The following is a 72,089-nucleotide window of genomic DNA, read 5'->3' on the forward strand; positions in this document are numbered from 1 at the left end:
ACCTCGAGCTGGCTATGCAGGTGGAGTGGTAGTTGGTGCGGTAACCATAGCCTGGGGATCCAATGGAGCATGCAAAGCCTGAGTAGTCTATGGAGGTGTACCCTTCCTGAGTCTGGGGCAATCCCTCACCATATGACGAGTGGCAGGAGGTGCACTAGATAATGGAGGTGGAATGTCGCTGGATGCTGGAAGTGCTGAATGAACAGGGTGACTCATATAGACCCTACCATGACGAGATGTAAATGGGAACGAGTACCACTATATGTGCCAGACTCTCGAGACCTCTTGACATCCATCTCCTCTCTCTCTCCCGAGTCAGCATATCCTCCAATCTTCTAGCAATCCCCACTATATGTTGGTATGCAATGTCCATCTCCAACTTTCGGGCCATGCTAAATCTAATACTAGGCTAATCCCCTCGATAAATCGACGGACCCTCTCTCTAACAGTATCAACCAAGGTTGGTGTATGCCTAGCCAAATCACTGAACCGAACGGCATACTCCGACACGGCCATAGAACCCTAGTACAACTGCTCAAACTCTACATGCCATGCATCTCTGAGTCTCTAGGGAACATACTCCCTTAAGAACATATCTGAGAACTGAGTCTAAGTGAGTGAAGCTACCTCGGCCGGACTACCCAACTCATATGCTCGCCACCACTTATAAGTCGCTCCCTTAGGCTATAACATAGTGAAAGCAACCCCACTAGACTTAGCAATACCCATAGTACGGAGGATAAGGTGGCACTCCTCAAGAAAACCATGGGCATCCTCTAACACTAAGCCACTGAAAGTAGGAGGGTGGTACTTTTTGTAACTCTTGATCCTGAGTTGATCCCCCTCAAAAATTGTTGTCCTAATCTGGGGCTGAACTGGGGCTAACGCTTGTAGTATGCCCTTTGGAACCTGCTTGACCTTAACCTGCTACTCTGGGGTACGGGCAGCAGGAGTCTGTGCTCCTCCCCCGGCCTGGGATATGGCAGGGGCAAGTGGGATCAACCCTGCCTGAGTTAAAGTGTCGAACATGTCAAAAACTGGGTGAGAGTCTCCTGGAGAGCTGGTGCAGTAACAGGCATCTCAGGTGTATGTGCTCCAACTGGAGCTACTGGTGTCTCCTCTATAGCAGCTTGTGTGGGTGCTCTAACTGCACCACGTGAACGTCCTCGGCCTCTGCCCTGGCCTCGGCCCCGACCTCTCGTGGCTCTAGCAGGGGGCGCAGGTGTCTGGTCTTCTGATCTGGTTGTACGTGTCCTCACCATCTGTAAGAGAATAGAAAGATAGAAGTTTAGAATCCTGAAGTCAACAATTTCACACGACAAGGAATCAAAGAAGTGAAACTTTTCCTAACAGTTCCATAGCCTCCCGAAGATAAGTAAAGACGTCTATGTACCGATCCCTGAGACTCTACTAAACCTTCTTGTGATTCATAACACCTATGAGCTTAGAGCTTTGATACCAACTTGCCACGACCAAAACATCCGTTCATAGGATGTCATGACGGCACCTAGTCTCTAAGACTAGGTAATCCTAACAACATGCGAATAACTGAAATAACAACTTTAAATCTCGAAGCATCAACTGTATAAAATGAAAACTGCAACTCAATACGTGTACAACTTCCAAAACCTGGTAAGAAATAAGTCACAAGCACTAGATACAATATTGCACAATCCTATACATCACTTTCTATCAAGAACATAAAGAAACAAAGAAAAGACAGGAGAGAAGGGGACTCCGAGTCCTGCGGACACGGGCAGGTATACCTTGAAGTCTCCTATAAGCAAGTCACTCCACACACTAACATCGAGGCTGATAAGATGCACATGGATCTGCACAAAGCATGTGCAGAAGCGTAGTATGATTACACCACAATAGTACCCAGTAAGTGTCAAGCCTAACCTCAGTAGAGTAGTGATGAGGTCATGTTAGGGCCCTACTGGAGATAATAAGAACAAGGTAGAAGAATTTATGGAAAGTAACAACACAGAATCAAGAAACAGCACATACAACAAGAAAGATTACAAGAATCTTACATATTAAGGGAACAAAAAAACAATAGTACAGCAGACAGAGAAAATCAATAAGGGCACTTGATCGCTTCCAACTCCACACTACTAAAAAGTAGGAAGAGAAGGTCGCAATAGATTTTACCCGATATGAGGGTCGGGATCGATTTCCACATGGAGCTAGGAATGGAGTGGAGTATCTATCTAGGCTAGAAGTGTGTATTTGTTCCAAATATCACATCTATACATTTTTGGGTTTTAGATTATAAACTACTATTATCAAACTCTTAATTGAAACTAGATTATGCTACGAGATAATTGCTAAGTTGTATCTAATAGGAAGAAGGGCACTAGGGTCGTGACATTACCTAGATGGCTAATTGACGGGTAAATGTTACTAAGGTTCGATTGACATACTTGGGGCTTATGCTATAATCGTTGCACAATGTTACCCACTCTCACACCTCTTGGTAGAGAGAGTGATTTTGCCCAATTTACTCTCTCGAGACCAAATGGGTAGGCAAATTAGCTCAAGCAACTAGGGTTCAATTTGGGTAATTACTCTCTCGAGGTTTAACCCTCTAATTAGGACTATCAATTCTCTTGAGTCCATCCCAATTCCTTGTTGGGTCAATTTTGGAGACTTAAGCTCTCTTTCTCAAGAAGAGCCAAGTCAACTTAGCACAAATCAGTGTTTGCAACCACCAATTCCTAGATTAAATAAAAAAATTGACCCAAATAACAAACACTCATAGTCAATCTAACAATAGATGGCAGCACCCATCAATTACCCACACTAGGGTTGAGCCACAACACTAGCTAATGGGTTTAGCTACTCATTCTTGAAAGAGAAAATAGAGAAATAGATGAAGAACAAGACATATTAATTAAATGCTAAATTAAAATACAAGAATCTATCGTTAATTTGAAGCTAAGATGCCAAGAAATGGCTATAGATCAAGTTCCCACGAGCGTAGCTAAGTTCTGGATATGTCTGATGACCTAAAAATGGTAAAATGTTCTATTTATACTAGGCTGGAAAAACTGGACAAAAATACTCATGTGGGGTTAGCGCGGGCTGCATAAAATGGATCGCGGTCGCGCTAGGCTCTTGGACTTTGATTCTGGGCTAAATGACTTGGGCTCCACGGACCGCGTAGAATGGACTGCGGCCGCAGAGGCAGCTGTCGTGATCCGCACAACCATGACCGCAGACCGCATTGGCATTTTGCCTCTCTCTGAATATCTCTTCCACGGACCGCACAAAAAGGTAGTGCGGCCACAGAAACTACATCGTGGGCCGCATAATGTGTAATGCGGCCGCGTTGCCTAAGCCTAGTTTTTGTCATCTCTCTGAATCTCTCTTCCGCACAAAAAGGCAGTGCGGCCGCGGAACCTTTACCGCAGGCCGCGCAGTGTGGACTGCGGCCGCGTTATTCTAAGCCTGATCTTGCCATCTCTCTGAATCACCTAGTGCGTCTGCATTCCATTTTGTGCGGTCCGCACTAGGCTTGTTTGCCCTCAGTTTACTTTGCCTTTGATACTTGAGCAGGTTTCACTTCTTTTGAGCCGATCTTTGACATTTCGTCACTTTGTCGATCAAACCTGCAATCAAGCACAACTTATGAGCCTTTTGGGACTATTTTGTAACGATTTATAATCAAACCATAGGCAAGAATGAGCATGAAACTCGTTAAAATCCCTACTTATCAACTCCCCCAAATTTAAGCCTTTGCTTGTCCTCAAGCAAACAAAATAAGACACACCCCTTAAGGGAAAATCCAAGTATTTCCAACTATCCTAAAGTAACCTCAACAAGCATCAATTGGGACTAACAATTGCCCTCAATACGAATGAATCATTAACAACATTTAAACTTTGAAAAACTATGGATCAAGTGTGACACAAGAGCATCAAGAGTTGACTCATTACATCAAAGAACTCTCTCAATTACTTTGGTCATTGTGGAACCCAAACTCACACATCCTCAACTCTCCCTAAGCAAACCTCACCTTTTAGAGTATTAGCACACAAACTGAGGTTAATGGGAATTCACTCATCTCTCTCAAGGAAAGGTCACAAGTCCGGCTCTAAGTACCATATGCTTGCCCCTCATGTAAGTATCCACTAATGTAAGCGTCCTTCAACTCAAGATCATATAGGGCTTTTGAGGAGTCAATGTGAAGGCTTTTGGTTCAGGGTAGGAAAAGTTTGGTCTAAATGGGTTCCATCTTCCCTTAAGCACTTCTTTTGATTCATTTGGCACAATTCTCTTGACTCTTTGAGTATCTCACTTCTTTTTAAGGGGTTAAAGAGACGTAATGTCACTCTTCTTATTGCACTTCAAAGCGTTTCTCCTTTTTCAACTTTTTCCATGCTTTTTTCTCTTTTGTTTTTTTTTTCTTGAATCCCTTTTTATTCTTTTTCACATTGGGCTTTCTTTTTGTCTTTTTCTTTGCTTTAGTACCTTTTACCACTTTTTTCCCTCTCTCGTCTCTCCCCCCAAACTTAGAATTTTGCCATTTCTCAAGGGAAGATCGGGTGTCAAAAGAGGGTATATTTTAGAACGGATATAAGCTTATAGTATTGGTTCTTGAAAGAAAATGGTTTAAGGCTCAAAAGGGTTAACTAGAGATTATATCATTGGTGGGCTATGGAGTTGTTCAACTATCATTTGGATCAAGGAGAGCCTATAATCACTTCTCAAGCCAAATTTCACTCAAGATTTCGCCTCAACAGACATTCAGGGCAAGTTCTAGACCATTGGCTCGGAACTTGGACTCACAATTCAATTTCTCACCACACAAGCTCAAGGATTGCTAAAGACATAGAGTCGGGGGCCCACAACAACCTTAGACACGATTGAGCCCACAATAGTCCCGAAAGACCACATGATGATTGTTTAGTCAACATAAGAGTCTCAAGGTCACGACTTTTACTATCCTAAACACAACAACTTGTCTTTGATCATGGGATCAAAGGCAAATGTGTTAGGCCCAAGTGAAGCTTTCCTTGAGGTACCCTTAACTATAAGTTACCAAAAATAAAAACAAAAACGGACTCAGACCCTTAAGAAGGTTGTCACGCCATCCATCATCGGGAAGAGCCACCTGGTTCACACAATATTCCACCTTTGAAAAGAACCGTGGCATTAAGAAAACCAAAGGCTTATTGAAGCGCCAAAAAACGAAACAAAAAGCTACAAGCCTATCTAAGAAGCTAAAAACGAAAAACAAAAAAATTACGAAAATAGAAAATAGAATGAATATATACAATAGGGGATTTGAATATGCAACGGGGGATGAATATATACAATAATGTAACTTTATATACAAACCAAATGAAAGATAAAAAGTGCGATAAAAGTAACGAAACGTAAGATTATATACAGACCAAAGATGAAAATAAAAAAGACCTAAAATGTAACAATATATATAGTCATCCAAAAATGTAGGGCGCACCTCCTCAAATAAAAGCTAGCATTGTCCCCAATGCCAACTAAACAAATAAGCACCAAAAAACATATATGGAAAGGATATGGGAACTCCTTAAGCTGTGTCCGTCTGAATGGGATCATTAGTGGTCCCCGGGTCCTCTGTATGCGCGGGAACCTCAGACTGGTTCCTGGTCTCCTACTGCTCAGCTGCTGGGACTGGGGCCTGGATCTGGACGGGCTGAATATCAGGAACATCCTATGGCTGACTGGAGGACGCCTCTGGTGGGTCCGCCAACTGGATGATTGCATCATCTGCACTGGGGAGCTTCCTCTTCATCTTAGGAAGCCTCTATGTCTACTCCTGTTGTGGCTCTACTGTTGGTACTGCTGCTGGAGCTGGATCCTCAAATAGCAAATCTAAAGGCAGCTGGTCTACCTTCAGTATGTCCACATCCGCTCTAAGCTCCTTCACTGACTCCTTGGAAGCCCGTGTTTTCCGCAGCTTCTTGTGCTCCCTGGAAAGCTCCTTCAGGGCCTTGCCATGTGAATCCACTACCTTAGCCAAGGCAGCCTAAGAATCAAGGATCTTCTTCTGGTTGGCAAGAATCTCCTTAAGTGAATCCTCGATAGACTGGGGCACCTGCACTGGCTGTGGTGCCGACTGAGCCGCAATGGTGGAAGTTAATGTAGACAACTTGGACGAAGCAGTCGCCATCCAGTTGTTCAAGCTATGAAGTGTCTGGCTCAGCTAGTGGGCTGTGATAGGATGGGCCCAAGAAGATGGAATCCCCGGGCCAGCTGAAGTAGAGGGACCAGCAGTAGTGGAAAGTCCAGAAGGCATGTCAGCAACTGTGGAGGCAGGCTCAGTAGCGGGCTCTACCACAACCGGCTCTTCAGACTGGCCAGTTGGGACAGAAGCAGGCAGCTTGTAATTCTTGTCCTTGGGGTTGTCTGACCCCTTAAAACTATTCCACAAAAACGGAGCCACAGGTTTGACCTTGATGTCAAAAGGTCTCTTCTCCACCTTCAGATCCCGGAATACATAGTGAGGGTGCTGGGAAAAGGGTAGTTTCGGTCATGCTCAACCCCCATTGCAGAAATGATGCGGGACATCATATTGCCCACGTTGATAGGGTATCCCGCCATAATAGATGCAACAAGAACAGCCCGGGAAAGTGGAATAGTCTGATCATGGGTAGTGGGGTCGATCCGACTGCACACAAACGTCAACCACCCTCTAGCCTCAAAGTTAAAGGTTCTTTGAAGTATTTTGGCCCCTACTTGCAACCACTCTGGAACCGCACCCGGGATTGCCAGGTATGAAGCTAACCACGAACAAACCTCCTCGCCCATTGCCAGCTTCTCATTGTAAAGGGACTCATCTTCTTCATTGAACCCCAGGTATTCATTTAGTGCCTTCCCAGTAAATACCATATTTCTGTTTGGCACTTTGGTCACTTTAGTGCCCTTCAAGATGTGGGCCACATTGCTATAAAATTCCTTGACCATGTGCTCATTCGCCTTCACACAATTATCTTTGAATTGCTCCCAACCCACTCGAGCTCGAAACTGTCTATGTACATTGGGGTATAGGAGTAGAAGGTCTTTGTCAATGAATCTCCTTTCAAAAATCACATTTCGTGTCGGCCACCATTCCCTAAACTTGTGGAACGCCACCTAGCTGACGAATATGTCTTCCCAAACAGCGAGATTTCCCATCCTATCAACACCCCCAACCTGAGGCACACCACCCCCAAGTAACTCCCCATCTCCCTCATCACCCCTAGCACCCTCTCCAGATATTGATGCTATGGGAGAGGTAGAGTATTCATCCCCACTACCTGCCGCTGAGCCCTCAGACGACCTAGAAGAAATGTTGATTGAAGCTTGAACATCGGGGGAAGAGGGAAGAGTGTCTCTATGTATAGCTCTCTCCGGATACGGGATGTATAGTGGGACTGAATCTGAAGGGATCTCCCCGGAGGGCTCGTACTCACTCCCCGTGTTGTCAATGGCTCTGTCAGCCGCTTTGATTGTTTTCCTCATGTCCTTTATGTTTTTTCTAGCCTGGGGAGTGAGTTTTACCATCCTCTGCTTCCCTCCTCGGGAAGAATCACCTCGGCCAGGTTGTTTCGAGCCTTTGCCTCATTATTTAACCATTATCTGCAAGCACAAACATCTAGCTTTGTTAGTATCAGCACATGCAGTGAATCAGTTATGGAAAATGAATTGCAGAACAGAAGCCACAAGCTGCAGAACATGTTGCAAAAACAGTGCATCGCGGCGCGCACAAAAAGGAGTGCGGCCGTACTGGGGGCACCGCGGACCGCTTAAAGGCGATCGTGGTCCATACTGAGGCAAGGTCTATAACACCACCTCTCTGAATCCAACCACCGCGGTCCGCACAAAGTAGCACCGCAGCCATGGTGGGCCAGCATGGACCGCACAGAATGCAATGCGGCCGCGTTGGGCAAGAGGTCAACTCCTGAAAAATCCTCGCCGCGGTCCGCACAAAGTGGTACCGCGGACCGCGTCGAAGCTCCGCGGACTGCACAAAAATGATCGCGGTCCGCGGTGGGTGCTTGGTCAAGGCACTAAGTTAGGGTCCTTGGTCTTGCATTTTTGTTCAAATTTTCACCTAACTTTGTCCCTACTCAATTTACCCAGTTAATAATACTCCTCAAGCACACAAAACTTAACTGTTAAACTAAACTAACATCAAAATTGAAGAATTACGGGGGGAAAGAAGTCTACACAGTTAATAGAAAAATGACATAAAATAAAATTAAATAATTAAAATAACAAGAAGTGGTTGAATTGTTACCAGATATTGAGAATAAGTGAAGAAACACAATGCAAACAAGCTAGTACGAACATGAGGGAAGATGAACAGTGATTTTTAGGTCTCTGAGAATTAATTTTTCGAAAAGGGTAACCGGTGACCTCTGAGGTCTATTTATAGAAAAGCACGTGGAACCCAGCCTCGCCTACCAGCGCGGCCGTACAAAACGGACTGCAGACCGCGCTGGATTTGTTCAGAAGAAGCTTGAGAAGGCAACCTCCGTGGTCCGCACAAAACAGACCGCGGATGCGGAGGTCCACCGCGGTCCGCACTTGGTCTTCACCAGGTGACAAACTTCAGAGAGTACCTCACTTGGTCTTCACCAGTGCGGACCGCACAAAGTGCAATACGGCCGCACTGGCGACTTCAGAGACTGTTCAATTTTTCCAAAATGTTTTGCACGGTATCAACACAATCCCTGCAACATCTCACAACCAATTAGCTCAAAAATCATTCCTACACTACAAAGAAAATCAAAGAAAACAAAAAGAAAAAGACATGGGTTGCCTCCCAAGAAGCGCCTGATTTAACGGCGCGGCACGACGCATGTTACCAGCACATCACTTTAGATGAAGAAATGCTACCACGTGGATGTCATCAAATTTTCCAAGATAATGCTTGATCCGGTGCCCATTAACTCTGAAAACTTCGCCATTTTTGTTCCTTAGATTAAGAGCACCAAATGGGGTTACAAACACAACTTCAAATGGCCACTCCACTTTGACTTGAGCTTACCAGAAAACAGACGTAACCGGGAGTTGAACAAGAGCACCAGATCTCCAACCTTGAACTCCTTACCCCGAGCATATTTGTCGTGAAGGTACTTCATTTTGTCCTTATACAAGGATGAACTTGAGTAAGCATGGAATCTAAACTCATCGAGCTCATTGAGTTGTTCAACACGAAGATTTGCCGCAACATCCCATTCAAAATTCAACTTCTCAAAGCCCACATGTCCTTGTGCTCTAACTCGACTGGAAGATGACAACCTTTTTCAAACACCAACCGATACGGAGACATACCAATCGGAGTTTTGTAAGCCGTCCGATAAGCCCATAGAGCGTCATCCAACCTTTTCGACCAATCGGTCCTATTAGCATTAACAGTTTTTGACAAGATGCTCTTAATTTCTCTGTTGGAGACTTCCACTTGACCACTAGCTTGAGGATGATAGGGGGTAGAAACCTTATGATTGACACCGTACTTGGAAAGCAACGTGTCGAAAGCCTTGTTGCAAAAGTGAGACCCCCCATCACTAATAATCGCACGAGGAGTGCCAAACCTTGTGAATATGCTCTTTTTAAGAAACACAACAACACTTCGGGCTTCATTATTAGGCAAAGACATGGCTTCAACCCATTTTGAGACATAATCAACCGCCACAAGAATGTAGGTATTCCCACAAGAGCTAACAAAAGGACCCATGAAATCGATGCCCCAAACATCAAAGATATCCACTTCTAGAATCGTATTAAGAGCCATCTCATCTCTTTTTGAAATTTTGCCCGCTCTTTGGCACTCATCACACCTCTTAACCAAATCACGCGCATCTTTGAACAAGGTGGTCCAATAGAATCCAAAACTAAGAACTTTCGAGGTAGTTCTCACCCCACCATGATGGCCACCATAGGGTGAAGAATGGCAAGCCTTTAAGATACTTAATATTTCTTCCTCCGGGACACATCTACGAATCACACCATCCGTGCAAATATTGAACAAGTATGGCTCATCCCAATAGAAATCCAAACTATCCCGCTTGAGCTTCTTCCTTTGGTTAGAAGAGAGCTCACACGGGATTATTCCGGTCACAAGGTAATTGGAAACATCAGCAAACCATGGCATATCCTTCATTGACACCGTAAGAAGTTGTTCGTCGGGAAATGAATCATTGATCTCAAGGCCGTCACAAGGCCTCCCCTCCTCCTCCATACGGGACAAGTGGTCCGCCACTTGATTCTCACTACCTTTCCGGTCAACAATTTCTAGATCAAACTCTTGAAGAAGTAACACCCATCTCATCAATCTTGCTTGGGAGTCTTTCTTGGTCATCAAATACCTAAGGGTCGCATGATCGGTGTGCACTATATCTTTGTCCCCCATAAGGTAGGGTCGGAATTTTTCCATAGCAAATACAATAGCCAACAATTCTTTCTCGGTGACTGTGTAGTTCCTTTGAGCCTCATTCATGGTCTTGCTTGCGTAGTACACCGGATGAAACATCTTGTTGATCCTTTGGCCCAAAACAGCCCCGACCACAACGTTACTAGCATCACACATGAGCTCGAAAGGCAAGCTCCAATTAGGTGCAGTAATGATGGGGGTAGAAGTCAACTTGAGCTTGAGAAGCTCGAATGCTTGCATACAACTCTCATCGAACAAGAACTTTGCATCTTTCTCTAGCAACTTGCACAAAGGGTGTACCACTTTAGAAAAATCTTTTATGAACCTCCGGCAAAAACCCGCGTACCCAAGGAAACTCCTCAACCCTTTGACAGAAGTAGGGGGAGGAAGCCTCGAAATCACCTCTATCTTGGCTTTATCTATTTCAATTTCTAGCTTTGAGATTTTGTGACCCACACTATACCCTCTTTTACCATGAAATGGCACTTTTCCGAATTGAGAACAAGGTTGGTGTCTTCACACCAGGCCAATACTCTATCCAAATTTTTTAGACACTCATCAAAATAATCCCCAACTACGCTGAAATCATCCATGAAAACCTCCAAGATATCTTCCACCATGTCGGTGAAAATAGCCATCATGCAACATTGGAAGGTCATCGGAGCATTACACAATCCGAACGGCATTCGAGAGAAAGCGAATGTGCCATAAGGACATGTAAAAGTTGTCTTCTTTTGGTCCTCCGGGGCAATTAAAATTTTATTATACCCCGAGTAACTATCCAAAAAATAATAGAAAGCACGCCCTGCAAGACGATCTAGCATTTGGTCAAGGAATGGCAATGGGAAATGGTCTTTTCGGGTCACCTTGTTTAGCTTCTGGTAATCCATACATACTCTCCACCTGGTGACCGTACGACTAGGAATGAGTTCATTGTTGTCATCGGTCACCACAGTCGTACCACCCTTCTTCGGCACACATTGCACCGGAGAAGTCCAAGAACTGTCAGAAATAGGATAAACCACATCGGCTTCTAACCACTTGATAACCTCTTTCTTCACCACTTCTTGCATCGCCTCATTTAATCTTCTTTAATGCTCTAAGGAAGGCTTTGCATCCTCCTCCAAGATGATTTTGTGCATGCAAAATGTGGGGCTTATTCCCCGAATGTCACCTATAGTCCATCCAATTACCCTTTTTTGCTTTTGAAGCACCACCAACGTGGCCTCAACCTGCATGTTAGTAAGGCAAGAAGAAAGAATAACTGGTAAAGTAGAATTTGAACCCAAGAATTCATACCTTAGGTATGGAGGAAGTGGCTTCAACTCCAACACTGGTGGCTCCTCAATTGATGGCTTTGTTGGTGGAGTTTTCCGGTTTTCAAGATCCAAAGATAGCTTCCTCGGCTCGTAAGAATAAGAGCCCATCCCATGTAGGGCATTCACGTACTCCACTCTACTAGCATCATCATTGACATCCATGTTCAAGAGCACTGCTTCAAGAGGATCTTCCATGTTGATCATAGCATTGGTATCATCCACAATCACCGCTGTGACAAGGTCTACAAATGAGCACACCTCGGTTCTATTGGGCTGCTTCATAGATTTACAAACGTGGAAAATGACCTTTTCATCTCCCACTCGGAAAGTGAGCTCACCCGCTTCAACATCAACCAATGCCTTCCCCATTGCAAGGAAAGGTTTGCCCAAGATAATAGGAACCTCATAGTCCACCTCACAATCCAAAATCACAAAGTCGGCCGGCAATATGAATTTGTCCACCCGGACAAGCACATCATCAATAATTCCCAAAGGTTTCTACATCGATCGATCCGCCATTTTAAGTCTCATTGAAGTTGGCCTAGGTTTCCTAATATCCAAAGTTTTGAAACCTGAGTAGGGCATCAAATTGATACTAGCTCCCAAGTCACAAAGAGCTTTGGCAAAATCCGCACTTCCAATGGTGCAAGGAATGGTGAAGGCACCGGGATCTTTAAGCTTCGGGGCCATTGAATGCACTATAGCAATAACTTGGTGAGTCATTTTATAGTTTCGTAGTCCATAGAATGCTTCTTTGTGACCAAGTCTTTCATGAATTTTGCATAGCCCGGCATTTGTTCAAGTGCCTCCACCAATGGCACATTAATAGATAAGCTTTTTATCATATCAATGAACTTTTTAAACTGATTATCATTCTTCTGATTCGCGAGCCTCTGAGGATAAGGTGGAGGTGGCCTTAGTAAAGGAGCCTTGGCTTTTGGCACAACCGGCTCGGGCATGTCAATCACGTGTTCCCTAGATGGGTTCACGGCATCTTGGGTTTCTACGTCGGCCTCACCAATATCAATCCTCACATCATTGTTCATATTCTCTTCAACTACATCTTCAACAATCAAAGGTACATCATCATCCCGCAACTCAACATCTTCATCCACAACTTGCTTTTGCTTTGAGGAATTCACATTACCGCCTCTCCCACTTCTTGTTGTAACTGCCATCACATGATTGTTATTTCCACCCTTCGGGTTCACTACCGTATCACTTGGTAGAGCACCCTTCGGGCGAGTATTCAATAACTGAGAGATTTGGCCTAATTGCACCTCCAAGTTTCGGATAGAGGTGTTGTGAGAAGCTAACTGTACATCCGAATCCGCATTCCTCTTTGTCATCTGCTCGAACATCATTCAATTCTACCCATATCATTACCAGAAGAACTAGGACCCTGAAAAGAGAAAGGGGGTGGATTGTTCAGTTGTTGGTACATTGGGGGCCTTTGAAAGCCTTGCCACATGTTGCCTTGGTTTCCATTGTTGTTCCACCCGCCTTGATTGTTGTTGTTGCCCCAGTTGATGTTATTTCCATTCCAGTTGCCTTGATTGTTGTTCTTATTACCCCAATTGTTGTTTTGGTTGTTGTTCTAATTGCCACCACTTTGTTGTTGATTGCTCCAATTTCCTTGGGGTCGCCATTGTTGGTTTGAAGAGTTGCCTCTATTACCTTGATAGTTGTTGACATATTGTACCTCTTCACTTTGGTCATCATAACCATCATTTTGACACCCATCATATTCATCAATAAATTGCTCAAAATTTTCTTGATTTTGTTGCCTCCTTTGCCTTCTCTTGTTGACAAGCATACTAACACCCTTCATGGCATTCACTTGGCGAGGATTCTGAACTTATTGCAATTGTGCCTTAGCCAATTGATTCATCGTGGTAGTAAGCTCAGCTATCGCTTTCCCGTGATCATGTAATTCCTTGTGCAAGTGGATAATGGTAGGGTCACCTTGAGGCACATTTGCTCTACTCTGCCATGCTGAAGAAGTGTCTGCCATTTCATCAAGTACATCACATGCCTCCTCATAAGAAAGTTTCATAGAATTGCCCCCGGCCAATTGGTTAACAATGCATTGATTTGTAGTATTTATGCCCCGGTAGAAGGTTTGTTGGATCATGGCCTCGGTCATATCATTATTTAGGCACTCCTTCACCATCGTTCTATACCACTCTCAGATCTCATGCAAAGGTTCCGTTGGCTCTTGCTTGAAGGCTAATATTTCATCTCGAAGTGTCGCCATATGCCTAGGAGAAAATAATTTGGCAATAAACTTATCCGCCAACTCATAACAAGTTGTGATGGAATGGTTGGGGAGTCTCTCGAGCCAATCCAATGCCTTTCCCCAAAGTGAGAAAGGGAAAAGTCTCAATCTCAATGCATCCTCGGACACATTCGTCTGTTTGCTCCCACAGCATGTATCTACGAACCCCTTGAGATGTTTGTAGGCATTTTGATTTGCAGTGCTCGTGAAGTACCCACGCTGCTCAAGTAAGGTCAATATCACATTGGTTATCTGAAAGTTGCCCGCCCGGATTCGGGGATGGACAATAGCACTTGCATAGCCCTGGTTCAGCAATACTCTGGGAGCCACTCTTGGAAGAACCGGGGGAGGGTCTGGAATATTGTCATTTGGATTAGCCTAGATAGATACTCAACTTCATTCCTAGCTCCCTGTGGAAATCGATCCTGACCCTCATATCGGGTAAAAGCTATCGCTTCCAACTCCACACTACTAAAAAGTAGGAAGAGAGGGTCGCAATAACTTTTACCCAATATGAGGGTCGGGATCGATTTCCATAGGGAGCTAGGAATGGAGTCGAGTATCTATCTAGGCTAGAAGTGTGTATTTGTTCCAAATGTCACTTCCATACATTTTTGGGTTTTAGACTATAAACTACTATCATCAAACTATTAATTAAAACTAAATTATGCTACGAGATAATTGCTAAGTTGTATCTAATGGGAATAAGGGCACTAGGGTCGTGACATTACCTAGATGGCTAATTAACGGGTAGATGTTACTAAGGTTCGATTGACATACTTGGGGCTTATGCTATAACCGTTGCACAATTTTACCCACTTTCACACCTCTCGGTAGAGAGAGTGATTTTGCCCAATTGACTCTCTCGAGACCAAATGGGTAGGCAAATTAGCTCAAGCAACTACGGTTCAAGTTGGGTAATTACTCTCTCGAGGTTTAACCCTTTAATTGGGCTATCAATTCTCTTGAGTCCATCCTAATTCCTTGTTGGGTCAATTTTGGTGACTTAGGCTCTCTTTCTTAAGAAGAGCCAAGTCAACTTAGCACAAATCAGTGTTTGCAACTACCAATTCATAGATTAAATCATAAAATTGACTCAAATAACAAACACCATAGTCAATCTAACAATAGATGGCAACACCCATCAATTACCCACACTAGGGTTGAGCCACAACCCTAGCTAATGGGTTTAGCTACTCTTGCTTGAAAGAGAAAATAGAGAAATAGATGAAGAACAAGACATATTAATTAAATGTTAAATTAAAATACAAGAATCTATCGTTAATTTGAAGCTAAGACGCTAAGAAATGGCTACAGATCAAGTTCCCACGAGCGCAGCTAAGTTCTGGATATATCTGATGACCTAAAAATGGTAAAATGTTCTATTTATACTAGGCTGGAAAAATTGGATAAAAATACCCCTGCGGGGTCAGCGCGGGCCGCATAAAATGGACTGCGGCCGCTCTAGGCTCTTGGATTTTGATTCTGGGCTCTTTGACTTGGGCTCCACGGACCGCGTAGAATGGACCGCGACCGCGGAGGCAGCTATCGCGGTCCGCACAACCATGACCGCGGACCGTATTGGCATTTTTCCTCTCTCTAAATATCTCTTCCGTGGACCGGTCAAAAAGGTAGTGCGGCCGCGGAAACTTCACCGCAGGCCACACAATGTGTAATGCGGTTGCGTTGCCTAAGCCTAATTTTTGTCATCTCTCTGAATCTCTCTTCCGCGGACCGCACAAAAAGGCAGTGCGGTCGCGGAACCTTCACCACGGGCCACGCAGTGTGGACTGCGGCCGCGTTGCTCTAAGCCTGATCTTGCCATCTCTCTGAATCACCTAAGCATGTAGTACAAGTTGCAAATAAGAGATAAGATAAGTAGACATGTGAAATTAGGCTAAACGTGATGACTATACATACTAAAGTAACTTAATTAAGGCATAAAAAAGAAACTACTTAGCTAAAATTGGATTTTCAACATTTAGCCAGTGTATGCACTGGTCACCTTGCGTACACGACCTTTACATATTGTAAATTACCATAGTCGTACCAAATCCTAAGGGAAATTTCCCTCACACAAGGTTAGACAAGTCAATTACCTCAAACCACGCTCAATCAATCAATTAGAAGGCCTTTCACTAGATTTTCCATCTCTGAACTGCTCAAATATAGCCAAAAATAATTACATACTATAAATATAACTATAGGAAACTAATCTAAATAATGAAATTATGATTTTAGCAAAGAATTGGAAAATCTCCCCAAAAAGTCAACCCGGGCCTGCGTCTAGGAATCCGACCAAAATTATAAAAATCCGAACACCCATTCGATATCGAGTCAAGCTATAAAAGAATTATCCAAATTCGAACTCATTTAGCCTTTCAAAACTCATGAATTTGGTCTAAGAACTTTTATACCTTTTTCCTCAATTTTTCAACTCAAATCCTTAATTAATTGAAGAAATCGAAGATAGATTAGTAGAATTTAATTAAAAACGAGTTAGAAGCTCTTACCCCAAATATCCCTCTGAAAATTCTTCAAAATATCATCTCAATCCGAGCTCTTAAGTCCAAATGGTGAAAAATGACATAAACCTTCATTTTGGAATTTAAGTTTTGCTACCCAGTAATTTACACTATGCGATCGCGAAAATACCTACGCGGTTGCATAGAACAAAATTACCATCAACTCAAAAGCTTACACGCGAACGCGGAGTATCGGTCGCGAACGCGGAGAGGACTCTTCCCAAAGCCATGCAATCGCGTGCATCCATTCGCGACCGCATAGAGTAAAGCATCCACTACCCAGGTCCTCCCTTCTTCACTGCAAACGTGGAAACTGCCACGCGTTCGTGATTCACTGGCCTTGCAGATCGTGTATGCATTCATGTGATCGCATAGAACAAAACCACTACTACCGAATCTCAGAGCTTCGTGATTGCGTTCCCCCTTCCGCAATCGCATAAGAGGAAACCAGAACTGGGAGAACTAGAATTTCTGCAACTCCAAAATGATCCGAAATGCATTGAACAAGATCTGAATCACCCCCGAGGCCCCCGGGACCTCAGCCAAGCATACCAACAAGTCCTAAAACATCATACGAACTTTGTCGATCCTTCAAATCACATCAAACAATGCTAAAACCACGAATTGCGCATCTATTCAAGCCTAATGAACTTTTGAACTTCTAACTTTCACATCTGATGCTGAAGTCTATCAAATCACGTCCGGTTGATCTCAAATTTTGCACACAAGTCCTAAATGATATTACAAGCCTATTTAAACGTTCGGAATCGGGATCCGACCCCGATATTAAAAAATACACTTCCAGTCAAATTTTCCAAGAATCTTCCAACTTTCTAACTTTCGCCAATTTATGCCGAAACGACCTATGGACCTCCAAATCAACATCCGGACACGCTACTAAGACCAAAATCACCATACGGAGCTATTGGAACTGTCGAAACTCCATTCCGGAGTCGTCTTAACACAAGTCAAACTACGGTCAACTCCTACGACTTAAACTTTCAATTTAGGAACTATGTGTTCCATTCCACTCCGAAACTCTCCTGAAACCGACACCAAGCACCCCGACAAGTCATGTAACTATAAAATAAAATAGATGGAGCAATAATTAGGAGATCGGGGTTCATACTCTCAAAACGATCGATCGGGTCGTTACAGGGAGTAAAATAATTTCTCTATTATTTGAATGTTCGGCTGATCAAATCTTAGAGATCATATCAGTCTATAAATTAACAGATTAAATTCATATCAATGCAGCCTGGCACGTGATGATGCAGCCTCTTTCCAAGAATCTATCGTTGATGAAGTTTGGACTTGCAAATCTGAGTGCTAATTAATTATATTATCTAACATTTGTATAATAGTCAACGAAGTTACTTTTTACGCGGCGTGTTTATGTGACCTTTATTTTTGTTGATTAATGTACACATATTAGAGAATAGAAGTAGCCAAACTTCATCAATAATAGATTCTTTTTTACGCTAGTGTACTTATGTTACCTTTATTTTCTATCTTACACATTTTCAATGAGACATACAATATGGATTGGCTTCTAAAATTTTAGATGCAGTGGCAAATATGATTTTAGATATTGTCGTTTTCTTCATCTTTTTCAAGAGAAAAAAAAATTCCAATTTATGGAAACAGTAATTTTTAGTATCTGGTTGATTAGGTCAAGCACAAAAAAATATTTTCACCTCTTCTATTTTCTTCTCACACGTGAGTTGATACAGAACCAAAGCTATAAATAAAGAAGAAAAAAGCTGCTTGTTAAATTACTCACAACGAGCTAGTCATTGTGAATTTACGTTAACCGATCAAAATAGGGAAGTAGTTTAAAATATTTGTATCAATTTGACATGATCAAATCATGTCAGAATTTTATAAATAGATTATGACAAATTCATGCTAATTAATGCAGCGTCACATGATGCTGCAGCACCTCCATAATTAATGACCTCAATCTCGAAAAATATCATTCATTTTCATATTAATGAACTAGGTATTATATATATATATATATATATATATATATACTGCACAGTTATGTAGTAGTATATTGTCTTCTGTTTCTCGTCAGTTCATTGATATTTTCCATTCACAAACTCTGAACCAAGAAAGAAAAACCGATGAAATTCTCAAAAATGTGTTTGTATTTTTCAAATCTGTATTACACGGTTTTGTTTTGCTTTCTTGTTCTGGCGATCTTCCCTCAGCTTGTGGTTGCTGGTTCACCTGTCAAGTATCTTCCTGGATTTGAAGGACCACTCCCTTTTGAACTTGAAACAGGGTAATTAGTTTTGTTCATTTGCATGTCTTCATTAATTAATTGGAAGTTGGTTTTAGTCTTAACATTAATGTAACACTATATATACATATACTTGTATACATGTATAGAGATGAATTTTTTCTATATTGACGTACGATTAATCCTAAAACTAAGTTGTATGTCAGATACATAGGAGTCGGTGAAGCAGATGAAGTGCAGCTATACTACTACTTTGTAAAGTCGCAGTCTAATCCAAAGATTGATCCTCTTATTCTTTGGTTTACCGGAGGACCTGGTTGCTCTACGTTAAACGCCGTTGCACTTGAACTCGGTAAACCATATTCGTCAATTTTAGTTATCCTTTTATCGCCGGGTCCCATATTTGTTGAAGTTTATGCATAAAATTAGAGGTGTCAATTAAATGGGCGGGTTGAGCTGATTTTGGGCGGATAAAAATGGAACTTTTTTCACTTTTAGTCCGCGTCAGAAATTATTTATGTTCGGTAATCGAAAAAATGTATAAAATTTATATAATTTTTGTATATAACATACAAAATGGATATATATAAAAAAATATTTTTTCGGCTATTATTTTGAGAGCGGTTATACAGTATTATTTTCTCATAAAAATTGGTTGAGTCAATAAATAAGCAGGTCAATGACCCGTCCAAAAATAACTTGGATTGAGATGTGCTCGGTCAAGTTAGGCTAACATTTGGGTCATAGTCCAACCCGCCCAACTCTTACCAAGATTTAATGAATGTGTATTACTTTTTTATGAATTGTTTAATTATCAAATAAGACTTTTTTTCTTTTGTTATAGTCATATATAACATATCATACAAAAAAATTAAGATATTTTAGCAAAGTTACTTATAGATCAATTTGGGCTAAAAATCAGCCCAACTTTTGATAGATTAAAATGGGTTGGGTCAAAATGGGCTGAGTTCAACAAATGGACCGGTCAATGACCAGCCCAACCTTGAATGGGTTGGGCGGGCCAAATGAGTTTGGGCTCAAATTGCTGCCTTGCATAAAATTTACATGACTTTGACTAATTTTTGAAAACATATTGCAATGTCGAAATCGTAGAGATGAGATTAGGGTTTTGAGAAGAAGATAGAGAACCGACTTTCATTTCTTCTCTATAAAAAGTGAATTGAATAGTCTAGAAAATCTATTAAAATATCTTTACATACAAATTAATTTGACCAAAACCTAGATTCAACTGAAACCCTCTTCTCTGTCAAACACCATCGAAGGATCAGAAATTCCTTCATCTTCAACACACTCCCCCCCCCCCCAAGTTGAAGGGCGATGCAAGAACACCCAACTTGCTTAAGTGCTGCTGGTGAAGAGGACCAGGCAAAGGTTTAGTCAGGATATCAGCAGGCTGCTTGGCAGTGGAAATGTGGGATAGGGAAATCAATCCCTCTAAGAGCTTTGTCCGAATGAAATGGCAATCCACCTCTATGTGCTTAGTACGCTCATAAAAAACTGGATTCTTGGCAATGTGGATGGTTGCCTGGCTGTCACAAAACACAAAAACAGGAAGAGAAGCAAGCACACAAATATCAAAAAGTAAGCGAGTTAACCATATTAATTCAGCAACTACTTTGCTCAGTGCACGATACTCTGCCTCAGCAGAAAACAAAGAAATAATTGGTTGTTTCTTAGACTTCCACCCAATTAAACTATCACCTAAGAAAATACAGAAAATAGATTTGTGTGTATCTACACAAGTAGCCCAGTCATTGTCAGAGTAAGCAGTCAAAGAAAAATCAGAAACTGAGGAATAGAACAAGCCAAGGTCAACAGTCCCTTTTAGGTATCTTAAGACATGTAGAGCAGTTGTCATGTAAGGCACACGAGGAGACTGATTAAATTGACTAAGGTGTTGCACTAAAAAACACAAATCTGATCTTATGTGAGTAAGGAATAGCAATTTACTAATCAAACTTCTGAGATACTGGATTAGGAAGTAAATCTCCAGAACCTGGCAATTTTAGATTCAAATCCAATGGACAAACTACAAAACTAAAATCGGAGCAATAATATTCTTTGAATAAGTAAAGGATAAACATCCTCTTATTTAAGAGTACACCACTAGGAAAGTGGCTAATTTCAATCCCCAAAAAATAGTGCAAAGGTCCTAGGTCCGTAATCTTAAATTCAACATCCAAAAATAGTTTAAGAGCAGCAATTTCATATAAGTCATCCGCGGTGAGGACTATGTTATCCACATAAACAGCCAATATCACCAAATTGTCAGGCATACCTTTAACAAATAAGGACTAATCATTAATGGAGTGAGTATATCCTCTTGTGCATAGAGTTTGGGACAACTTGACATACCATTGCCTAGAAGCTTGCGCAGCCCATAAAGAGATTTCTGTAGTTTACAAGCCAAAGGAGCAAAAGTGGAGCCAGACACACTAGAAACTGAAAGGCCAAGAGGAATTTTCATGTGGACTTCTTTATTAAGATCACCATGAAGAAAGACATTGTTTATATCTAATTAGAATAAAGACCACTATTTCTTGACAGCAACAACTATTAAACATTTGACAATAGACATTTTAACCACGGGAGAGAAAGTCTCATTGAAGTCTATCCCTTCCTTTTGAGTATCTCCCCTAACAACCAGTCTCGCCTTGTATCTTTCAACACTCTCATCAGCCCTATATTTTACTTTATAGACACACTTACACCTAATTGATTTCTTCCCTTTAGGTAACTCAACAATTTCCCAAGTTTGATTGGTCTCTAAGGCCTCAAACTCCTTCCTTATAGCTTCCTGCAAGCAGGAATATGTGCAGCCTGAGAGTAAGAAGAGGGTTCTACTTCTGCATGTGGAAGAAGTACAGTTGTACCAGAAAAGGAAGAGCGAAGTTGATAGACATAATCTCGCAAATGAGAAGGAAGAGAATAATACCTAGTAGATTTTCTAACTGCCGGATTAGTAAGTAAAACTGGGGATGAAGAAGATAAGATAGAAGGAGCAGAATGTTATTGTTGGCCAAAAGCAGGAAGCAAAGGAGATAGAGGAGGAGACAGGGAGCCAGATGGAGCAAAATCAAGGGGAGAGGAAGCATCAGGTATAATAGGTGGAGAAGGAGCAGCAGGGGAAGAGGAACCAACAGGTAAAGAAGGAACATTGGTGAAGACATGTGAATGGAAATGAGTGTCATCACAGTACACCTGAGGTTGAGCAGGTGAAGAACGTGGCACAGATGTGGAGAAAGGGAAATTATTCTCATGGAATACCACATCTCTAGAAATGAAATATTGCTTAGTCTGCATATTATATCCTTTCTTGGCAAAAGGGTATCCAAGAAACACATGGTGTGGCTCTAGATTTAAATTAATATCTTTGAGGTATAGGAACAGTAGCATAGAATAAGTACCCAAAGGTCTTAAGGTGAGAATAATTTGGAGGAAAACCATACAAAAGTTCAAAAGGTGATTTGTTATTTCGAATTTTGAAAGGTAATATGTTAATGATATAGGCGGCTGTAAGTAAACAGTCCCCCCAGAACCTAATAGGAATATTAGATTGAAACATCAGTGCCCTAGAGGCCTCAAGTAAAGTTCTATGCTTTCTCTTTACCACCGCATTTTGCTGAGGAGTATGAGGGCAGCTAGTTTGGTGAATTATGCATGATCAGAAAAGAATGGGACAGCAGAGCTACTGCCTCCTAGTTCAAGAGCATTATCACTTCTCACTTTTTAAATAGTGACATTAAGCTGAATTTGAATCATTGCAATGAATGCCTTTAGTAAAGAAAAGCATTACTCTTGGACCCCATAAGATGAGTCCAAGTAGACCTTGAGTAGTTATCAACAATGGTACAAAAATATTTAGAGTTAGAATGAGTAGGGGTGTGGTAGGGTCCCCAAGTATCTATGTGAATCAACTGAAAAGGTTTGGTGCTATATATGGTACTATTAGGAAAAGGAAGCCTGGTTTTCCTAAACAAAGGACAAATATGACAAGAAAAAGATTGTTTATCAGAAAGGACATCGGACAATACAAAAATAGTTTTCATTCTCATAAAAGGCACATGTGCAAGTCTATATGCCAAAGCACATCTGATTTATTCATAGCAGTTTTATTGCAAAGTGAATTATGTACAGGTGTAGAATGTGAAACAGATGAAACATTTACAAGTGAATGATCAGAAACACTACTACATAAAGACGCTAAGCTGCAGATTGTGTTATTTAAAAGTTGGACTTCAGGAAAAGTATGATGAGGTGCATCCTGTTGCACCAGCTTATAAAGCCCATTGTCCAATTTACCAAGTTCCAGAGGCATCTTCAGAGAAGGGCCCTGTAACACACAAGAGTAAGGGCCAAACTGGACAATGCAATGTAACTGCTTTATAAGCTTTGACACAGAAATCACATTATGATGAAAAGAGGGAATGAAGAATACATTGTGAAAAGTGATAGAACATGTTAGAGCAAAAGAACCAATGCAAGTCACTTTTGCTTTATATCTATTAGGAAGTGAAACAAGTAAAGGTATACTGAGTGTAGTGATATCAAAGAGAAGATCTTTACTATCAGTCATATGATCTGTGGCACCAGCATCCACAATCCATACCGAACCAGAAGAATGTGAAAACATACAAGAAATAGAAGAACCAACTACATTAGTATGCAACAAGGAACCAGCAAAATTGGCAGAAGCTGCAAGCTTGGATTGTGGACCAGATTGACCAGAATCTGACACATGGGTTTGTTGCAGCAAGGTTATCAGCTGTGAGTACTGCTCCTTTGTAAGACCAAGCACCAAAGAACCCTTTTCAGACTGAATTCCACCCATCGGAATAGTAGTCTCATTCATACAGGCATTGGCCACCATCCTTTTGCCTTTAGTGAACTTGAAGTTTGGCGGGAAACCATGGAGTTTATAATATTTGTCAATAAGATGCCCAGGTTTCTTGCAATATTTGCAGAAGAGATTGCCCTTTTTATGATCAAAATTAACCCTCTGATTGTATAACTTTTGAGTAGAAATTAGCTAAGCTTGAGATTTATTAGAGAAATTCACATTGACAGATGATGACTCTAGATTAAACTGAGATGTGGAATTGACTTGTCTCTGCCTCTCATCTTGGAGAAGAATGTTGTATACAGTATCAAGAGATGGTAATGGATTCATCATTAAGAGATTACTTCTTATACTCACATATATTTCATTTAATCCCACAAGGAATTGGTGTACTTTATCTTCTTCCTCTTCCTTTTGAGTACCAGACTTGGCAGGGCGGACACAAGACTTTGAATGTTACTTACGCATCATCTCTAACTCATCCCATAATTTCTTAAGTTTGTTAAAATATGAGGCTATATCTGAGGAACCCTGAGAAGTAAAAGTAGTTCTTTCTTAAGTTCAAAGACTTTGGTTCCATTCACAACACCATATCTAATCTCCAACTGTATCCATATACATTCATCAGTTTCACAATATTGTACAGATTCAACAATAGTTGGGGTTAAGAAACTGGTTATCCATGATATTACCATGTTAGTACATCCGTTCCATTGTTGAAGTTATGGAGAACTATCAGGTGGTTTAGGATAAGTTCCATCAATAAATGCAATCTTGTTTTTCGCAGACAGGGAAACCACCATACTCTTTTTCCAACCTCCATAACCAGTACCAGAGAAAGGAAAAAACACCAAGCACGACCCAAGAATATCAGAGGAGTGAAGATGCAGAGGACTAGAAGGGTCAGGGAAGTATGTAGAACTAGAAGGAGTAGAACTATCAATTCCCGTCATATTCAATATTTAACACACAACAACAAGCCCCTCAGAATAAATGCTTGCAAAAAAGGATAACAGCCCAATATGAGAAATGACTTGCAGTCTAGAAAAGAATTACTTATGAGCAATAGATCGGAATTACCCCCTTCTTCAGCACTTGAAGAAGTTACATCCTTCACATATCAAAGACAATCAATTTTGAAGACGAAGCCAAACCAGGTATGAACCACAACAAACCCTAGTTCAAGAATTCTGAAAATTCACCACCAAAACTTGGAATCAAGAAGACTTCAGCAACAATTGAACATCCTCCACTCGATTACAGGGGGATTAAAGAGAAGGATCACAAAAAATTCAAAAAATAAATAAATTTTTGACGAGAAAATAGTCTCACTGATGAGACTACGAAACCCGACCAAATATGGTGAAGGTTAGTATCGGACGAACGAGAATGACAAGATCTTTCACATCCGGTAGCTCTGATACCATGAAAACATATAGCAATGTCGAAATCGTAGAGATGAGATTAGGGTTTTGAGAAGAAGATAGAGAGAGAAGTGATAGAACTGACTTTTATTTCTTCTCTGTAAAAAATGAATCGAATAGTCTAGAAAGTCTATTACAATATCTATATATACAATGTGCCTAACCCGGATGCCCTTAGCCAACAAATCTGTATATTAAATAAAAGTAAGCCCAAATCAAGTTTTGTGTTTGAGCCCAGACGCTTCATCTCAACAATTTTATTGATGCTTAATTCTCAGTTAAAATTTTGATTATTTATGTAGTTTTGCACTTTATGAATGTTGCTTTCTGATAATTATATTTTAGCCAATGTCAATGATCAGATAATTGTTACACATTTGAATTAATTATCATGAACTAAACCACGGGGTATACTTTCGGATAGAAGGAAATGTTTTCTTTTTCACATTTTTAAGTTTGTTTTCTTTTGCAAACCCTTTTAATATAATTGGTTTTGAATGAAACTATTTTTGCCCGATTTTTAAGTTACTAATATATGATAAAATTACTTAAACAAAAATCAACAGGACCTATGATGTTTGATGATAGAGAGTATAATGGTAGCTTGCCAACACTGTCTTCCAATCCATTTGCATACACAAAGGTGAGAGATAAATTAATACTATGCTTTGTGGTAATATGTTTTTCGTAGAAATGACACCAGATAGTCACTGTAAAGGGCTGATATTTATGAATTAGCCAGTGTATTCTGAATTTCAGTTTTTCAGTTTATTTTTCTATGACAAAAATGTCGTGAAATTTAGATTTTTAATTTAAAATTTTAGAACAAAATAAATACTGGCTAATCTCTAAATAGCGTCCCTGAGAATAGCTATGTGTGCACTTGCCTCTGCTAATGAATGAAATTTTAGGTGGCAAACATTATATTTGTAGATTTCCCAGTAGGGACTGGATTCTCGTATGCAACTACAGTAAAGTCAAATCATTCAAATAATTTACAAGCAGGTGATCACGCTTATCAATTTCTTCGTAAGGTAAGTTTAGACTTCATTAATGAATTTCAATTTATTTATTTTCATATGTACTTATCTTCACATGAAAAGTTTGAACTCATGTGGTTTTTTAATTTACTAATTTTCTATAGTATTTTACAGTGGCTATTAACTGAGCACCCGGAATATATCAATAATCCTTTCTATGTTGGTGGAGACTCATATAGTGGAATTACTCTTCCTGTTGTTACCCAAGTGATATCATATGGTAAGAAATTAAACATGAATTTTGGTTTATGCACTGACAGAGTAAATATTTTTTTTTGGGCCAGTGTACAGTTTAACCTATAATAGCGTGTGTAACATATATCCTTGCAGGGATTGATGCTGGAATCAAGCCATGGATCGATCTTAAGGTTGGTAATCCTTCATCTATTTTAGTTAATTATAAGAATAAAGAATTCAAATACAAGCATAATGATAGGATCCTTGGCGGAAACACAAGTACACAACATATGCTTGTAAAATAGACAAATGCGACATCAAATAACATGAAGTAAAAACGTTATACCAAATTAATGATATATTATTGGAAAGCAATATAGTTGCAGCTTCCACAAATCACACAGAGTTATTTGTTGAAGCGTTTGACCATCTTATATAAGAAGTTACTTTGTTAGAATTAGTATATTTATTTATTTTCTCATGTCCGAGACTGATTCTGTTTCATTTGTTAATCACATGGAAATTCTTTCTTAATATTGGTAAGACTCGAACTCATGAATACTAGGCTGAATTGTTTGACTATTTCATCTAAAAGGTAAAAATATTAGAGAGAACCCATTTTTATTTATTTGATTTTACTCTTGAGTAATTACTCTTCAATTAAGTTAGTTATGAATCGTCCACTAAATGGTGGCAGGGATACATACTTGGGAATCCAGTAACAATAATTCCTGATCAAGATAACTATAAGATCCCTTTTGCTCATGGGATGGGCCTTATTTCTGATGAATTATACAAGGCATGGAAACTACTCTTTCACATTGCTTCTTTTCTTTCAAGTTTTTGTTATCACCCACCAATACTTAACCTACTCTACTAATTAAGTGGATTTGATTATTTTCTTAAACAGTCATTAAAGGGTAACTGTGGAGGAGAGTACAACCATATTAATCCAAGCAACACACTCTGTTCAAAAGATATGCGTACTTTCAATTGGGTTAGCGATACACTTTCGTCTGATTAAATATCGATTCCTACCTGGCCAGTACTGTTTAAAGTTTAAACTAAACAAAATAACTTAAATCTTAATAGTTAACTTGTGCAGTTGCTTAAAGGAATTGTTGCAGCTCATATTCTAGAGCCCAATTGTGACCAGTCGTTGTATGGCTCAAGAAGATCGTTGGCTCGCAAGCTCCCTCTAGAGCTTAACACTCCTGCTAAACCTGGAGTAAAATGTCTAGTAAGATATATATTAAGCATCTTTTTTCTTCCTCTACTACAACGTCAGCATTTTGAAACAAATTCAATTTGGCTAAACGACTAACATTTGGGACCTGACAAAGTAGGGCGCCGTGGAGTAACAGTCACTTTTAAGCTCGTTATTTAAAATATTTATATTTTACAATGTATTTAAAGATTAGCCAATTTACCCAAATTCCAGGACTAAGTAGCTTGAATTTGGAAATTCAGGACTTAGTGTCCTGAATATTTGAGCTGCTATAATTTGAAATTCAGGACTAAGTGTTCTGAATTTCTGAACTACTAATTTAAAATTCAGGACATAAGATTCGAACTTCTGGACACAAATTTCGAACTTTAGGACACGATGTCCCGAAGTTTGAACTTTGAGGTTTAAACTCTAGGACGTCGTGTGCTGGAGTTTGTGCAAAATTAGCTAATATTTAAATATATTGTAAACTGTGAATATATTTTAAACAGAATGCTTAAAAGTGGTTACCTCATGTCATTTCCACGACAAAGTACTTGTTAATATTTTCTCATTTTCCTTGTCGATTCTATTATGGATTGAATGTTTTGTTGCGATTTTACCACTTGACCAAATATTTACGTTAGTGGGTGACAGGGCAGGGGCGGAGCCAGCCTTTCGGTCATGGTTCGACCTAACTCAATAACTTGAATCTAAATCTTGTATTTGTCTTAAGAAATTTATTGGATATATATAAATTATTAATTTAGAATGCAATAGCTTAAAAAAACTAGAATCTCGCACTCATTAGCTTTAAATCTTGCCTCCGCCTGTGTGACAGGGTGAGTCTGTAGTGTTGTAATTCAGCATGTATTTCGCATATAAAGTAATTGGTGCTCCTGTTGTATTTTATAGGGTGATTGGCTACATCTCTCTGAGATTTGGGCTAATGATGAGAATGTGAGAGAGGCTCTTCATGTTCGAAAGGTATGAAATTTTATTAAGAAAAGAAAAGGTTCAATTTGGAATACTGATGTTGATGACTAAGTTAGGAGATCAAACACGTACAGGGGACAATTGGAGCTTGGGAAAAATGCAGGAGTAACTTGCCTTTTACAATGAATGTGAACAACACTATATCATATCATGCATATCTTAGCACTAAAGGCTTGAAATCTCTTATTTACAGGTAAGAAATGTTTTCTAAGAAATATGAGAAATAATGGACTAGACATATTTCTTATGCAACTACGAAATTTTTGGGATGCCCCTGGCATTAATTCTTTCACTACCAAAAAAAATTGAAATTAGCTAGAACTTCATCGCTAATCTATTGTTAAATTGCTCGTAACTGACAGAATTTCTTGATAATCCATCGCTAAACAGGATTAGCGACGGATTTTTCTATTTCTCTATAGAATTTGTCCGTCTAATTCCTAGTATTTTTAGTAGTGTTTATTTTTGTTTCATCTCTTTGTTGACATGAACCTTGAGGATTCTAGCTTGACACTGAAGCGTAATAATCACATCTTTTGTTTTCATCTTTTTTCGAGAACAGTGGTGACCATGACATGATAACTCCATTTATATCAACGCAAGCATGGATTAAATCACTAAATTACTCCATTGTTGACGATTGGAGGCCATGGATTGTTAATGGTCAAGTTGCAGGGTGTGTTACCAAAATCTTATTTATTTTTCTTCACTTCTAACTTTATTTAGCACTCCTCTAGATTTAAAGAGTGAAATTGAAATCTTTAATCTTTATTGTTGCATAGATATACAAGAAGTTTTTCCAACCAAATGACATTTGCGACATTGAAGGCAAGAATAGACTTCCATTTGTTTTCTATTACCTAAATATATATTTACTTCATTCTTTTGGATCTAACTCATGAGGGCATTAATCTATTTCAGGGAGCAGGACATACTGCGCCAAATTGGGCTCCAGCGGAATGTCTTGCCATGCTAAAGAGATGGTTATCAAATAAACCACTCTAGACAAAAGGGGATTGCTAAGATGGTCAGCATCCCCCACCTAGAACCCAAGATCGTGGGTTTGAATCACCAAACAAATAGGATCAAAGGGGAATTAAAAGGGAGGGGAATAAAAAAAAAATGAACCACTCTAGCTGATTTTAGAATCTATTTCATAATTTTTTTTCTCATTGTTGTCTTTCTCTATAATAATGGTCTATGGAATCTCGTCAATTTTATGATAAATAATTTTAGAGATATATCTTTTGTAATTCATAAAGATTTGCAATATTCTTATAATCGTCACATAATTCTAAATGTTTATTATGAAAGAATATAATTAATTTCTCATATCTATATATATATTAAAGCTATAAAGTTGCCATAAATAATTGATTATGTAGTTAAGCCAAGTGGCAAACTAATAAATATCAATAGTATATGGTAACTTTATTCTATATTTGATTATGTTAGTCAAATATATATATAAAAATTTAAATTTGAATTAAAATAAAAAAAATATCTTTTATTACCATGTTATCATACTTAATTCGGTTATATATATAAATTTTAAATTTGAATTAAAATAAAAAAAATATCTTTTATTACCATGTTATCATACTTAATTCGGTTAGTGATCATATGCAATTATATTAGGAACTTTTGTTATCTTAATTCAGATTATGTAAATTCCACTTCGCCTCTAGCAAAAATAAATAAATAATATTTCATATAACTATAAACTCTTTTACATTTAAAATCTTATAATTATAATTCTTTAAAACACTATAGCTAGATTTGAATAAAGTGAATTTCTTTTAAAATAAATATAATGTATAAGGTACATGTCTATGTTTATAACAACAAAAAAAGTTTAAAAGTTGATAAAAATTTACTTGCATATATAATGAAGTAAACCTACATGCTGGAGAAAGAAACATTACAAAAATCAATCAATATTCAACACAAGTTGTTTTTTTTCTTTTTGAAAAATATTTGTTTGAAGAGTCAATTTATATAAAGGACATCAAACAAATAACAAAACTTTGACTATATAATTGATTAATTTCTATTTAACTCCTTCTAGGAATTGAAGGATATAAGCCGACCTCTTCATTTAGCTGCAGTCAAACCAACATTGCAAGGGTGTAGTATTTTTTTCATTGAAAAATATTAGTTTTGAATCATTAGATTATGTGAAAGATTTTTTTCTCGAATTCAAAAGGAGGGATATTGGTTTCTAATTGATAGTTTCTATAGCGATTTTCAAGTGTAACGAAAAAGTATATTTAAAAAAATTGGTATTACGTGAAATAGTTATTTTTAAAATGTAAACAAATTATTTCGAAATGGAATTATTTTTTAAATTATAATGTAATTTTTAAAATAAAAGATAAGATATTTTTAAATTTTAGTAGAGAGTTTTAAAATAATTATAATAGAAGTCATATCATGGATAAAATCAAGAAACCAAAATCTTATGGATTATTACATAAATATCCGGCCAGATTTATTATTTACTTTTTATAGCTAATATACATAGATGATATACCTATTACACACGATTATACACATGTTACATATGAATTATAAACAAATTACACATCCTTAATTTTTTAGTTTAAGTGGTTGGGTGAGCTCCTGTTTAGGTTGATAAGATAAAGCCAAAAGAAAAATATGACAAAATTTCAACTAAAGATTAAAAATATAAATAGAGTTCTTATGTAGACAATATCTATTAAAACTCATCATTTTATTACGAAATTACTTAATTTTGTGTAACAAAAGAAAGAAAAACATAAAAAAAATAGGATAAAAGAAAATAAATATAGAAAAAATGTATGAAAAATTTAAAAATCAGAAATAAGAGACGACAACGAATTTCTTCTTCTGTTTCATCTTTGTGGAGTGTAAAAAATTTGGAAGATGATCTCATCGATTTCAAATATTTTTTTCAACTCAAATACATAGATTATAAGATAAGGATATCTTAGAATATTTTTTTTATTTACATTGTGTGTCGTTTTTAAAAAAATCACTATTGCTAACAAAGTGATATGATATTCAAATTTGAATTTAATTATAATTTAAGTAGTTTGCATTGAGGTTAAGCCAAGCATGGTGAAAAAATTGCTTAGCAATTTTAAGACAATATATGCAATGTTATATAATAACAATCAATTAATCTAACATTTAATGATTCAAAGAACAAAAAATCTGTATATGTAAGGGTATTCAAAATTTGAAATTTGTGGCTAGAGATATCGATAAATTCAAAATGGAGTCATACTGAAATAAAATTTACCGACTAAAGAATCATTTAAATTTTTTGCTAGCCGATTAAAGTAAATTTTAAATTAAGGATAATATCTTCACTTGCATCATTATAAAAATAATTATTTTATTGATATATATATAATGTTGTAGAAATTGAAATTTTAAAATAGAAATATTTTTTTAAACATAATAGCATACCAAATAAGAATTTAAATAGTAGTAAAAGAGTCACGTCGTAACCAAAGAATCGTTCATATTGTGCCAACCTTTGTGCTTTTCCAGAGCTCATAAATACGAGTTATTATTTCGTGATTATTTTTAGGTTCCAATGACACCAATAAGAATGGTGCAAAAATAAAATTATCACTACGAGATTTGAGAAAATGTTAGCCTTTTTCATGTAGTGTTTCATAAACAATATCTAACGATTATCTATAATTACCTAGATCGTTTAAATTTTAAGGTTATTTACATATAATTCAAATAACTCACATATTTAACATGGTTAATGTCAAATATCAAAATGGAGTCATACTAGAAAGAAAATCACTGGCTAAAGAACTTTTTAAATTTTAGATAACCGACTAAAATGAGTTTTGAATTAAGGATAATATTTTCACTTACGTTGTTCATATAACTATTATTGAAAAATAAAATTTTAGAAACTGAAAATTTAAAATAGAAATAATTTTAGAATATATCAACACACCAAATAAGAGTTCAAGCTGTCGTAAAAGAGTCAAGTCGTATCCAAAGAGTCATTCATAGTCTCAACCTTTGATTGTTTTGCCATAAATATGAGTTATTATTTTGCTTTCTGACTATTTTTTTTTATCCAATGACACCGGCGAGAATGGTACCAAAAAAGAAAAATAGAATTATAACTAGGAGATTTGAGAAATGTTTAATCATTTTCATGTCTTAATTAATATCCAATGATTATCTATATTTATCGAGAAGGTTTAAATTTTAAGATTTTTTACGTATAATCCAAATAACTCAAATATTTAATATAGTTAGTGTCCGCGCATCTGCGCGGGTGCTAATACTAGTTAAGAAATTCTAAGAGAATGTGATACAATTAGGTAAGAAATCTAAAATTTATAGGAATTGAATTACCATATATTTTATTAACTGTTCTGCATTTAAAAGGTTGCGATCTCGTGGAGGAAAATTTGGTGATATTAAGAAGTTACCTCTATTGAAAGAGATATATTTTCATTACGTTCAAATCTCTCCCACAACTTTTTCCAAGCTTATCAACAAATGCCCTTCTATTGTTGAATTAACGTTGAAAGATTGTTCCTCCCAAAATTCCTTCTGAGTGCCTTATCTGATTGAACTTAAAAAGGTTCATTTGAATGGCAAAAGAAATTGGGGCAATAGAAATAAAAGCACGAAATTTGGAGGAGTTCCACTTGTTTAGTTCATTATCGCCAGCACTGAAAACTGAAAATTGATTGTGAATACATTCCCTAAAGAGACCTTTATAGCAAGAAAATAAATAAAATCAAAGTTTTGAGTCATGAATTGGAGAATTTAAGCTTAAGTGATATGGTTGACTTACAAGAATCTATCATTGTATTGACCGGTTGGTTCAAGGCTAAGGCTAATGGAAGTTGAGATTGGATTGAAGTATGTTCGTGCAACAATAGGTTGCTTGAGTTGAGAACTTCTTATTACTGAAAATTTGGGCACTGGAATGAATGTTCAGATATAACTTTTCAGTGGAAAACATTATAGTGTTAGCAAGCAACAAGCTTTTTCCTTAAAGGAACAATGATACCCTACCAAACTGCAACAACTAGAAGATGGAAATAAACAACAAATAAAAAACAATTCTCAGCTGGACGCCACGCAAACAAAAAACTGATAGACCAATAATTTCAAATGCCTGGCTATCCAGCAGATTGGTAATATCAAGAGACAGAATAACATGTAGGAATTGACTAATAAAAGTCAGTTTAAAACTTCTCCAAAAGAACATACAAGTTCTGTTATCAGATAACCAAATGATAATAAGGGACAAACTCCTAAGCCAGCATTAACAAGTCAAAAATTGATCCACATCGTCGAAAGCTCAACCTTGGCGACTACACGATTTCCAGCAGCTTTTTAATATCCCTCTGCAACAAGAGCGTGAATCCATAAGAATCAATACACAAGTTATGTTATACAAGCAGTTGGAGGAAAAACTAGCACAAAACGGTTACCTCAATTGTCAGAGGAGAGGTGGTAGGATAATAGCGATCAGCAGCCTGTCCATTCTTATCAACCAGGAACTTAGCAAAATTCCACTGAATATCATCCCCAAATATTCCCCACTTTCCCGATTTCAAGAACTTATAAAGAGGAGATGCATTTTCACCATTCACTTCAATCTAATTCAACACACAAAAAAGAGACCCCATTGAATAGTAAATCATGAATTCTAGGGAAACACGTTATTTCACAATGTAATGGTGTCCTTTTACAATGCAACACGAATGCTTATAGCTGACGGAAGATGCCTACGAATTTTATTGTATATAATCTAATTTAAGGATAGAAAGGCAGCTTTTCTGTTTTTTCAGGATATTCCAACAGAATAGTAATCACTTTTAAAACACTGAAACACAAAAGTAGAGAGAGGTCTGTTTAAAACATGGGACATACTACCAAGCAAATCATCAATTAGTAGCTAATAAAACAATGATCTATCAAGAATATTGTCCTTTCAATACCTTGTCAAATATAGGGAACTCTGACTTGAAACGTGTACAAACGAAGTCTAAGATCTGATCATTGCTCCCTGGTTCTTCCTCGCCAAATTGATTGCAAGGAAATGCCAATATTTCCAGGCCTGTGTTTAAATATGAAAAGAACTTTAAGTTTCAAAACTAAATGGAAAGAACTTAAAAGACAATTAATGGCAGTTTTAATGTTGAAACCATAATTATGTGATTCAAATAGTCTAGATGTAGACTTTAACTGAACATAATGTTTCATTCTTTTCAAACACTACCCCTTCTTCTTCTTTATTTGCAGAATTCATCCTCCGTTTAGGAGGAATTGGTCCAGGAAAAGAGAGATATAAGTTGAGAAACAACCAGAAGGGTAAAATGGTAACTTGAATAAAGACACATACCTTGATCTTTGTACTTCTCATATAATTGGTTGAGTTCTGCGTAGTTTGAGTTAGTCATCCCGCTGTGGACAACACAATCGATTACATTGAAAAGTTCAATGAAGTGAAATGAATCATAGAATGTGTAGAACGAATGAAAGAAAAGAAAATAGTTAAGATAGGTAGCAATACTTGAGAAAGCCGACAATGTTTTGTGTTGGCTGAAGTTCTTGTAATACTTATTGGTGATTAATAAAATCATTTAGTTACCAAAAAAGAAGAAACCAGTTCTTAGAGTTATGATTTTCATCTGAACAAAGGTTGTTTGTTTCCCTGGACTTCAACTGGTATCAGAGAAATTACAAAAAGAAATCACACACGCATACAACTATAAATATGATGGATGGAAATAGATGATTTTACCACTTGGAAGCAACATTCACGATAAGTAGGACCTTTCCTTTGTAGCTACTAAGATCTATATCATTTCCCTTTGAATCCTGTGAGCAAATGAGACAGCATGTTCAGGAAAGGGAAAAAGGTACAAGTAAATGAACAATTTCATTGTGGTCACTTGTACCTTTTTTATGGTATATATTTGTAGCAGACTCAACCAAGTTATTTCATCTTTTTCTTATGAGTAGGGGTCGGGTCGGATATGGTTCGGGTCGAAAACGGATAATGAAAAAAACCGATAAATTATCCGATCCGGCCCATATTTAATACGGATAAAAAAACAGGTTAACCGATGGATAATATGGGTAACCATATTATCCATGAGTTCTTACATATGATCACTTTTGGGAGAATTCTAAGTCTCTCTAACTTGGGGAACCCCCAATTTGAGGCTTTACAAATGTAAAAGTTAGACTCATTGGTCTTATCCATTTTCTAAATGAATAATATGGTTCTTATCCATATTTGACCCATTTTTAAAAAGTTCATTATCCAACCCATTTTTTAGTGGATAATATGGGCAGTTAACTGTTTTGTTTTAACTATTTTGTCACCCCTACTTATGTGTTTTCTCACTGTTTATAGGGCGAAAGCACATAAAGGTGCTATTTCAGCATGGGGAAGAGCTAAAGCCTCGAGGCATGGGGCGAAAGCAATTAAAATAACAGCAGATAAGGTGTAGAGATGCTAATAGAAATATCTAAGCATGTGTGTATCTTCTCTGCCTCCTTTCATTCTGTTGAATGGTTGAAATTCAGTATTACTTCAGGTCTTTTAAGATGTAAATGGGAACTATAAATGGACAAACATTGGGTAATAATGGGAGTGATTAGATAGTAAAGTTGGCATAAGGGATTGGCTAAGTGCATAGAAAGGAAAATGCAAAGATCTTACATTTATGAAAAAGAACCCTTTTACAAAAAATGGTAGGCGATTTCTTCCTACTTTCTTAAACCTTGGTGGCAGTGTTCTCAGTACTTGTGCCAGTGAAAGTTACAAGTAAGGTGAAATAGTCGAGGAACGCGCAAGATGGCCTGGACATCACTATTATTTTATTTTTGTTTTAGAAAAAGAAAGAAACATGCTTTAGGGGTGGCAATTTAAGTTCAAGCCCGTTCAACCCACCCAAGTTGTCGAACGTTGGGCAACTCATTGACCCGCCCAACCCGTCGAACGTTGGGCCGCTCATTGACCCGCCCATTATTTAACTTAGCCCATCTTGATCCAGTCGATCTAAAGTTGGGCTGATTTTTAGCCCAAACTGATCCATGAGCAACTTAGCTAAAATATCTTTTAAAATAATTTTTTTTTGTTTGGATATTATATATGAGCACAAAAAAAAAGTCTTAGTCAGTAATTAAACAATTCATAAGAAAGCAACAAGCATTAATAAAAGCTTGGTAAGAGTTGGGTGGGTTGGGCTATTACCCAAATTTTAGACCTTCTTGGCCCATCCCATCTCAGCCCAAGTAATTTATGGGCGGGTCATTAACCCGCCAATTTATTGACTCAAACCCATTTTGACCCGCTCAAAATCCGTCCAACCCGCTCATTTGACACCCTAATTCTACTCAAACATAAGGTACTTATCATACTTTATACTTCCATCCAATCTTTCCCTCAAATATATGCAACCAAACAGATGAGAAATCCCTTCAATCGATGCCTATTCTAGTGTAATACTTCCCCTTTCAAAAAATTATTGGGGATCATACCTAAGCTTACTTTTTTTTTTTCTTAAAAAATTTGGCAGTATATATTGGACAGATATACAAAGAACTAGAGTTAGATCAGAAATAGAAGGGATTAAGTTAGTTATGGCAGTAGAATTAAAGACTGAGCACATTAGGAGCTAACCTTTACAGTGAAGTCAAAAACAGATTCTGGTTTCTTCTCTGATTGGCTGGCCATTGTTGATATGAGAATTTGGCTTCAGGTACCGAAGTCTGAAATCAACACCCCAAAACACAAAATATCCAACCAGGCATTGACCCATTAACTTAGGAAATGTAGAAGGTTAAATTGATTCTTTTATGAATTATAAAAAATGTTCGTCTTTAGGATATTCTAGGGGGAAAAATGGTCCTATTTGTGGTGATAGGTTTAAAATAGTCCATTAAATATACTCTGAGCAGTTTTAGTCCTTTACGTTTACCAAAAGTGAGCACTTAACAAAATGATGGTTGTTAGATTTAACAGAAACGGTAAGAAAGGAAGAAATAATTATGGTATAAGGGAGTTGTTATAGTTGTTCCATGTTTGGTATATGTTTTTTATTCATGTATTAATCCTTGTATAAAGTTATATGCCAAATTGGATTATCACTTTCAATATGGAATAACTAATCCATGTATAACTTATGCGCATATGCAACAACAAACGAACAAAAGTATCGTTATTTTTTTCATAGAAGCCTATGAAAGTAAAATAGTCAAGGATACAATTGTAAACTCATAGCCTATTACTTTTAAAAAAATATATGTTAAATAATATCTTGTATATCTAATTTAGTACAATAAAGCAAACACAAAAAAAGAAATAATTCCTACATACTAACTCATGTATTAATTACTAATTCCTATATTATTAATCCATATATAACTTGTTTTCGGACTAAACGACCCCTAGATATATATGGAATACATAGGGTAATGCCCAAAATCTAATTACTCTTTTAATAACTCCCCTCCTATGCCCCCTCCTCAATGATGATTCAATCTGTATTAAGTTTGTAAGTTGTATTTTCTGGTGATATCCAACGAATAAATTTGGTAAATGTTTTATTCTCACTTTTTAGACCATTAGTCAAAGCACTAAATTGGATAGCACTTGTTGTGACCACTTGGGGAGATATAATTATTGTTCTGAAGATATTATTGTTTCTGTCCTATCATAAATGCCATAGAATAAAGGAGAATAGAGTGCTCCAATATATTATAGCTTGAATTATTGCTAAAGCAAGCATTTGTTCTTGATCAATTATATGGATAATTATTATTTATATGGTCAAGGGTGAAGACCCAGCTAAAAACAGCCGATACGTAGAATAGGAACAGCTTCAATTAAGAAGATTAATGTCACTAAACATAAGCTGACTTTTCATTGTTTCGAGAATAATGGCAACAACATACTGTATTCTTTTATACTAAGCAAATGTTCATAGTGCAGGCTTATAGAAGCATTAAACATAGTAGTAATTGTTTCCAAATGGCTTAAAATTCAAACGCAGATAAGGTCGTCTGCTTCATTAGGTCTAAGTGCTTGCTCCAGCAGATGGCTGCTTCTGGAAAATCTCTTTAACTTTGAAGAGGGTTGCATGTATTTCATCAAAATGAGGTGCTGTTGCACTCTTTACATCATCAATCCACTTCAAAACATTCTTGTGCGGACTTAATATCCAGTCACGATCCTTCTCATCAACAAACTGCATTCAACAACAAAGATTCCATACACTGCTCAAGTCATGATATTCAGCAATGGATCAGCTAAGCCTAGTGAAATGTAGCATACAGTCAGATCTCTCTATAACAACATCACTATATAACAATCATTTACTATAAAAGCTAAGTTTTTATGGAACCAATTATCATCTTATTCTTTATAACAGCACTTTGCTATAACAGCCAAAAAGATCTGGAACAAACGAGCTTGTTGTGGAGAAATTTGACTATATATTGAAAAATGCATGCACCAAGATGATGGTAGGATGGGATAAAGTAAGGTTATGCAACTGAATCTGCAATAATTGTATACGCTTTGAATTATTCTAAGTCGAAAAATGCAACATCACAAACAAGAAGAATCTCTATATATACCTCAAGTTGCATAATCTCACAGACTAAGTTAAGATCTGCAATGGAAGGTTGGGAATTTCCAAGCAAAAAGCTTCCATCTTTCTGCAGCCAATAGGTATCAATCTTTGCTAAAGATGCTGAAAGGATCTTCTCACCTTCTGCCGCGGCTTGTGGATTCAAAGGCAACCCAAGTGCAGGTGCCAATGTAGAATTAAGCACATAGCCAACTGAAAACAGAAGCTTTATTAGAGAGAAAAATTCATGATGTAATATAACAAAAGAACACTGAATTTGCAAATGTATATAGGCTTGCAGCGATTTTGAAACCATTAGCAAAGTATTTAGCGTGTAGCACATCCTTCACTTTGTTAATGCAAACAAATTTTCCATCTATTTTAAAATCCCAATATCCCTTCAGAATCTTATTCAATTACTCTGTGGCCTTCCTTTCCCAATTACTCAGAAATTCAAAAACCCATAGTAAATTGACCAAAGGAAGGAACAAATAGTTACAAAAACAATCTTCAACATAAACTCAAAGCACCTGAACCACGGCGTAAGTTAGAGTGGTGCCAATCCAAGACGGATTCGATTTTTGCTCTTTTCTGCAGGTCACTTGGATACCTTCAATATAAAGCATAAAACAGTGAGAATAGCATATTACAAACCTATAGGTTATAGTCAAGTCCCGGTGTACTAAGCTCCAGCTAGGCACGGGGTCTGAGGAAGGGCCAAACCACAAGGGTCTATTGTACGAAGCCTTGCATTTCTGCAAGAGGCTGTTTCCTCGGCTCGAACCCGTGACCTCCTGGTCACATGGTAAAAAGTGTTTACATTAAAAGAAATTTGCTGATAAACAAGAATTGTAAATTAAGAAGTGGACAGTACTAAACGTACCAATGATCAGCAACTTCAGGAAATGCAGAAGCTAGATATCTTAGAATTGCATGACTGCAAAGAAGAGAAAATTTGTGAGTCAGTTTTAAAAAACTAGTATAAACAAAACATAAATTACATCACTGGAATTGTTAAATAATTTTCAATCAGAAAGGCAACATTAAATTTCATATTAAATTTAATATGATCATGAATAGAAACTCAGGGGAAACTATCACTTAAAGGAACTTCTAGCGCACATAATTTAAATCCATCTGCTTACTATCAACAATTTACAAAAAAGGGGAAGTATACGCATACACACAGTCTTATACACATAATTCTGCTTGTGGCTGTCGTTGGTTAAAGAAATGACCAATTTTTTAAACGAAACATAGAAATCCATCTATCTTCCATTAAAAGGGAAGAGGTTGTAGACCTAAAAATGGACAAACAGGAATCAACTAATAACAATACAAGTCACCTCCCGCAACCGCGTTTTGTCACTCTTTTGAGTTTACAAATATTTTCTACCCTTTATGTGAAAGCAAGTATAGCAACTATGCGCTGACTTGTAAAAAATATTTACACAAAAATCTACTGTTAATAATTGCAGGTAAACCTCTTAATAAATATTAATTATTAATATAATAAAAATGATTGAACGTACTATCATAAGTTAAAATTCACCGATCGTGTAAAAAAAATATTTTACATTATTTGTTTATTACTTAAAATCCTATCAAGTAAGTTACATAAGAAAATTACCTTTCAAAAAGCGTAAACGATCCATGAACTATAGCTGGTACTTGCTTCATGGGATTAATTTCTGCATATGAAATAGAAGTAATATTCAAAAACAACTCCAAAGAGAGCGTAATATATTAAGTGAGTAAAAATTCAAGCATTTGAAGACGAACCTGCAAATTCAGGAGAACGATGTTGGCCTTTGGAAAGTTCAATAGGGACTTCCTCAAATTCAATTCCATTTAATCTTAAAAAACAAAAACCCATAATATAATCAGATTATGATGATTCAGAAAAAAGTAATCAAAGTTTAAGTCAAAGAGTGGAATTAGAAAGTTACTTGCAGAAAATAAGAAGAGCACGAGAAGGCTGAGATAAGCGATCCACATAAAGTTTGAGCGACATCTCTTTGCTGGCTATGGATTGTGATCAGAATTGATTCTTTACTGTGAGATGTGGTGAAATGGAGAAAGGCCGCGTATTTAAAGCCTTTTCGTATTCCGACTGTTGGGGAGTTGAGGAATCGTCAATAACAGGACCCTTTTAATGAAAATCAAAATTACTACTCCTCCCTTTCACTTTTACCACTTTTCACCGATGATTTGAAATGCGTAATTAATATTGTGGGTATAACAGGAAAAAAAAATTATTTCTCTTGATATGTTAAAAGTGACAAGTAAAAGTAAAAATATATTTTTAGAATACTAGACAAGTAAAATTGGACGGATGGAGTATTTACCAATGTGATTTTATACCAAACTTAACCATAAATTTTGGCAATTTTTCATTTTCAAAATTTTTCTAAAAACATTATTGTGAATATGATCTGTTTTTGAAAAAAGTTTAAATAAAAGTTTCAAGCTCCAAAAAACTGATTTAATTTAGTTTTTGAGACTATTCACAAAACTTTAACTTTTATTTTCCAAATAAAGTACAAGTCCAAACACAACTTTAACTTTCAAAAATTAGTTTTCAATACAACTTCAACAACTCTTTTTTCAAGTTTTTACCAAAAAAATATAGATACTTTTTTCGCTAAATATTTTTGTAGTACGTTTTAAAAGAGTGTCACCTTTTATATTTAGTAATTTTTTTAATTTTAACATCTCATTTTACCTTTGATGATATTGTCTTATACAGTTGACGTGACATGTTCAAGATTAGAGGCGGGGGTGAGGATTTGAACTTCATGAATTTTAAATATTAGCATGGTGAATATTAGGTGTTTGTAACTAGATTTTATATTTAATCTTTGTACATATTTAATAAAAATTTAATACAAATACAAGGTTTAGACTAAAACTACTGGGTTCACCCGAATCCGTAGTTATAATTATAGTTTTTCCCCGATTCAAGATCACAAGATTCAAAAGATATTTTGATATATCATACAAATATCTAATTTAAAACCACAAGATTAAAAAAAAAATCTTTATATTTTTAAAATTTCATGTCCCGTCCAAATAAGATACCTAAAATGAACGGATGGAGTATCACTTATCATAATTTAGCAATAAAATTTTTATGCAAGACATATATGTTGCTTTTATTAATTTGGTGCAAATACCATACAATTTCTCCTTGTTTTCACTCTGCGCAAATACGCTAGTTTAATCTCCATAGCAAGATTCCATCCACATTTTTTGATCAAGGGAGATAATGAGAACTATTGTGTGAACGAATCTTTTGCTTTTTGTATGTATGTCTAGAAGAATATATCTTTTTGGTTTACTTACGTAATGAATGATGAGGAAATATGGTCGTAATTTAAGGCTTTGTATGTAACATTTGGCCCAATTGATGACGAGTGGGCATATCGAAGATTACTAGGAAACACAACCAATTGGGTTGGCAAAACACAGCCGAATGGGTTCACATTTTTGTAGTCAAATTACAGCATTGTTTGTAACCATCTTCTGGAAGTTTACGAAGATTCCAGTGTGTTTCCACCTGTTCATTGTTTGATGAAGATGCATTCCATCACTAAATCAATGTTTTCTGTCGCTAAAGTTGTTTAGCGACGGAATAGCGCCGGATTCAAGTTGGTCCCTAAAATTCTCGCTGCTAGGCTTATAGCGACGAAAAATGCCAAACCGTCACAGAATTAGCGACGGAGTAGCGACGACATATTTTTGTAGCAAAGTTTAGCGAGGGAAATATCTGTCGCTATATAGCTTGTTTCTGTCGCTATTTTTATGCCTTTCGTCGCTGCAATACATAATAAAATTCGTCGTTTGTTCTTATAGCGACGAAATTTTCCGTCGCTAGCCGTGTTATAGCTTATTGTCCCTTCTTTTTGCAACAAAAACCTTTTGTCGCCAATTCATTACAAGATTTAATTTTACGCGATAATTTTAGCTACGGAACGTATCCGTCGCTGATTTATTTTTACTATATTGCTAGTTTTTTTAAAAAAAATTATTTATTATTTTAAATGTACTCTGTTCAAACATATTACATAAACTATTAAATACACTTAATAAAAAGTCACTGATATTAATATAAATTCAACAAGGTCCAAAATATATAGCATAATGCATATAACTGTATCATTAAGTACAAAAAATCCACAAGGACCAATAATAATATCCAACAAAGTAAGCTAACTATGCTAGGCTAGAGAGTTACGGTCATCATCAGAACCCAATGCATGAACCTCATCAATGTTAGCAGCAGTAGAAGATGTTGGAATTGTAGGTGCCATATTAGTATTTGGCTGATGCGAGGGTAAAGAAACTAATTCGCGTACCCGCTCAACGATTACAGGAACTATATGATCTGTCAGTGCAGGAATCAATCGGATCACTAACTCATCCAGATTCTCTGTCGGTGTTGATTGAGAATTTGGAGGTGTTGTTGACGATTTAGCATCAGATCTAAGAGAGCCATGAAGATTTGGCCCGTAGTAGCATTTTGCTTGCGATCCAAGACCATATACTCTTCTTTTCTTTTCTCCTCCCGCGGCTTGATAATATGCTTTACACTGATCAATATCAGATTGAGTTTGTATTTGTTGTTGTAATATCTCCTGATATTTTTTTTGTAGAAGAGTTAATAAGAACATTCAATTTACAAAATGAAAAAATATATGAAAGTAAAGTCAATTAAAAAGTTATCTTACATGTACGATTCGGGATTTCTCAGCAACAAAAGATTTTCCATCATTACCATGAGTATGGACGTGCAAATGCAACTCATTTGGTGTTGGATCTTGACCCTTTTTAACAGCCTATACAAAAATTATTCAATTAAGAAGATAGAGAAACAAAAGGGTATAGTTGGGCAATTAGGAACTAATGACAGCAATAATACTCTAGGAACAATCCAGATTCTAGTCAGTGATTACAACTATATGTGGAACTACATGGAGGACAAGTAACCAATGAAATTATTCCAGATAGGACAAGTAACCAATGAAACTATATGTGGAACTACATGTCAACTGAAAACAAATTCAGTAGAAATGTTTTACCCACATCACTGATTTGTATGTATTTGTATCTTATTCACATAGTAATATAAGCTCAAAATACAACTAACTTTAATATTGATTCTGCTTCCTTTTCAATATACAGGACATGCTTATTGCAGCAATGGACACTTCAGCCACATCAGTAGAATGGATAGTCATTGAGCTTCTAAGGCACCCTCAAGTAATGAAGAAATTACAAAGAGAGTGACCTTACTTAAACCGAAATTAAAGAACCAAACAAATAAACATCCTAGCATGTTAAAAGTTGACTTTCTTGAGTGTTGCATCTCAAATGTATTCCATTTCCAAACATCATATTCCAAATTATATTTCTACTACTGGTATGTTCTTGTTGTTGTAACCAACTGCAGGCTTAGGTTAATGCAGACATCTTTTAGTATTTCTTCACATAATGTTAGCACATTATCAGTATATTATGAACTGCTGATAGTCGAGAATTTTTTTTTTGTTTTGCCAGCACTCTCACAGTTACACTCTTACACTGATTCATGACACTGCCCTCATGCTCTCCTCCATGACACTGATTTATGACACTAATTGAGAATAGGCAAAAGGAGGAAAGATGAATTATAATGGTAAAAGCAACTACTACATTAAAAAATCTATAAACCTTTTTGGTTCAAAAGACATGCAAAAGATCCTTTATACCATCTTTTTTAGGTGATTTATACTATAATAACCATTTGAGCTACAACCAGCACCCATGAATCACAACCTAGCAAAAGCTGAAACAAATGCTCTTTGTTTTCTAGTAGTAATATTGTCTATCATTTATGTCTTCTGCAATTTGGTGGGCCAGCACTAAAGAAAGGCTTCCAGGACTCGAAGAGCCAACTTAAGATGCCCTTATTGAAAGAAACCCCTTTCCTAATTTTCAGTTTATAGAGAGAATGAGGAAATGGACAGTCAATGAATTGCATATCCCACTTCCAAGGTATCATTTGGTTTATTTTGACTTACTTGAAACAAGTAGTAATAACCTATTTGAGACAAAAAGTAGTATTCTAAGTCTTTAACTCTATTTGGTTTTAGTTTTTCATACAGGTGTGGATCTACTTACCGAAGATTGAGCATGACAGATACCCCGAGACCATCCAGCCAAGACCGCTACATCCTGGAGTTGCTTAAGGAGATTTTTTTATGTTTTGAGTCTTTTTTTATGTGTTGTCTTGTAATTTATTGTCATGTTCAGTAGTACTTCTTTTAGTTGGCGTCAGAGTTTGTTGTAGTATAGTTGAGTTTGTCAAGTCTTCCGTATTGTATTTCATGTTTTATATTTGAAAATCGAAAAGAGTTGTAAATGAAAAATCCAAAAAAGATTTTTATTTTTAGTTTAATTTATCCATCGATCTTCCCGAACTACGCAATGATCTGATTCATGCGGCGTCATGATACGTAGGCAACCTACATAGGGTTCGATCGAATTATTTTTTTTATTAGAAGAAAAGGGAAAAAAGAAAAAAAAAAGGAAAAAAGAGGTGAAATTATGGGATGTGGGAAAAAGAGGAAAGAAAAGAGTGATAATTAGAAAAAAAAAAAGAAATATGAGCTAGCAAGCGCTAGAAAAGAAACGAAAAGGGAAGATTGAAGGGAACAAATTGAGATGATGCCAAGTGACCTGGTGACCTCGAAGTCATTCTAGAACCGTTAATTGTTGTTAGGTGCATTGCACGCAATGTGATATTTTTAGCTGTTAAATACCCTAACGCTAACAGGATGACCTCATTTTGTTCCCTTTTGTTATCTTTATTGAGCAGAGGGGTGGTTGATTTGTGGTTCTTAACACAAGGTCAAAGAGCAAGGTAGCCATGGATGGCAAAGAGTTGGACACAGGGGTTATTGATCCATCTAAGGGAATTGTCGAATCAGAATCTGAGTTGAAAAAGGGAGGTCCAAATGTTAAAACATCAGATGGAAGAAATGTATCAGTCTTGGATCATGGGGCATCTTCCACCTTTATTCCCCACTAATTACACTGAAAATCCTGCAACTATTCTGCCACTGTCACAAATCTAACTTCCTACTGGTGCTGATATCTCTCCACAACATTTTCACAGTCCACCCGCCAAAATCACCTCATATCCCGCTCTTTTGGCCACTCATGCTCTTGTAGCTCCTCCACCAGTTATTTTTCCTCGATCCTCTAACGAGAATGTGTTCAAAGTCCCCGATGCCCAACACTGTGCTCCAGAACCAACTTTCAAGGTCTCGGTTCCATATCTCACGCTCCTCATTTTGAGCCTCCCGGTAAAACTGAAAAGCCTGTTAAGACAGTGGAGCAAGATGAGATAACCAGGAAGGTGAAAATCTTAGAGAAGTCTTTAAGACACATGCAAGGGATAGGGAGCCAGATAAGGGTGTCTTACAAAGACTTGTGCTTGTTTCCTGACATCCAACTGCCCGAGGGGTTTAAAATGCCAAAGTTTAATTTGTATGATAGGCGTGGAGATCTAGTAGCCCATTTGAAGGGTTATTGCAGTGAAATGAGAAATGTTGGCGGGAAAGATGAGCTGATGATGGTGTATTTTAGTGAGAGCCTGACTGAGGCAGCTTTGGAATGGCATACTCATCAAGATGTCAGTAAGTGGCATACATGGGGTAACATGGCTCAAGATTTTGTTCGACACTATCAGTACAATGAAGATATTATCCCAGACCGCTCCTCCCTATCTCAGATGGAAGAGAAACCCAACGAAGGTATTAGGGAGTTCAGATGGAACGAACAAGTGGCTCGGGATAGTCCTCCCATTGATAGAAAAGATGTTTCTGAGCCCCGCTAACGGGAGGATCCAGTGGGCATTCCCGCTCAACGCTTTCAGCCTCAATACCGACCCCATGGATATCCTCGTGCTCCAAATAATCCTCCCCAATGCTACTTCTCTCCACAAAATCCCCAAAGTCATACCTCACCTTCCCAGTACCCTATCCACAATGCACCGCCATATGCTCCACACCCACGAGACCCGCGATGGCCTGCACCATTTCCGCAAATATCTTACCCGCCTCCTCAAGCATATCAACCACCTACCAGCAAAAGGTTCCAACCGAGGCCAGAGTACAAAATGAGAAGGCAGCAACAAAAAGAAAAGTCTTTCACTCCTATTGGAGAATCATATGCCAGTATGTTCTAAAGGTTGAGGCAATTGGACATGTTGAAACCGATTCAGATAAAAATGTCGAACCCTCTTCCAAAGAATTTTTATTTTTCTCAAAGGTGCGCATATTGCTCTAACGCCCCGGGGCATGACATAGAAAAGTGTTAGAATATAAAAGGAATAGTCCAGAAGCTTATTGATGCAGGTGATATTACCGTGCAAAATCCAAATGCAACAGATACTAGCCAAAGTTCATTGCCTGTTCATAATGAGACGCATATGGTAAACATGATTTGTGTGGAAAAGGAATATGAGAACTCTTCTGAGATCCTCGGAGGGCCACTTGCCGCAAAGCTTTCAATGCTATCACTCTTGGTTCCAAAAGTTGATCTTAAGAACGAGCTGGCAAAAGGGACCCAAAAGCAATTTGCTAAGGACAATGCTATGAAGACTTGTGACGGTTCTAGTAATGTTGATGCGGAACTCAGTGGCTAGGATGTCGAGCTTGGTGATTGGAAAGATGCTCTTTTCTTGGCTAGCCGGGGAAGATTCTTGGTAGGTTATTTTGTTGTCATTTTTCTTGTACGGGTTATTTCAGGGTTGTAATCCGGATATTATCTTGTGACTCTCAAACCCTTCTATCCTTTTATTTTGCCTAATTTGTTTAGTCGTAGTAACTTATTTAGTGTTATCTAAGTTTGTTCCAGGGTTGTAACCCCAGTTTAGTTTGCTTGTTTTGTTGTTCGGACCCCTTCACTGTTTGTCTAATGCAATTTTCTGTTTTCTGTTATTTCTAGTCATTTTGTTTAGTTCCTATTTTCTTTTATAGTTCTTTTCCTGCTGACCCTAGTGACACAACATGCACGCATAATTCTCAGCCTGGTCTTAAAAGTTAGTTTAGTCATGAAGCAATGAAATAATTTTGAAGATGATAGGGACATTTGAGAGAAATAAGTAAAGGCGTTTTGAGATCACTTCAAGCCCAAATTGTGTGAAACTGGGGTAGATAGAACATAAAGAAACACTATTGAAACGCATCCTGCCGCATCAGGTTGAAGCTAAAGGCAAGTTTGCCCCAAATTGGCAGGGGTCATTCATGGTAACGAGAGTGTTGTCCAATAGTGCTTTGTATTTAACAGATGTAGAAGGCAAATGTGTGGATATGGTTATCAATTCTGATGCAGTCAAAACATAATACGTATGATTTTTTTGGTTTGTTCAATTGTGTTGTTTGTATTTGGCATACTTTGAAGATTGGAATGACGAAGACATTTTATTCTGCTATCTAAATACTTTATCCTTTGCACCCTTTGAGCCTTATTTATTTTCTTTCATATCCCTCTTTTGGAATCAGAAGCAGAGTTTAGAAATACAGATACAGAATAAAAAAAAAAGAGAAAAGAGGAAAAGAGAAGAGAAAATAGAGAGAAAAAATGGGAACAGAGTAAAGAAAAGAAAAGAAAAGAAAAAAAAACAAAAAGAAAAAGAGAGAGAGAAAAGTACAAAAACAAAGCAATTCCTATGTCTTGAACTACATTCGACCTGATTCCTTTTAAGGATACGTAGGCAGCCTCATGGTTTGGTCCCATCAAAATAAAAATTCAAAAGTCCCCCAAGCAAAGAAACTAGGGCAGAAGTTGTGGTTGTTGTAAGAGATCTGATTCCAAAAGTTGTAATTTTGACCCTTTTTAAGCTGTTTTTGAACCTTTATGATACGCTTTCTTTCTAATCCTATCCAAAAACCTAAAGTACGGTCCAAAGAAAGACCTCCCGATCAATCTTTGAGTAGTGCCAAGGCAAGCGAGTTATAGGTATGATTCACATCAGGGGAAACACTCCGTTCTACACAAGGAAAAGAAAATGAGGGAGTCTTATCGGGAAAACCTTCACAGGCACCATAAGGTGATAGTCAGTTGAGAGAAAGAACAAAATGAGAAAGGCTTGATGGTGAAATCCCTTCGGACACTACAAGTCAAATAAGGATCGTAAATCGGATTGGAAAATTGGAGCATTGAAGCCCAGTTTCACGGTTTAGGGGTACAATAAAAGTTGAACATCAGACTTGCTTGACAGATTAGGCCACTTAATCCAAATGTGCATGTCATGGTCATTAGAGTTGGTATCCACATCTGATAAGTTTCTACTTTATACTTTTCTTGTTAGGAATCATCTCTTTTCATTGTCATTTACTCTGTTCCTTTTGTCTTGTTTACTTCCTCTTCCTGAGTCTGTTTGGTCAGAACAAGTGAGAAATGACTTCAAAATTTATTACCACCATTCTAATTGCACAAATGGAGTCTAGCTAGCACATCAAAGCGACATAAGTCAGGAAAGAGTAGTAGGCGCACTGAGTTGGCAACAATCAACGTGTTTTGCGATTCATGAGCAAAATGCAATAGATAGAAGGTATTGAGTTTGAATGAATTAGAGGTATTGGCTGTGATAAGGGTGACATAGAAAGTGGTTTGTCAATAAACAAGCAATGTCTTTCAAGTTGAAATCAAAGTTATCATGGCAAGTGAAAGAGCAATCACCCTCAAAGTCAAGGCCACAAACCAACCACCATATTTAAATTCACAAGTTTTCTTTGTTTGAAACATGGATGAAAGCTATATTCATATCAAAGCTTGGAAGCTTGAATTTTTCAGGTGTAATGGCCCAGTTCTGCTTACGCAAAGGCTATTGAGAAGATCACACATCACCCCTAGGAGACGCACTTCCTAGCCTAGGTCTTTCAAGTTATGTTTTGTTTTAGGAGACACACTTCCTACATTGAGTTTTTCCCCTAGGAGACGCACTTCCTGGTTTGAATCATTTAAGTTTCACCCATTAGGAGACGCAGTTTCTAGTCAGGGTCTTTCAAGTTATATTTTTGTTTTAGGAGACACACTTCCTAAATTGAGATTTTACCACTAGGAGACACACTTCCTATTTGGTTCATTTGAAGTTTCACCCCTAGGAGACACACTTCCTAGTCTGGGTCTTTCAGGTTATATTTTTGCTTTAGGAGATGCACTTCCTAGTCTGGGACTTTCAGGTTATATTTTTGCTTTAGCAGACGCACTTCCTAGTCTGGGTATTTCAGGTTATATTTTTATTTTAGGAGACGCACTTCCTATATTGAGATTTTACCCTTAGGAGATGTACTTCCTAGTCTGGGTCTTTCAAGTTATATTTTATTTTAGGAGACGCACTTTCTAAATTAAGATTTTACTCCTAGGAGACATACTTCCTAGTTTGGGTCATTTAAGTTCATTCATAGGAGACACACTTCCTAGCTTGAGTCATTGAAGTTTCACCCCTAGGAGACGCACTTCCTAGTCTGGGTCTTTTAGGTTATATTTTTTCTTTAGGAGACGCACTTCCTAAATGGATAGTTCATTCCTAGGAGACACACTTCCTAGTTTGGAGTCATTGAAGTTTCACCCTTAGGAGACGCACTTCCTAGTCTAGGTATTTCAGGTTATATATTTGTTTTAGGAGATGCACTTCCTACATTGAGATTTTACTCCTAGGAAACGCACTTCCTAGTTTGAGTCATTAAAGTTTCACCCCTAGGAGACGCACTTCCTAGTCTGGATCTTTCAGGATACACTTTCAGGAGACGCACTTCCTATATTGAGATTTCACCCCTAGGAGACGCACTTCCTAGTCTAGGTTTTTCTGGATATACTTTTGGGAGACGCATTTCCTAAATTGAGATTTTACCCCTAGGAGATGCACTTGCTAGTGTGAGTCATGCAAGTTTTACCCCTAGGAGATGCACTTCCTAGTGTGAGTCATGCAAGTTTTACCCCTAGGAGATGCATTTCCTAGTGTGAGTCATGCAAGTTTTACCTCTAGGAGACGCACTTTCTAGTTTGGTTCATTCAAGTTTCAGCCTTAGGAGACGCACTTCCTAGTTTGGTTCATTCAAGTTTCACTCGTAGGAGACGCACTTCCTGATCTAGGTCTTTCAGGTTTTATTTTTAGCGGACTCATTTGTTGGTCAAAGTTTCTTGGTCTTACTCACAGGAGATACGCATCCTAGTCGAGTCTCTAGTTTACTTTCATCATTGCATCAATAGCATAAGTGGTTTATAGTTTTGCTAATAACTCACAAATCTTCCAAGTGCAAACTGGGGCAGAAAATTTTGTTTGTTTTGTTGTTTGATTGCAGGCACCCACCTGGAAAACAAAGGAGTTTGTTTTAGAATTATCTCAAGTTTCAACGGAAAGCAGTTACGAAGGAAGACGAGTCAAGTTCAGCAATCAGACACCCACCTGGAGAATAAGGGAAGATAATTCAAGTTTCAAGGGAAAGCAGTTCAAGTTTCGAAAAAAGACGGTCAAGTTCAGCAATCAGGGGCCCACCTGGAAAACAAGGGAAGACGGCTCAAGTTTCAAGGGAAAGCAATTTAGAAGGAAGACAGTTCAAGTTTCAAGGGAAAACAGTTCGAGTTTCAAGGGAAAGAAGTTCAAGTTTCAAAGGAAGACAGTTCAAGTTTTGGCAATCAGGCACCCACCTGGAAAACAAGGGAATTCACTTCAGAATGCAATTCAAGTCAGCAACAAAAGAAGCTCGCGGCAAGAATACAAGTCAACGGTCCGAGATGATCAACAAAAGTTAGTCACAATCCAGAATTAAAAAAAAAAGGCAAGAAGTGAATCCAAATGCAGAAGTTGATGAAAGATGGGAGCTACTCAAGACATGACTGAAGTCACAAGCATGGTGTGTCCGGTTTTGATCCGAAAAGCTGAAGAAGAATGAACTAGCACCTACAACTAACAAGCACCAAGGTTCAAATCTAAAGTCTGCATGAAGAACCATTCAAGACTCAAGATCAAGTTTCAGAAGACTTATAGATAGGAATTTTGTAACTCATAGTTGACAGGCGTAGTTAGTCTTTTTCATTTTTTGATTTTGATGTAATAATAGGATCGCGGACCGGAACCTCGACAGAACGGCACCTCGATCCTCTCCACCTCAGTATACTCCATCAGCTTATTCACTTTTGAACTACACGTGGCCTGATTTCTTTATAGCGAAGGATATGTAGGCAGCTCAGATACTAGGGCTCGACCACATTCTCTTTTTTTTAGTTTTTGGTCTCTCTAAATAAGGGTCGGGTTAAAAAACCTATCTCGTCGTTCTTTGTCTGAAAATACTTCGTGTTTCCAATCAAAGAGGGGCAGCTGTAGACATGTAATTTTTGATCCTCCCCGAGATTTTTACACCTTTTAGTACTTAAATATTTTTTTTAGCTCTAATATTGTTATTTTGCCTATTTTTGACCTTTTTGCTTTATTTTCTCTTAAAATGAAAACTACAAAAAATATTTTTTTTTACTTTAGCTATTTAGTATTTCTCTAGCAATTTTTAGTGTATCTTACTTTGGGTAAAATTAAAAAATTGACAAAAAATAGTCACATGATTTTAGAGTATTAAGTTTTCATTTTATTAGTCATAACTTTGATTTAGTGATATTTAATACTTGTACTACACGTTGTTTTCCTCTCTTGTAGTTCCTACTTTATTTTTTATTTTTTTAAATTAAAAGGATTCTACACTTTTAGGATTATATATATTAGTATTTTTCAGCTTTTGTTTTATCAAGAAAACAAAAAATAACCAAAAAAAAGTAAAAAAAATGAGAAGAATGAAATCAAAAGAACGGCAAAAGAAAAATCGAAACAAGAAATGAAATAGTGGACGTAGTCTATTATCTTCTTCATTTTCCTTTAAATATATATATATGGAAGAAATATATATATATATATATATATATATATATATATATATATATATATCTTCCAATCACCTTTTCACACCACACACTTCTACATAATTCCTCCAACAAACTTATCACATGCACACTACAATTCCATACATACATAAATACAGTGATTTTAGTAGGGGAGGACCACAAAATATTCTTTGGGGACCACTCATATTCTTTTTTTCTCCCCAAGCACTCACCTAGGCTCACAATTAATATAAAGGGGATGAGAAGACAGTGATAAAAAAGAACAGAGAGAGACAGATAGGAGGAGATAGAGCAAAATTGGGGAAAACACAGATCTGAAGAAAAAAAGCCACACCTCCGTTTTTCTATTTCATCTTTTTCCTAAAATCCTTCATTAAACCACCCTCAAACACCCCAAAGAGCCCATTTTTTTGCCATGAAAGTGCAACCATGAAACCTTCATTAAGCCACTCTTAAACTCCATCAAACAACTCCAAAATCACTCCAAAACACCATTGTTTACAGCTGAAAAATGCAACAAAATGACCATTGAAGGAAGCTCCAAAAGCTCACCAAAAGTCAGCAATAAAGCCACCACAAACACCTCCCAAACCCAGCTCGAAAATAGCCCCCAAAAGCCTCAAATTTCAGCCAAAAACTGACCCCAAAAGCACAACAAAGGTAGTTTCAATTTTCTCCATTAATCACGTTGAAGCTCTGTCACCCGAGGTCGCCGGCGAGTTTACCATGCCTGGTTTGGTTTGTTCGAATTCTCTCATTGAGTTTACATGTTTGTATTCAATAAATCGTCATGTATATAAAAGTTATTAGGCGGCAAAAAAAATCCAAAGTGGGAGATATAGTTGGGAGCAAAACGGAGTGGCTTCACTGTTCAAGGTAATATGAACACCTCACTGTTCTTTGGCTTTTCAGATGTGCTGTATACATAGATATTTGTTCAATAAGCAATTTGTCCATGGATTTAATGTTTTACTTTGTATCTTTCTTTGTGTTTTCGTGGATTGTTAATTCTGGTAGGTGGGGTCTGCGTCCATTGATTTAATGTTTTACTTTGTATCTTTCTTTGTAGCTTGCTTTAGACGCGATTAATAAATTATCGTGGTCATGGGTACGGTTCTCATGGCATGGTCACGATCCATAAATCTAAATTCAGGTATGCATTTCATATGATCCGACCATAACTTCGAATATTAATAATAAAATAAATATGTTGTAAATCGCGGGTGTATTTCATGTGACGCGGTTTGCAATGTGTACGACAATCATGATTTGTTCCATAAACACTAAAAGCGATTTGGAAGTTAAAAACGCACGTAGGTTTAAAATGTGTAATTAATCAGATAATTAGGCCAATTATTAATAGTTAAGCGACCGTACTAAAATCACGAAATTCGGGAATGTCTAACACCTTCTTCCGGGTTAACAGAATCCTTACCCGGATCTCTGTGTTCGTAGACCATAAATAGATTCAATCTTCCTTGATTGGGGATTTTAAATCGGTGACTTAGGACACCATAAATTATCCCAAGTGACGACTCTGAATTTTAAATAAAATAATCTCGTTTCGATTGTCACTTAAATTGGACAAAACTCCCTTATACCCCTCCGGGGATAGTAAAAAAGAGGTATGACAAAGTATTTTTTTTAAAGTTAAGGTGTTTGGCCAAGCTCTTATAAGGAAAAAAAGTGCTTTTGAGCAGAAGCAGTTTTTTAGAAGAGAAAAAAGTAGCCAAAAGTACTTTTGAGAAAAATACACTTAAAAGCACTTTTTAAAAGCTTGGCCAAAATATATTATTGTTCAAAAGTGTTTTTCAAATTAATTATCCAAACACAAACTGCTTCTCACCAAAAGTACTTTTTTTAAAACGCACTTTTCAAAATAAGTTGATTTTAGAAGCTTGGCCAAATAGGCTATAGGAGATCCATCTTATAATAACAGGGTTTATGCATTTGATGCCATTTTTTAACCATGCAATAATCTTTTGTTATTTTCTCTTATTTGTTTCCAGGGACAGACCAACGTGGGGCCAAGTTGAACAACAAAACTGTTGTTTACCCGTAAAACAGTATGGCTAAATTTTATAATATGGTTTATAGACAAGCGAATCAATTTAATCCCAAAATAATAAATAAATTAAATAAAATGCAAGACTTAGCGTTGAAATTGAGATAAGACAACAAACAGCTTGGTTCCCGGATCAAGGCTTCTGTAGACAACAATAAGAATATTAATAGACAGAAAATAAAGTATTATTGAGCTTAGAATAATATGTAGCATAAGTTTGTCAGAAATTTCGTGTCTTACAATGGCTGTTGAACTCACTATTTATAGCTATACCTAGGGAACAAGGTCCTATGATCAAGCCCCTCTTAAATGACAATTATGGGGGCCATTGATGAAGGTGTAATGGCAGGCTATGAATGACAAGATTCTTTGTAACGGATTGTGTATTTAATATTGAGAAATATTCTTCACTGAATGTCATCGGGTGACAAATATTCATTTGTCCTCATTAGCAATATTCCTTTCGGAGTCTACCCAGTGTCAACCGAAGCTACTGTCCATGGTCTTGGTTTCCACTTGCCTCGTTTTTTGTCTGTCTCTGGCTCCACGTGTCGCCCTATTATTCGAGTATTTAATATGAACCAATTTTACCCTAAACAGATAGTCCCCCTACTTTCCGGTGGCACATCTTTGTGTCATTGGGAAGTTGGTGAAGATACCTCTCTTGGCGGGAAATTTTTTGATCCCTTTTGAAAAGTTTCTGACACTCGATTAGATGCACGTCTCTCCGCATTTGATGCCCCGAACACTCGTCACTCCACGATTTTGCAATATTTTAACTGGTCTCTAGTTAATCATGGTCACGATTTTAGTCGCCTATTTCTTTACTTATACGCCTTATTCTTCTTCTTTTACGCTTCACAGTTCTTCAAACTCTCTAAACTTCTTTGCATTCACCTCTTTCTTTCTTTCACTCTTCTTCTTCAAAGAACTCTTATTTCCTTCTACTAACCATGACTTCCTTCTCCAAGAATTCAGGTTCTCTTAAAAATAAAGAAAACACCGATGATGTTGCCCCTCCTACGGTAAGTACCACATTCCCAGAAGACTTAAAACAACCAAGGATTTCGAAGAGAAGTTTTCTTCTACAAGCTCTCGTACATGGGCTGTTGGTGGATACCCTTCTTCCATCCATCCTTCTTGCATTCCTGCCGTGGAGGAGGATTATGATTGCCATGATCTGAACATCATCGCTCCCGAACTGGTGAAGCAAGTAACCTTTCCGAAGAAAGGTTTTATGTACGTCTATACGTACCCATTTACTTTGGGTGCGTTTTCTTTGAGCGGGGGAATTGACCCCATGATTTTGGAGCTATGCCACAAATACCAAATTGTTTTGGTACAGGTGGGCCCTTCGGTCTCGCAAACGATAACCTATCTACGGCAGCTATGCTAGGAGATGAATGAAGAGCTCACCTTGGCTCGCATGAGGAACCTCTACTCCCCCAAGATTTTCCGTGGGGGAGTAATAAATTTTATCAAATGTGACCACCATGCTTTGCTCAGCAACATGGATGACGACAAAGACCATGGATTGATGGAGCGGTTCATTATTGTTGCCACCAGGGATATCATCCCAGCCATAACTCCATCTTTCCCTGAGTCTTGGACTCATACACATAAGTTCAAACTCTATCTTTTCTTTGAAAAAAGGTTATTTCGTGTTGTTACTTATCCTTCTCTTTTTATTATTTCAACAACTCGGTGGACATCACCAAGGGTTGAAGGCTTGGACCAGTGGGTTCAGAATATTCTAGATATTACCACGCCTGAGACCTACCGGTGGAAAGAACAGGCCCTAAAATACGGGTGGAAGACCAAAAATCACAATAAGTTGACTCGTGAGATTGATTTTATCCTCATCTCATTTTTTGTGTAAGAAAATTGGTTAACTTCTTTTTTTCGTTGAATTCAGGTCTTCCGCAGGGCTCTTTTACCATCCCCGATGAGGATGTTCTGGCTGATCCTGCAGAGGCTGCGAGGTTACTGAAGGAGGCCTTCACCCGAATAGGCTCCATCAGATCCTCTTTTGATGCAAGTGCTTCCTCTCGGAGTCCCTGGCCAGAGAACAAGCAACCAAAAAGGTGGCACTCTTCCTCGGCCGAGAGCAAAAATAAAAAAGGTGAAGAGCGTTGCACCCGAGCCAGCCGCAGTCACTAAAGTGATTAATGATGATGGGGAAGCCAGTGATGAAGGGGCTTCCTTATAGAGGAGGCAACGACCTTCATCAGCTCAATAGAATGCTCAATCTTGAGAGCTTATAACACCAACCGAGGACGACGCCCAAGCGCTCTAGGGAGAGTATGACCTAGTGGAGAATGTCAATTCTCCCTTTCGAGCTCCAATCGATGTTCCTGGTACTATGAGGCTGAGTATCGGGCCTCTTCCGTCTTGGGTTGATGAGAAACTGATCGGAGCCAACCCTATACTATTATAGAATGGCAAGAACGGTCAAGAGTTGAATCAACTCATCAAGGAAACTCTTTCTATAACATTGGTCATTGTGGAACCCAAACTCATACTCCTAGATTCTCCATATGCAAACCTCACTGTTAGATTGTAGTACTCAGAACGAGGATTGTGGAAAACATACTCATCTCTCTCAAAGGAAGGTCACAAGTCCGGCTCTAAGTACCATAAACTTGCCCCTTATGTGAGTCACCACTAATGTAAGCTCACTCAACTCTAGATCATATAGGGTTTTTGTGGGAATGTAATGAAGGCTTTTGTTTCAGGGTAGGAAATATTGGTCTATGAAGGTTTCATCTTTCCTTAAGCACTTCATTTGCTTCATTTTGGCTCACATTTTCTTGACTCTTTGAGTCATTTACTTCTTCTTTAGGGGATAGAGAGATACACTGTCACTCTTTCTTGTTCATTTCAATCCTCTTTCTCCTTTCTAATCTTTCCAAGCCTTTCATCTTTTGCTTTTAATGAATCCCTTCATTTCTTCTACATTGTTCACTTTCTTTTTGGCTTTTTGGCTTTTTCTTTCTTTTTCTTTTTGCCTTCCTTTTCTTCATTTTGTACCTTTTATCACTTTTGCATTCCTCGTCTCTCCCCCCAAACTTATGCTTTTGCCTTGTGCTAAGGAAAGATCGAGTGGCAATAGAGGATCATTTTAGAATGGATAAAATCTTGTATCATGGTTATTGAAAGAATAAGGGCTATGGCTCAACGGGGTTGACTAGGGATGTCATTCTTGGTGGGATATGGATGTTTTCAAGCCTCAATTTGGATCAAGGAAAGCCTATAATCACTTCTCAAGTCGAGATACACTTAGGATTTTGCCTAGACAAATATTCAGGGCAAGTTCTAGACTTATTGGTGTGGGATTTGGACTCGCAAATCAATACCTCACCACACAAGCTATAGGATTGCTAAAGAGATAGAGTCGGGGCCCACAAAAACCTTAGCTAAGATTTGATCAACACAAATGGTTCCGAGAAACCACTCAATGATTGTTTAGTCAACACAAGAGTCTCAAGGTCACAACTATCACCATTCTATACACACCAATTCTTTTTTAACCATAAGGTCAAAGGTTTGCCTGAGGCACTATTTTTCACTAGCTACTATTTACTCAAAAACGAAAAGAAAACAGATTCAAACCCTTAAGAAGGTTGTCATGCCATCCATCATCGGGAAGAGCCACCCGGTTCACACAAACTACACCTTTGGAAGAACCATGGCATTAAGAAAACCAAAGGCTTATTGATCACAAAAACTTGTAAAATAAGAAGCTACAAACCGAAAAAGAAGCTACTAAATGAAACAAAAAGCTATGCTATTAAGGAAACTTGCAAAAGAAGTTATGAAGTAAAATATGGAAAGTAAACTAAATATATACAATAGGGGATTGAGACGAATATACATAAGAGGGAATGAATATATACATGGAAAAGTAACTTTATATACATTCAAAAATTGAAAAATAACGAAAAGTAAGAAAATAAATGGTAAAGTTATATATATACCAAAAGTGAAAAATAAGCATAAAGAAAAGTATTATCATCATTACAAACCAACTATCAAATCATCAAAGTAGGACCACCCCCTCAAATAAAAACTAGCATTGTCCTTAGTGCTAAATAACCAAAAATTGGATCCTGAGGGAGGTGCCTTAGGCCAGCCAGGTGATCCAGGGACCTAGCCATAGGACCCCATGCAGACAGAGGACCCATAGGGAGTTTTCTTTACTCTCTACTCTTCTTTTTGATCTTCTCCAACTCAATCTCTACATCATCAACCCGAGGCATCACTCTCTTCCTCTTGGGCTCTCTCTCAGTCTCCTGCTCCTGAACCTGCTCTGTCTGAGCTGCTGGAAGCTGGTTCTGTAATAGTAGCTCCAATGGTAAGTGGTCAGCTGACTTCATCTTCTCCACCTCTCCCCTTAATTGTTTCACCGACTCCTTCGAGGCCCAAGTCTTTTTCAGCTTCTTTGTCTGCTTGCTCAGCTCCTTAAGTGTTTTTCCTTGAACTGCAAAAGCATCCATGATAAGCTTTTGGTTCTCCAGGAGCTTCTTCTGGTTGTCCAGAAGCTCCTTGAGAGACTCCTCCACTGAAGCTGGTACCTGGGGCTGTGTGGGAACTGACTGGGTTGTCACTGAACTAGATAGCACAGATAGCTTAGAAGTTGCTGCATGTATCCAGTTGTTGATGCTGGAGAGTGTTTGGTTCAACCTATGATTAGTCAAAGGGTATGTTGATGATGATGGTACTGCAGACGACATGAAAGTAGATGGTCCGAAGGCAGGATCCGGTATGGTAGTGGGAAGCTATGAAGTAGTGACTACCACTTCTGGCTCTTCAGACTGGCCAGTAGAAGTAGTAACTTTGCCCTTGGATCCTTTGGATTTGGGGTTGCCTGGACCCTGAAGGATATACCGTGAGAAGGGTTTCTTGGGCTTTACCATGATATCGAAATCTCTTTCCTCCACCTCCTAATCCTCCAAGTACATGGTGAGGAAGTTCAGGAAGGGGTAATATCTATCACCCTTGTTGACTACTCTAGTGATCACCCTAGACATGATATTACCGACATTGATCGGGAACCCCACCATGATAGCCGCCACTACAATCGCCTGGGAAATCGACATGTCACTATCTTGAGTTGTGGGGTCTAGTTTGTTGCATACAAAGGTCTCTCAACCCTTTGCCTCAAAGTTCAGGGTGTTCCTCAAGATATGAACCCCTGCTGCCAACCATGCTGGAGTAGTATCTGGGAGGGCAAGTAGTGATGCCAACCACGGGCGAGTTGCTTCATTCATTGCCACCTTCTCTAAGTACAGCGACTCATTTTCATCATTGAAACCAAGATACTCATTCAGAGTCTTTCTGTCAAATTTGACCTTCAGGTTCCGCACCTTAGTCACAAATGTGCCCTTTTTGATGTGGGAGGCATTGGCATAGAAATCCTTGACTAGGTGCTCATTAGCATCCAGCACATTGCTAGTGAAGTATTCCTAGCCCACTCTTTCATTGAAGTGCTGCTTCACATTGGGGTTATGGGGTAGAAGATCCCGCTTTATGAACTGACGCTCATGTATAAGTGACTTTTGAGGCCACCACTCCCTGAATTTGTGATATGCCAACTCACTGACAAACTACTATTGCCACACCTCTAGGTTTCTTGTCCTTTCCACACCTCTGGTCTAGGTATCACCCCATTTCCCATCATCCAGTACCTCAGCATTTACATCTATGGGATCCTGTCGAGGTCATAAAGCTGTAGGTGAGGTTGAAGCTGAGCCATTACTACTCTCTGCTGAGCCATCAGATGACTCAGAAGAAACATAAACAGAAACATGAGTAGTAGGAGAGGATGGGGGTGTAGGCTCGTCTGTCAATCTAAGTCTCTCCGGGAAGTCTGGTACATGTATCGGTACAAAGCTACTCTCTAAGGCCTCTTGGGAGGGAACATACTCACTCCCCTCGGAGTGGGATGCAACTCTGTTTGTAGCTTTGATATTTTTCCTCATTTGCCCAATTGATTTTTGTACTGTTGGGGTTAACTTAATTTATCCTCGTCCCCTACGCCGGGAGGACTCTCCTTTCCCCTTTTGTTTCTCACCGCCACCTCTAGATTTAACCATTATCTGCAAATATAATCAGCGGAAAATTATTAGTACTGGTGTTAGAAAAAGCAGTGAAGAAAAGTAGAAGAACAGTTGACAGTTCTTGAAAAAAATTACAGACCGCTGATAGTGGAAAAAGGAGCGCGGCAGCGGAATGAGCACCACTGACCCCGAAAAACGCAGTGCGGACCGCGGAGGTGTGGGGATCAGACTACCCACCCTCTGATTCTATGTTACCACTGGGCACAAAAAATTGGGCACGGCCGCGGAAGTGCACCGGTGTTTGTAAAAAATCAATCGCGGCCGCGGACCCATGTTATGTTCTCTGAACCTAAGCACCGCTAACCGCAAAAAAATAATCGCGGCGGCAGAATTCAAAAACGGCCTGAGTCAACCTAGGGTTTCAAATTTTTCATGCATTTAGCAAGATCATCTACATTGTTAACCCTAAGTAGCTATTAATTAATAAGTCCTAACTAGTTTAAGCCTAATTTAATAAATATTAATGAACCCTAGGTCAAAATTTAAAAGAGAAGAAGAAGAAGAAGTAAAAACTACTAACTAAAAGAAAAACAAATACAAAATTAAAGAATAATGAAGGAGTGAAATCACCAGATGTGTAATGTGCGATGAAAATGGACTCTAATTTTGTGTTTTGCAGATTAAGGTGTGGATGAACAATGATAATTTTACTATGAGAGTCAAATGAGCGAAAAGGTTAAAAGGCTTCCTGAACTCCTATTTATAGAAATACCCTGGGACCCACCATACTTACCCGACGCGATCGCGGTAAATCACTATGGTTCGCGCTTGTGAAGAACAGAAGACCTGCTTGAGTTAAACTACCGCTGAGAGCAGTAAATGATACGCTGCCGCGGTTAGGCACTGCTGACCGCAAAGAAAGCACCACGGACGTGGTTGAAACTTCAAAGAGGTCTCATTTTGGAATTTTCAGTCCCGCATCCACCGCCAATTTATGCCTCCGCGATAAGGCCACTGCTGACAGCGGAAAATAGAGCACTGTCAGCGGTGTAACTTCAGACTGTTGCATAACTTTTCCAGGTTAGTCCTACATTGAATCAAATATTCCTACATACATCTCACAACCAGTTAGTTCAAAACAAAGCCTACACTAAGAAGAAAATCATAAAGAAGAAAAACACATGGGTTGCCTCCCAAGAAGCGCCTGATTTAACGTCGCGGCACAACGCAGGTTACCATTAATCATTTGAGATAGATCATTGCCACCACGTGACTGTTATCAAACTTTCCAAGATAATGCTTCACTCTGTGCCCATTAACTCTGAAGATTTCACCATTTTTATTTTTCAAATCAAGAGTACCAAACGGAGTTACAAGCACCACCTCAAAAGGTCCACTCCATTTTAACTTGAGTTTCCCGGAAACAGTCGTCAGTGGGAGTTGAATAAGAGAACCAAGTCACCTTCCTTGAATTCCTTGCTACGGGCATACTTGTCATGTAGGTACTTCATCTTGTCCTTATATAAGGACGAGCTGGAATAAGCATGAAACCGGAACTCATCAAGCTCATTGAGTTGCTCCACCCGGAGATTTGCTGCAATATCCCATTCAAGATTTAACTTTCTCAAAGCCCACATAGACTTGTGCTCTAACTCAACCGGTAGATGGAAAGCTTTCCCAAACACCAACCAGCACGTAGACATACCAATCAGAGTCTTATAAGTAGTCCTGTAAGCCCATAAAGCATCATCCAGTTTCTTTGACCAGTCAGTCCTATTTGTATTGACAGTCTTTGATAATATGCTCTTAATCTCCCTGTTGGAGACCTCAACTTGCCCACTAGCCTGAAGATGGTAAGGGGTTAAAACCTTGTGATTGACACCATACCTTGCAAGCAAAGTATCAAATGCCTTATTGTAGAAATGAGAACCCCCATCATTGATGATATCTCTAGGAGTGCCAAACCGAGTAAAGATATTCTTCTTGAGAAAAGCCACCACACTCCGGACCTCGTTGTTGGGTAAAGCCACGGCCTCAACCCATTTGGAAACATAATCAACATCCACCAGAATGTATGTGTTGCCACATGAACTTACAAAAGGTCCCATAAAGTCAATGCCTCACACGTCAAATATGTCAACCTCAAGAATATTGGTGAGAGGAATTTCATCCTTCTTTGAAATTCCACCTGCTCTCTGACACTCATCACATCTCTTCATAAGCTCACCCACATCCTTGTACATTGTAGGCCAATAAAATCCACATCTAAGCACCTTTGAAGCTGTTCTCGCCCCACCATGGTGACCACCGTAGGGAGAGGAATGACAAGCATCAAGAATATTCATTTTCTCCTCTTCTGGAACACATCTTCGGATAACACCATCATTACAAATTTTAAATAAATAAGGATCATCCCAGTAATAGCAAGCTATCCCGTTTGAGCTTCTTCCTTTGGTTAGAAGAGAGCTCACACAAAATAATACCAGTCACAAGAAAATTGGTCACATCCGCGAACCAAGGCATGATATTCACAGATACGGAGATGAGTTGCTCATTAGGGAATGGATCATTAATTTCAAGGCCATCACAAGGCCTCCCCTCTTCCTCCAAGCGGGACAAGTGGTCCGCCACTTGGTTTTCACTTCCTTTTCGATCAACAATCTCAAGGTCAAACTCTTGAAGTAATAGAACCCATCTCATCAACCTTGCCTTGGAGTCCTTCTTTGTTATCAAGTAGCGGAGTGGTGTAAGGTCAGTATGAACTATCACCTTGGCACCCATGAGATAAGGCCTAAACTTCTCCATCGCAAACACAATTGCTAGCAACTCTTTTTCAGTCACCGTGTAATTCACTTGAGCATCATTCATTGTCTTACTTGCATAATACACCATGTGAAACATCTTGTTTACTCTTTGACCCAAGACCGCTCCTACCGCAACATCACTTGCATCACACATGAGCTCAAAAGGTAAGCTCCAATTGGGTGCGGTAATAATGGGATTGGTTGTCAATTTGTACTTGAGAAGTTCAAAAACTTTCATGCATTCCTTATTAAACACGAACTTTGCATCCTTTTCCAATAATTTGCATAAAGGATTCACTACCTTAGAAAAGTCTTTGATGAATCTTCGGTAGAACCCCGCATGCCCAAGAAAACTCCTAACCCCCTTAACTGAAATGGAGGAGAAAGCTTTGAAATCACTTCAATTTTCGCCTTGTCCACCTCAATACCATTCTTTAAGATCTTATGGCCGAGTACAATGCCCTCCTCGACCATAAAGTGGCATTTCTCCCAATTAAGCACTAGATTTGTCTCCTCACATCGGGCTAACACTTTGTCAAGATTCTTCAAACACTCTTCAAAAGAGTCACCCACAACACTGAAATCATCCACGAACACTTCCAAGAAGTCCTCTACCATGTCAGTAAATATAGCCATCATACATCGCTGAAAGGTAGCCGGTGCATTACACAAACCAAACGACATCCTAGAAAATGCAAAAGGTGCCATACAGACATGTGAAAGTGGTTTTCTCCTGATCTTCTGAAGCAATCAAAATCTGGTTGTAACTTGAGTACCCATCTAAAAAGTAATAGAAGGCACACCCAGCAAGTCTATCCAGCATCTGGTCAAGAAATGGCAATGGAAAATGATCCTTGCAGGTCACTTTATTCAACTTCCGGTAGTCCATGCTCACCCTCCATCCGATGATAATTCTGGTGGGAATCAACTCATTTTTCTTATTGGTGACCACAGTCATACCACCCTTCTTCGGCAAAGGCAAAGGCTTCAACTCCAAAATAGGAGGTTTCTCGATTGAGGGTTTTGTTGGTGGAGTCTTTCTATTCTTAAGATCCATAGAAAGCTTAAGAGGCTCATAAGAATAAGAACTCATCCCGTGCAAAGCATTGACATACTCCACCCTACCTTCATCCTCATTCACATCAAGGTTCAACAATACCGCTTCTAAAGGATCCTCCACATTGACCATGGCACTAGTATCATCAACTATCACCTCTGTAATAAGATCCACAAAAGAGCAAACTTCAGTACTATTCGGCTACCTCATTGATTTGCATACATGAAAGACAACTTTTTAGTCACCACCCGGAAGGTGAGCTCCCATGCTTCCACATCAACCAATGCCTTCCCAGTTGCTAGGAAAGGCCTTCCCAATATTATAGGCACCTCATAGTCGACTTCGTAGTCAAGAATCACAAAATTAACAGGCAAAATAAACGTGTCCAGTCGGACAAGAACATCATCAATAATTCCAAACGGCCTCTTCATTGTTTTATCCACCATTTGCAATCTTATTGAAGTAGGTCTCGGTTGACTAATACCTAAAGTTTTGAACATGGATTAAGGCATCAAATTGATGCTTGCTCCCAAATCACACAAAGCCTTTGCAAAATCCGCATTCCCAATGGTACAAGGAATGGTGAAAGCGTCAGGATCTTCAAGCTTTGGAGCCATCAAGTGCACAATTGCACTTACTTGATGAGTCATTTAGATGGTCTCACAATCCATAGATCTCTTTTTAGTCACCAAGTCTTTCATAAACTTGGCGTAACCCGGCATTTGCTCAAGAGCTTCCACCAAAGGAACATTGATCGACAAGCTTTTCATCATCTCAATAAACTTCTTAAATTGGTTTTCATTCTTTTTCTTCGCAAGTCTTTAAGGGTAAGGTAGAGGAAGCCTTGGCAAGGGAGCCTTATCCTTGGCACTACCATTTCTGACATATCTATCACGTGTTTCCTAGACGGGTTCACGTCATTTTGAGTCTCCACCTCATTATCGTGAATATCAATTCTCACTTCAGCATTCAAATTCTCTTCACTCACTTGCTCATCAACTATAGGAATATCATCATCTTGTACTTCAACCTCATCACTCACAACTTTCTTTTGCTTGGAGGTATTCACTTCAACACCTCGACCGCTTCTGGTAACTACCGCCATTGCATGCCCGGTATTGTTCTCACCCTTCGGGTTTACTACCGTATCACTAGGTAGAGCCCTCTTAGGGAGAGTATTCAAAGATTGTGAAATCTGGCCAAGTTGAACCTCCAAGTTTCAGATTGAAGTATTATGGGATGCCAACTAGGCATCAGAGTCGACATTATTTTTCATCATTTGTTCAAACATCATCTCGATCCTTCCTATCTCATTGTTTGACGAGCTAGGACATTGGGACAAAAATGGAGGCGAGTTGTTTGGTTGTTGATACATCGGAGGTCTTTGAAAGACTTGCCCCCGATTCCCTTGATTGCCATTATTCCAACCCCCTTGGTTGTTGTTTCCTCCCCAATTGTTGTTGTTGTTGTCACTCCAATTGCCCTGGTTGTTCTGGTTGCCCCAATTCTGATTGTTGTTCCCCCAGTTGCTATTTCCCTGTTGGTTTTGATTTCCCCAATTTCCTTGGGATCTTCACTGTTGTGGTTGGTTAGGAGCATTGCCCTTTTGTCCTTGGTAATTGTTCACGTACTGGACTTCTTCACTTTGCTCATCATACCCATCATCTTGGTTGAAACCACTGCTACCTTGCTCATATTGATCTGGATTTCCCTGAATTTGTTGACCTCTTTGTCACCTCTTATTGACCAACATTTTTACACCTTCCATAGCATTTACTTGTCTCGGAGCTTGAACTTGCCGCAATTGAGCTTTAGCCAATTGGTTCATTGTTGTAGTCAATTCTGCTATTGCTTGGTCGTGATCGTGGAGCTCTTTGTGTAGGTGAATGATAGTGGGATCACCCTGTGGCACATTAGCTCGACTTTGCCAAGCTGAGGAAGTATCAGCCATCTCATCAAGAATATCATAGGCCTCAGCATAAGGCAGCTTCATAAAATTACCCCCTGCTAGCTGGTTCACCACACATTGATTGGTCGTGTTTATACCTCAATAAAATGTCTGTTGAATCATTGCTTCATTCATATCATTGTTGGGGCATTCTTTGACCATTGTACTGTATCTATCCCATATTTCATAAAGGGACTCATTTGGTTCCTGTTTGAATGCTAAGATTACATCCCTCAATGCAGCCACATGTCCCAGTGAGAAAAACTTGGCTATGAACTTATTGCCCAACTCATCCCATGTAGTGATAGAGTGGTTGGGGAGGCTCTTGAGCCAGTCCAATTCTTTCCTTCTAAGTGATAAGGGAACAATCTCAGTCTCAATGCATCCTCCGACACATTAGTTTGTTTGCTTCCCCAGCAGGTATCCACAAAGCCCTTTAGATGTTTATATGCATTCTGATGGGGAGCACTTATGAAGTACCCTCGTTGCTCCAATAAAGTCAATATCACATCTATAATTTGGAAATTGCCCGCCCGGATCCGGGGTGGGACAATTGCACTTGCATATCCTTCATTTGGAAGCACCCGAGAAGCAACTCTTGGAGGAGGCGGGGGAGGGTCTGGAACATTGTCATTAGCCTGGTGGCCTCTTCTTTGACCTTGAGGTACTAGAGGCCCCTCATCTTTATCATTATCATCTACCTCCTCCCTCGGTATAGCATTTCCAAGATTATCGTTGTTTGCCATTTTGTACCTGAATCGATTAACTCACACAAGTTAGTTAAACAGAAGGAAAGAAAAACAAGATACAAAACTAGTCAGATAGATAGCCAAAACTGTTTAGCTCCCCGACAACAGCGCCAAAATGTGATCGGAGCCAACCCTATACCACTATAGAATGGCAAGAGCGGTCGATGCAGCTTTTACCCGAAAGGTCGGGATCGAATCCACAGAGAGCTAAGATAGGTTTGGAGTTGGGTTTCTATCTAATCTAGCAGTGTACGATGTTCTTAATTGCACTTTCAATCATTCTTTGTTTGTTTACTATTCTACTTTAATACTAATGAATCAGGAAAATAAGCTAAGTATGATATTTTTTTGTAAGGTTTTCTTAATTGGTCTAAAGGCAGTAGGGAAGTGACTTACACCTAGGTGGGTATCTAATGGGGTCTAAAACTTAGGGCAGACTTGTTTTAATTGGGATCATGATATAGCCATTGCACGTGACTACTCACTCTATACCTCTCGGTAGTTTGAGTGACTTTGTCCTAATTGACTTTCTCAAGCCAAATTGGGTATAAAACAATGCAAGCAAATTTGGCTCAAGTCGGGTATTACTATCTCTAGGTTTAACCATTTAATTGGGGCTATCAATCTCTTGAATGCACCTCAATTCCTTATTGGCCTGAATTTTCTAGACTTAATCTCTCTTTCTCAAGAAGAGCCTAAGTCAAAAGGCACAAATCAGTGTTTGCAACCACCAATTCAACATTTAAAGCATAAATCAAACCAAATATCATTCACCCATAAACATTTAAGCCCTAAAATTAAAGACCCATTAAATACCCACACTAAGGTTGAGCCACAACCCTAGCTAATGGGTTTAGCTACTCATAATCAAAGAAAAAATCAAAGATTTAGATGAATTATAAGCCATAAAAAGTAATTACAAGATTAAAATCTAAGATTAATTGCTAAAGATGTTCTAAAAATACTCAAAAAGGTAAAAGGAGGCGGTTTCACGTGCTCTACAAAACAACAGATGACCTAAAAATCTGAAAAAGAACTATTTATACACAGCTAAATTTTTTGGACAAAAATGCCCTATGGAGGTTCTGCTGATAGCGGAAAATGGACCGCTGCAGCGCTATGACTAGCGCGGCTGTGCAAAAGCCACCGCGGACTGCGGTCTTCAGTTTTTAGCTCCACTTCTGGTTCTCTGATTCTCACTTCCGCTGAGGGCGATAACTTGACCACTGCCGCGCAAAAGCCACTACTGCCGTGCAATTTCACCACGAGTAGCAGTAACTTGTTAAGCCCAAAATTACAGCTCTCTGAACCTTGCCACCACTGAGAGCGAAATCAAGACCGCCTCAGCGGTGGACCCTCCGCGTCCGCGTTTGTTTCTATGTTGTCAGCGCTCTTTTGACCCAACTTTTGAACTTGTGCAGGTTTCACTCCTTTTTGAAATGGTTATGACTTCCTTGTCTCTTTTTGACCAAACACTGCAAACAAACACAATAAGTTAGCTTTTGGGAATACTTGTACACACTTTTAATCCAAAACCTAACCAAAAAGGAGCATAAAATAGGCTAGAATCCCTAGTTATCAGCAACCTACAACCAGTGATAGCAAATAAATAATCAGAGGACAGAACAAAATCTTAAATTCATTTGCCAATAGAAATCAATGGAGTCTCGCTTGATGCTGGGGAGATGAGATCTATAGTTGGGGATATAGTCTCGCTTATAGAGGCAGAGTACACGCGCTAGCGTGCTGCCTTTGCCGTGACTGCTTCTCAACCCACAACACCATCAGCTTCATCTTATCCCATATCGATTATACCTTCGTCACCAGTAACTGCTACATTACCCCCATTGGCCGCAAACACCCGATAGGAGTATGTCCCTCCTCCCAGTCCCAGACTATGGAAATTTGGGACATAACTATTCGACTCCTCTGCAGATCCCCAGAGGAGGAAGAGTGTTTCCCTCTCGATTTCTACCGAGTGCCATCTGCTGACCTGGCCAGTGGAACTCACCAATTACCTAAAGTCGTTGGTTTCAAAGAAAGACAAGAAGAACACTCTCTTTCGAGGGAGTGTATGATAAATAAGGTCATGCACAATGCAGCAGTGGTATGGTACTCGTTCTCTTTACTGTATGCTTTCTCTTGATTTGTTATGATAGGATTTCTAACTTGGGTTTTTTGTTCGCATGCCAACTTCCTTTCTTCTGAGGGCCTTCAGAAGTTGATCCATGATAAAGAGAAGCTTACGTCCGAGCGGGATCAACTGTTGGTCGAGAGGGGCCAAGTTGTTTCTCGTCTCCCGGTACTGGAAGCACAAGTTGCTAAAGCCGGTGAGTTAGAGGCTCGGTTGTAGCAGAGCGAGAAGAAAGTGATGGCCCTCAGCCAAGAGGCTCCCAGTTAAGTGTACAATTTCAAGAATCCAAGGCTAAATGGTCTGAGGTGCAAAATATTGTACTTGTTGCTGTCGAGTGCGAGGCTGACTCTACTAAGATATTGAATAACTTGGAGGCTGCCTTGAACTCCAAAACTGAAGAGGCTGCTGCTGCTGAGGAGAAGCGTGCCCAGTTGGAGGAGAAGTACAATAGGGTCATGTAACACAATAAGGTTCATATCCCTATTATCCGTGACCTTGATCTCAACCTTAGGGCCATAAGAGCCGAGCGGGATAGCTTTTTGATCGAGGTTGATCGGCTTAAATCAGAGCTCCAACATCAAGGAGATTCCCTCACTATTGAGAAAACACATTCTACGTATAGCATGAGGATAAAAACCTTGGAAGAGGCGAAAGTGGGCATCATTGACTTTGATGACAAGATCGCCAAGGCCCGAGAGCTGGAGTCAACCACCCGAAGGTGCCTCCCGGCTCTACCCGGTGTAATTGACTCTTCCGATTTTGGTTTCGAATTCTCGAGAACTGGGGAGGAACTTGAAGGGGATAATGATGAGGACCAAGATCCCTAGCCAACGGTAAATCCGCCTACTTCTCCTGGGGGCGCTGATGCTTTTCTTCCCCTGAGTTCTGGGGATGTAGTAGTTTACATTTTTGCTTTCTTTTCCCTTTGTTGTTTTCTTTTCATACTTTTGTACTTGTGCTGCTTGGCACGTTTATTATATAAAAGTGCTTTTCGTTTAAGCATACCGCAAATTTTACTTTTTTGCGTCGAATTATGCAACACTTCGAGTGCATTTTTCCCCGATAGCATTTTGGTTCTGGGCATAAACTCTTCCGGAACCAACCCTTTACTGTAATGGTTTCATAAGAGAGGACCCTCTTATGTTTACAGTGCTCTTGAAGAGGACGTCTCCTGATCATTCCGACACTAGCATAAGAAGTACTTATTAGCTTTCAAATGATAAAATTAATGCATCGTTTGGACAAGAAACAAGATAAAAATAAAAGGACTTTATTTTATTCCTTCTATCTTCAAAAGTACATAGGCATTCATTTTTCTGAAAAGAAATTGCCATTACTTATGGCTAATTTATACAACTTATTTCTATGGGGTTGGCCGCACAGTCCTCGGTCTCGATGATACATCTTTGTTCTCGAATTTGATAGTCCCAGTTTCTGTGGCAATCAGGTTTCCGTATTCACATAACATTCTCCTCCCCCGTCCATTGTTTGAATGTGGATAATGCGAATTGGAACACTAGAAGTATTGCTCCTTTGAAGATTCCACTAGTGAATGGTTGGATAATATTTAGTCTGATAGCAAGCTTCATTTCCCGTTAGGAACTTTGCTACCGAGCCAAAGATTATCTAACCACCCCCAATGGCTTGTAGTAAAGGGGTACTCGTGAATGGTCGGATATCTTTTGGTTTGATAGCAATATTTGTTTCCCGTTAGGAGCTTTGCTATCAAGCCAAAGAATATCTAACCATCTCGTAGTGGTTTGTTATTTACATGCCCTATCGTTTAAAGGTCTTATTTCTGTTGATGACACTTCCTTCATAGTATGCTTTCCGTTTGTTGTTTTCGGGCCACCATCCTTATGTGCGCCAAGTCCCTACATTCGTCAAGCAACTCCAATTTTGCTAGCAATGCTTCGTTGTTTGTTTCTTTGTCTGCCCGAAAATATCTCATGGTAGGTTCTCCCACTTCCACTGTGATCAAGGCTTCTACTCCATATACAAGAGAAAAGGGTGTCTCTCCCGTGCTTGACTTGGCCGTTGTTCGGTATGCCCACAACACTCTCGGTAACTTTTGAATAATCACCTTATTTGTTGATTTTGCTTGTCCATTTGCGCTCGGATGGTATGGTGAGGATGTGATTCTTTTGAATTTCAAGTCTTCAAGGAATTTTGTGACTTTTGCGCCTATGAATTGTGGCCCGTTGTCACAGGATATCTG

General features: G+C 38.5%; 4 protein-coding genes across 5 annotated transcripts; 1 reads left to right on the plus strand and 3 right to left on the minus strand.

The window, feature by feature from the left end:
* Positions 1-18,592: 18,592 nt before the first annotated feature.
* Positions 18,593-29,698, plus strand: LOC107823005 (serine carboxypeptidase-like 17). 2 transcript variants are annotated; one of them, XM_016649587.2, is made up of 14 exons: positions 18,593-18,820; positions 18,985-19,130; positions 25,630-25,706; positions 25,975-26,097; positions 26,218-26,323; positions 26,434-26,471; positions 26,978-27,079; positions 27,191-27,277; positions 27,386-27,520; positions 28,403-28,474; positions 28,558-28,676; positions 29,046-29,159; positions 29,266-29,311; positions 29,405-29,698. In XM_016649587.2, the coding sequence occupies exons 1-14, from the start codon at positions 18,660-18,662 to the stop codon at positions 29,486-29,488; spliced, it is 1,410 nt and encodes a 469-aa protein (XP_016505073.1). In that variant the 5' UTR covers positions 18,593-18,659; the 3' UTR covers positions 29,489-29,698. The 2 variants fall into 2 exon arrangements, with proteins under 2 accessions (XP_016505073.1, XP_075096920.1); XM_075240819.1 differs by lacking the exons at positions 26,978-27,079; positions 27,191-27,277; positions 27,386-27,520.
* A 3,901-nt stretch (positions 29,699-33,599) lies between these two features.
* LOC107796059 (putative glutathione peroxidase 8) lies at positions 33,600-37,359 on the minus strand. The gene is made up of 6 exons (XM_016618780.2): positions 37,161-37,359; positions 35,271-35,347; positions 34,869-34,930; positions 34,465-34,583; positions 33,955-34,122; positions 33,600-33,867 (listed from the first exon to the last, which is right to left on the minus strand). Exons 1-6 carry the CDS (start codon positions 37,212-37,214, stop codon positions 33,835-33,837), a joined length of 513 nt encoding a protein of 170 aa, XP_016474266.2. The 5' UTR covers positions 37,215-37,359; the 3' UTR covers positions 33,600-33,834.
* A 985-nt stretch (positions 37,360-38,344) lies between these two features.
* Positions 38,345-41,239, minus strand: LOC107796058 (glutathione S-transferase T1). Its single transcript, XM_016618779.2, has 7 exons — positions 41,061-41,239; positions 40,894-40,967; positions 40,742-40,802; positions 39,995-40,048; positions 39,642-39,721; positions 39,119-39,324; positions 38,345-38,727 (listed from the first exon to the last, which is right to left on the minus strand). The coding sequence occupies exons 1-7, from the start codon at positions 41,123-41,125 to the stop codon at positions 38,557-38,559; spliced, it is 711 nt and encodes a 236-aa protein (XP_016474265.1). The 5' UTR covers positions 41,126-41,239; the 3' UTR covers positions 38,345-38,556.
* Positions 41,240-43,331: 2,092 nt separating this feature from the next.
* LOC107796061 (uncharacterized) lies at positions 43,332-44,351 on the minus strand. Its single transcript, XM_075240361.1, has 4 exons — positions 44,294-44,351; positions 44,067-44,080; positions 43,842-43,949; positions 43,332-43,748 (listed from the first exon to the last, which is right to left on the minus strand). Exons 1-4 carry the CDS (start codon positions 44,349-44,351, stop codon positions 43,332-43,334), a joined length of 597 nt encoding a protein of 198 aa, XP_075096462.1.
* Between the last annotated feature and the right edge of the window lie 27,738 nt (positions 44,352-72,089).

The sequence above is a fragment of the Nicotiana tabacum genome, chromosome 20, assembly GCF_000715075.1.
Source record: "Nicotiana tabacum cultivar K326 chromosome 20, ASM71507v2, whole genome shotgun sequence".
NCBI lineage: Eukaryota > Viridiplantae > Streptophyta > Magnoliopsida > Solanales > Solanaceae > Nicotiana > Nicotiana tabacum.

What these genes read in the sequence shown, in the direction of transcription:
- LOC107796061 (XM_075240361.1), bottom strand. Translation starts at nt 44,351, where the DNA reads ATGACTATCCATTCTACTGATGTGGCTGAAGTGTCCATTGCTGCAATA. An exon ending in AGAAATCCCGAATCGTACAT is followed by an intron (nt 43,749 to 43,841) that starts GTAAGATAACTT and finishes AAAAAATATCAG; the next exon opens with GAGATATTACAACAACAAAT.
- LOC107823005 (XM_016649587.2), top strand. Translation starts at nt 18,660, where the DNA reads ATGAAATTCTCAAAAATGTGTTTGTATTTTTCAAATCTGTATTACACG. An exon ending in ATATGCGTACTTTCAATTGG is followed by an intron (nt 27,278 to 27,385) that starts GTTAGCGATACA and finishes TAACTTGTGCAG; the next exon opens with TTGCTTAAAGGAATTGTTGC. An exon ending in AGGCTCTTCATGTTCGAAAG is followed by an intron (nt 28,475 to 28,557) that starts GTATGAAATTTT and finishes AAACACGTACAG; the next exon opens with GGGACAATTGGAGCTTGGGA.
- LOC107796059 (XM_016618780.2), bottom strand. Translation starts at nt 37,214, where the DNA reads ATGGCCAGCCAATCAGAGAAGAAACCAGAATCTGTTTTTGACTTCACT. An exon ending in TTTTTGACTTCACTGTAAAG is followed by an intron (nt 35,348 to 37,160) that starts GTTAGCTCCTAA and finishes ATTTGCTCACAG; the next exon opens with GATTCAAAGGGAAATGATAT. An exon ending in GTGAATGTTGCTTCCAAGTG is followed by an intron (nt 34,931 to 35,270) that starts GTAAAATCATCT and finishes TGTTGTCCACAG; the next exon opens with CGGGATGACTAACTCAAACT.
- LOC107796058 (XM_016618779.2), bottom strand. Translation starts at nt 41,125, where the DNA reads ATGTCGCTCAAACTTTATGTGGATCGCTTATCTCAGCCTTCTCGTGCT. An exon ending in TCGTTTACGCTTTTTGAAAG is followed by an intron (nt 40,049 to 40,741) that starts GTAATTTTCTTA and finishes TCTTCTTTGCAG; the next exon opens with TCATGCAATTCTAAGATATC. An exon ending in TAACTTACGCCGTGGTTCAG is followed by an intron (nt 39,325 to 39,641) that starts GTGCTTTGAGTT and finishes TTCTGTTTTCAG; the next exon opens with TTGGCTATGTGCTTAATTCT.